Source organism: Hordeum vulgare, chromosome 6H (genome assembly GCF_904849725.1).
Source record: "Hordeum vulgare subsp. vulgare chromosome 6H, MorexV3_pseudomolecules_assembly, whole genome shotgun sequence".
NCBI classification, from domain to species: Eukaryota; Viridiplantae; Streptophyta; class Magnoliopsida; order Poales; family Poaceae; genus Hordeum; species Hordeum vulgare.
Window position 1 is genome coordinate 112,999,581 of NC_058523.1, and position 72,089 is coordinate 113,071,669.

General features: G+C 46.1%; 2 protein-coding genes across 2 annotated transcripts; one reads left to right on the plus strand and one right to left on the minus strand.

Annotated features, from left to right (window-relative positions):
• The first annotated feature begins 30,107 nt into the window (after nt 1–30,107).
• On the plus strand, nt 30,108–31,106 carry LOC123404504 (V-type proton ATPase subunit D-like). The gene has a single exon (XM_045098439.1). It carries the CDS (start codon nt 30,166–30,168, stop codon nt 30,961–30,963), a length of 798 nt encoding a protein of 265 aa, XP_044954374.1. The 5' UTR covers nt 30,108–30,165; the 3' UTR covers nt 30,964–31,106.
• A 4,377-nt stretch (nt 31,107–35,483) lies between these two features.
• On the minus strand, nt 35,484–39,567 carry LOC123402228 (ubiquitin fusion degradation protein 1 homolog). The gene is made up of 10 exons (XM_045096122.1): nt 39,427–39,567; nt 38,583–38,618; nt 38,110–38,187; nt 37,329–37,353; nt 37,214–37,246; nt 36,978–37,099; nt 36,763–36,893; nt 36,384–36,607; nt 36,045–36,286; nt 35,484–35,886 (listed from the first exon to the last, which is right to left on the minus strand). Exons 2-10 carry the CDS (start codon nt 38,589–38,591, stop codon nt 35,797–35,799), a joined length of 954 nt encoding a protein of 317 aa, XP_044952057.1. The 5' UTR covers nt 38,592–38,618; nt 39,427–39,567; the 3' UTR covers nt 35,484–35,796.
• Nucleotides 39,568–72,089: the final 32,522 nt, after the last annotated feature.

The window sequence follows — 72,089 nt, forward strand, 5'->3', positions numbered from 1 at the left end:
ACTCCATGAAGATTGAATTCATCAGTCGAGAGAAGGTGGCTGGGGCATTGGTTAAACCGAAGGACATGACGGTGTACTCGTATTGGCCATAGCGAGTAACAAAAGCCGTTTTTGGAATGTCCCTGTTCTTGATCTTGATTTGATTGTATCCCAACCTCAAATCCATTTTGGAGAAGACTGAGGATCCAGCAAGCTGATCGTACAGGTCGTTGATCCTGGGGAGCGGATACTTGTTCTTTATGGTGACCAGATTAACTGGTCGATAATCTACAACCATCTGATCCGTTCCGTCTTTCTTCTTGACGAAGAGGACGGGAGAAGCCCAAGGAGAAGAGCTAGGACAAATGAAACCTTTGTTCAAGGCCTCATCTAGTTGCTTCTTAAGTTCGGCTAGCTCCAGGGGTGCCATCTTATAAGGTCTTCTAGCTATTGGGACAGTTCCCGGAACAAGATCTATCACAAACTCTACATCTCTGTCAGGTGGAATTCCTGGCAGTTCCTTTGGAAAAACATCCGGGAAGTCACGGACTACCGGAATGTCTTCAAGTTCCGGAAGAGGGTTGGCATTTAAGGAATAGAGTTGGCATTTGGCAACTCGAGTAGAGACATTTACTATCTCACCCGAGGGATGGGTAAGCTGGACATTTCTAGAATGAGTATCAATCTTGGCATAGTGAGCTGACATCCAGTCCATGCCCAAGATGATATTAATATCCGAAGATTTCAATGCTATCAATGAGGCTAGAAAAACTAGCATGTCTACTAGAATTTCATTGTCATAGATTATCCTAGAGGTTTGCCATTTACTACCAGGAGTTTGGACAACCAATGGGATTGGCATATCACAAAAAGACATGTTATGCAACTGTGCATAACTTTCTGAAATGAAGGAATGAGAAGACCCAGTGTCAAAGAGAACGGACACTGGGTGATGATTAACAAGAAGCGTACCCAACATGACGTCGGGATCCTCTGCAGCTTCTTCTGCTGACACATAGTTCACACGGCCACGTGCAGGAGTTGGCTTCACATAGTAAGCTTTGCCCGACTTGGCCTGCCCGACGGACTTTCCGGGTTGCTTGGCACCCACATTCTGAGGACACTCACGGGAATAGTGCCCTGGTTCTCCACACTTGTAGCATATCACTTGATTGGCACGTGGTGCAGCATTGCTAGCTGGACCACCATAAGCTTTTGCTGGAGGGTTGGCCTGATTCGTCTGAGGCGCCACGTAGGATGGCCTCGGAGTGTATCTTGGCGGTAGAGAACTGTTCGGAACCCACAGCCTGCATTTTGGAAACGCGGAACCAGAAGACGAGCCAAAATCACGGGGGTGCTTCCTTGTGGCTTCGAAGTTAGTATGACCAGTCTCGGCACTGATCGCCTTGTTGACTAGGGCTTGAAAGCTTGCACACTCATGGAGGCGCAGATCACGATGGAGCTCAGGGCTCAGACCCTTACGGAATCTTGCTTGCTTCTTGGTGTCAGTAGACACCTCCTCTGTTGCATAGCGGGCGAGGTTACCGAACTCGCGGCTATAGGCATCCACAGACAACTTGCCCTGAGTGAAGGCACAGAACTCCTCTCTCTTTCTGTCCATCAGGCCCTCTGGAATATGGTGCAGACGAAAAGCTGCACTGAAGTCTGCCCATGTGGCTACTGGTTCAGCGGGACGCATAGCTTCAAAGTTCTCCCACCACAGATTGGTGGGTCCTTCCAGGAAATATGCCGCAAAGGTCACCTTGTCGGCCTCAGACACATTCGCAGAGCGAATCTTGCGTGAGGTGCTGCACAGCCAGTCATCAACGTCGAGGGGATCGACGGAATGATGAAACTTTGGAGGATTCAACTTCACAAAGTCATTAAGGGACACTGCAGCATTCCTAGGCTGACGAGCTGTATTCTGCTCAATACGCTCTAGCAGTGGGTTGGTCTCCCTTTTGTTTCTTTCTGCCTCAAGCATCACTTCCACCAGAGAAGGCGGGTGAGGCAGGTCTTCCTGCGACGCTTGACTACCCTCGCCTTGCTCATGAGCAGGGGCACGGTTCAACCTGGTGAACACCATCCTGACAAACAAACTCATAGCTTAGACCAATATCATATCATTACTAGCTATGGATTAAGAATGTACTGAACACACGGAATGCAGAAATGAATATCCGAACAGCATGGTAACAAGCAACTGCTATATATACACCATGGTTCATACACACCCTTACATAGTTCAGTACAACCTTAACCGAAGAGCAAACTACTGAAATTATGAAACTACTCATCAGAGGCTTAAAAGCTTCCTATACATTATTTATCTAGGCCTCCGGAATTCATTTCACATCACAGGCATACTTCACAAGTCACGCAGGACTGTGAACGTACGGCTACTACCATACTAACCTTCCGCTCATAGCTCAGGCATCCGCATAGAACATCTCATAGACATTACCTCCATGACCTGGAAGCTCAACCTACAGATCAGGAAACACTCTAGCCTAAGATCCCTGGGATCCATAAGGACACGGATGTGGCCTTGGTCCCCTGACTGGTGGTAAGAGGGGTCCCCGAAGAGGTGTGACTCCTCCTATGGCTGGCCAGTCAACGTGAGCCGAAAGATGGGTCCTAACAGGGTTCAACATCTCCATATCTCCGTACCCTGTCTGGACTACCGGTGCCAGTTGCGTCAAAGCCGTCCACAGACGGGCACGGGTAGCATAGAGCTCCATGCGGAGAGCACGAGCATCCCTGTCTCTGTTCTCTAGCATCTCAACAGTGGACTGCAGTAGTGGATCCTCCATAGAAGAATCAAAATAGACTCCACTGAGGTATCCCTCTTCACCAGGCTGAGAGGCCGAAGCATAGCAGAACTCTAAATTCTGCAGCAGTGCATGTCTCGCTCTCATAATGGTCAGCATTGAATAGGCAGCATCTTGTACTGCCATGTCAACAGTGACTCCCAACCCATAGGACCAATGGATTGGCTTCTCAGCTCCAGGGTAGTCTGGAAATACCCTAACAGTGCAGATGTACTGGCTCTGGTTGAAGTCTCGGTACTGTTCCTCCACTCTGTACTCGGGGTACCAGCGGTAACCGCACACCGACATCACCCTGACCAGCATGGCCGTATGACCCGGCACATCAATGCACCAGGTCAGACGTACCACCTGACGAGAAGGACGGCCAGGCATTTGTAAATAGAGAGTAATGCAAAAGCATTAGAGCTCCGAATGCAAAATTGGGCAGCATAACGGCTGTAAATGCTCAAAACAATTTTTGAGACAACCCAAAATGGAATAGCGTAACCACTCAACTATCAAGTTCAACTCTCTGATCATCAAACTTACTTCCTTTTTCCTAGGAATGAAAGAAACCCAATATCTCTTGACCCGTAGTCCTATAATCTACCGATCAGAAACACGAGCCTAGAAGAAGGTGAGTAACCTAGTCCTTAATTCCCGCAGAAAAGACGAGGATGACCAGAATAGAATAACTTGAGATGAGAACAAGAGTCTATGTTCCCTTCCACAAACAATTCCCTTATATATAACTAAAGCAATTCTAGACTCAACTTCGACCGGTTTGGCTTAGTAATCCTATAGTCAGTCAGGCTCTGATACCAACGCTGTCGGGACCCCGATCCTAAGCCATAGGAATCCAGCCTGTAACACATCGCATTCCTTTGCGGTCTCACGCACGGTTAACTCCACGGCTGCAGCCTTACCTTAGCCGGGACCGTTTGCGTCTTTTGACTCACGTATGCAATAGTGTCACTAGCATTCCAATGTCAAAGAACCCGGATCGACATGTCTAGTCATAAACCAAAGTGGCAGTACCGCACAAGGACAGGCATACATGACCCAACAAAGCAGGTGTCGGTCATCAGCGAATGTAGACCAGTCGTAGCAAGCTACAAGGACTCCATTACATCGCGTGACATTTCCCCAAAGGGGACAGACACATCAGCTAAGAAGGACACATGCCGGTCAACCAATGTGTCCGGAGCAGTAGCGAACTACCAAGGCTCATTGGATCACAAAGGGGCATTTCCTTGTAAGGAGTGCTACTAAAGTTCACGACTAAGTAATCGAACCCCATACATATCAAGTACGACACATGTACGCATGGCATACCGATATGTATAGATACATCGATGGCATCACAACATAACCATAAACATACAACCTTTATTTAAGAGGCTCGGAAGAGCCACACACATAATATTACACATTAAGGGTCTCACGACCCATAATAGCAGTCATTCATTACAAGCCAGCGGAAGAGTTTAAACTGTCTGAGTACACACAGGGCAACTAGAAGGCACATGGCCTGACTATACTACAGATCCAACATAGGGCCAGATCGTAGGTGGGACACCAGCTACTCGTCGTCGTCGATGTCTACGAAGAACCCTCCATTAGGGTCATTAGCAACCTCTGCAACATTTATTAAGCAAACATGAGTACGAAGGTACTCAGCAAGACTTTAGGATAACTAACTACTCATGCAAGGTATCAAAAAGGTATTGTGGGGTTTCATGCGGAAAGCCAGCATCTGACTCGTGGCTAGACAACTTGCATTTTTAAATAATTTTGACAACTTGATTTCTCGCACACGAGTCCACTAACACCACAGCAATACACTATCGTGGAATCATTCCGTCTCCATACGGAAATGCCGTCCACGACACTCACGCTTATCTTGATAATTTTATGAGTAGCCATTGAAGTTATCTATGAACAACATATGTCTCCAAGTAGTCCATATCCGCGGACGCGGCTATTCGAATAGATGATAACCCTGCAGGGGTGTACTTCGTCACACACGCTCTCGCCACTTATCGCCATGTGCACGTCATGCACCTCGGCAACCTTCAAGCGGAAGCCCAGCGAGGGAGTCGGCCACGACCGTTAACCACACTAGTACCTAGTCCAGGTTTATCGCCTATCTGAGAGTAACCCGTACGGATGTCCGGCCGAGGTTTCCGCCACGGCCTCAAACGATGTGCGCAGGGTTCCCAAGCCCACCATCCGGGTGCCACTTGGTACACCGTGCCACTACCTACCGCATCACAGCCCACCTCTCAGGTCAGCACCATGCACGGCCTCCAGCATTACTATAAACACCAGAAACTACTTGCAACTCCTGGACCGAGTACTAAGCGATTAATAATTCGAGAGGGTCAATTAAGTATCCCAACGTGTGGTAGTATCTAGTCTTGGATTACATACACGGAACTCAGTTCCTAAGGACGGTTCCAATGAAACAACCCGCCATGTACTCCTACACATCCTTTCACCGGTACCTTTACCAAATCAAGTTCAACACACAACCTTTGCTTACCGAACACATTCTCACAATTCTGTTCATCTCCCAGATGACATACCATACACAACTCTAAGCATAGCATGCATAGCAGGATAAGGCACATCAAGGCTCAAGCAACTACCAGGTATGCTAGGTTGTAAGGTTTGGCTATTTACTGTGACAAGGTTAGGTCATGCGAAGGAAGTGGGTTCAACTAATCGTGCCAAAAACAGGTGAAGCATTTGATCCTAATGCAACAAATAAGTGCAGGAGCAAGAACATGGGATTTATCGGGATGATCAAAAATGGTTGCTTGCCTTGTTGCTCAAAGGAGGGACAATATCCGTCAGACGGATATTCGGTGGAATCCGGGGGTGCGGAGCCTACCGAAATGAATGGCAACAATCATATGCAAACAAGATGATGCATGAACATCGCATGAGAATGCAAGGTGATAAACTATTATAATCAACATGTGTTAGGTTTGAAGTTGATTTGAATCACATTCGAATATCAATTCAAACGAGGTATTCTCGGATACCGATTTAATTGATTCGACCTGATGCTCTGATCAACTTGATGTTAGCATGCATGAGATGTCATTTTAAGGTACTGGTTTGTTATTAGATTAATGCTTGATCATGTCAAGCATAATGAAATTTGAATATTTTCCAAATTCCATTTATAAAGTATTTATAAGAATTGGCTTAATCATTAATCTACATGTTTGGGTTCTATAACTTTTTCAAACATGATTGAAAATAGCATATTCAGATTCCTTGAATTTTTCTAATACTTTTTCATATATAAATTATTTTCATTGGAGTTATAGATTAATTTTTATGAATTTTTGAAGTTTTAAACATTTCTGGAATTATTTTTATACTGGAAATTACTTTTATTGCATCAGCATGACATCAGCAGGTCCATCTGGCCGTTGAAAGTCAAACCTGACCAGTGGGACCCACTGGTCAGTCTCTCTGGTCAATTTTTGGATTAGGATTAATCTTATTTAGTTAATTAAACCCACTGGACCCACATGTCAGTGTCTTATTATTTTTACTGATTTATTTTTATTATCTTTAATCTTGCCAGAGGCTGGTCCCACCAGTCAGTGGCTCAGGCCAGCCGAGATCCACTGGCGGCGAGGTCGTCCTCGCCGACGGGGAGCCTCCGGCGACCACCAGCACGGCGGAGGGGCTCGGGAACGGCGCACAGGGGGCCAAACGCTGCGCGGAGAGCACCAGAAGAACGGCACATCTCCCGCAGCTCCATTTCTGCACTTAGCGGGGCTGATCTGGCCGGAGATGACGCCGGCGACGAGCTTGGCGGCGGCCAAGGTTCGGGCGTCATCGAGGCCATCGATACAGAGAGAACTAGGCACGGTTTTTAGCTCCTATAGCATCTACGCGACGGCTTGAAGCTGCTGGTGCCCTCGGAAGGACGAGCTGATCACCGGAGGGCTACCGGCGACGAGCTGCAGCGGCGGATCTTGTCGGGCTCCGGTGAAACTAGGCCTAGAGGAGGGGATCGGCGGGGAGATCTTAGGGGAAATGACCGCATGCTCACGGGGAGTGCAGTGGTGGCGCTAGACTGCTCGGGGACGGCCTGGAGAGGGAGAACGTCGGCGGCGATCTTCGGTGACCCGAGGAAGAAGACGATAGCTGCCCGTCGATTCACTGCATCTGGGCGTCGGGCTCGTGGCTAGGAAGTTCCAGGGGGTTGCGGCGGAGCTAATGCGCGGCTCAGAAGGAAGGGAGGTCGGCTAGAACGACGACGAGCTCGAGCTCTGCTCGGGCTCCAATGGCGGCAGAAGGAGGTAGGAGAGATCCGAGAGGAGGGGGAGAACTGGCGCTGGGAATGGATAGGGGCGGCCTCGGGGAGCTTATCCCCGACCTTGCCAGCGCGAGGCGGCGGCCAGGCAGGCGCACAGGTGCGTGGCCGCGCCGGAGAACGCGGCGGCCACCTCCTCCTCCTACTGGCGCGGGGGAGGAGACGACTGAGGGAGATGGGTTGGGCCAGGCTAGGCGACAGGTAAGAGTTTTCCATTTTTTTTTCTCTTTTGTTTCTGTTTTGCTAACTATTGTTTTGCTATTTATTTCAGCTCCAAAAATGGGTTGTAAAAACTATTTTAAACACACCTGAATATTTGTTGGAATATTCCCAACCATTTCCAAAGTTTTCAACATTTTTGAAAATTTAAAGTTTCTGATTTCAAATTTAAAACTTGAAACGAGTAGCTTTTGCATTTATTTAAAATGCTTAAAGTGTCAAGAAAATAGTTTTCTCCAATGCTCATTTACTTTCATGATTTATCAGAAAGTTTGAACATTTCTTGAGGCCATTTTGGGTTCATTGATTTTAACTAGTTTGAGATTTCCTTTATCTAAAGTAGTGGCTAGGGTTTTGAGTTTTTCCTTTGCCACTTTCTTGTTCTTGTTGAAAATTCTTAGATGCAAATGCAAAGAAGACATGAGCACAAGATTAACTTGCTTAAGGTGTCAGGGATGTGACATGCCCCCCCCCCCGGTGAACTTCCGGAATCCATTCGTCATTCCCGGTACATTCCCGGTAACTCCGAAAACCTTCCGGTAATCAAATGAGGTCATCCTATATATCAATCTTCGTTTCCGGACCATTCCGGAAACTCTTGTGACGTCCGTGATCTCATCCGGGACTCCGAACAACATTCGGTAACCAACCATATAACTCAAATACGCATAAAACAACGTTGAACCTTAAGTGTGCAGACCCTCGGGTTCGAGAACTATGTAGACATGACCCGAGAGACTCCTCGGTCAATATCCAATAGCGGGACCTGGATGCCCATATTGGATCCTACATATTCTACGAAGATCTTATCGTTTGAACCTCAGTGCCAAGGATTCATATAATCCCGTATGTCATTCCCTTTGTCCTTCGGTATGTTACTTGCCCGAGATTCGATCGTCAGTATCCGCATACCTATTTCAATCTCGTTTACCGGCAAGTCTCTTTACTCGTTCTATAATACAAGATCCCGCAACTTACACTAAGTCACATTGCTTGCAAGGCTTGTGTGTGATATTGCATTACCGAGTGGGCCCCGAGATACCTCTTCGTCACACGGAGTGACAAATCCCAGTCTTGATCCATACTAACTCAACGAACACCTTTAGAGATACCTGTAGAGCATCTTTATAGTCACCCAGTTACGTTGCGACGTTTGATACACACAAAGTATTCCTCCGGTGTTAGTGAGTTATATGATCTCATGGTCATAGGAACAAATACTTGACACGCAGAAAAACAGTAGCAACAAAATGACACGATCAACATGCTACGTCTATTAGTTTGGGTCTAGTCCATCACATGATTCTCCTAATGACGTGATCCAGTTATCAAGCAACAACACGTTGTTCATAATCAGAAGACACTGACTATCTTTGATCAACTGGCTAGCCAACTAGAGGCTTGCTAGGGACAGTGTTTTGTCTATGTATCCACACATGTAAATGAGTCTTCATTAAATACAATTATAGCATGGATAATAAACGATTATCTTGATACAGGAATTATAATAATAACTATATTTATTATTGCCTCTAGGGAATAATTCCAACAGTCTCCCACTTGCACTAGAGTCAATAATCTAGCCCTCACATCATCATGCGAATTACATTGTAATAAATCTAACACCCATACAGTTCTGGTGTTGATCATGCTTTGCCCGTGGAAGAGGTTTAGTCAGCGGGTCTGCTACATTCAGATCCGTGTGCACTTTGCATATATTTACGTCCTCCCCTTCGACGTAGTCGCGGATGAGGTTGAAGCGTCGTTTGATGTGTCTGGACTTCTTGTGAAATCGTGGTTCCTTTGCTAAGGCAATGGCACCTGTGTTGTCACAGAACAAGGTTATTGGATTCAGTGCGCTTGGCACCACTCCAAGATCCGTCATGAATTGCTTCATCCAGACACCCTCCTTAGCCGCCTCCGAGGCAGCCATGTACTCCGCTTCACATGTAGAATCTGCTACGACGCTTTGCTTGGAACTGCACCAGCTTACCGCACCCCCATTAAGAATAAATACGTATCCGGTTTGCGACTTAGAGTCGTCCGGATCTGTGTCAAAGCTTGCATCGACGTAACCTTTTACGGCGAGCTCTTCGTCACCTCCATACACGAGAAACATCTCCTTAGTCCTTTTCAGGTACTTCAGGATATTCTTGACCGCCGTCCAGTGATCCACTCCTGGATTACTCTGGAACCTACCTGCCATACTTATGGCCAGGCTAATGTCCGGTCTAGTGCACAGCATTGCATACATGATAAAACCTATGGCTGAAGCATAGGGGACGGTGCGCATATGCTCTCTATCCTCATCAGTTGCTGGGCACTGAGTCTTACTCAATCTCGTACCTTGTAAAACTGGCAAGAACCCTTTCTTGGACTGTTCCATTTTGACCCTCTTCAAAACTTTATCAAGGTATGTGCTTTGTGAAAGTCCTATCAGGCGTTTTCATCTATCCCTGTAGATCTTAATGCCTAGAATGTAAGCAGCTTCTCCTAGGTCCTTCATAGAGAAACTTTTATTCAAGTAATCCTTTATGCTCTCCAAAAACTCTACGTTGTTTCCAATCAGCAATATGTCATCCACATATAATATTAGAAACGCCACAGAGCTCCCACTCACTTTCTTGTAAATACAAGATTCTCCAACCACTTGTATAAACCCAAATGCTTTGATCACCTCATCAAAGCGTTTGTTCCAACTCCGAGATGCTTGCACCAGTCCATAAATGGATCGCTGGAGCTTGCACACCTTGTTAGCATTCTTAGGATCGACAAAACCTTCGGGTTGCATCATATACAATTCTTCCTTAAGGAAACCGTTAAGGAACGCCGTTTTGACATCCATCTGCCAGATTTCATAATCGAAAAATGCAGCTATTGCTAACATGATTCTGACGGACTTAAGTATCACTACGGGTGAGAATGTCTCATCGTAGTCAACTCCTTGAACTTGTGAAAAACCCTTTGCCACAAGTCGAGCTTTATAAACGGTCACATTGCCGTCAGCGTCCGTCTTCCTCTTAAAGATCCATTTGTTCTGAATAGCCTTGCGGCCCTCAGACAGTACTTCCAAAGTCCACACTTTGTTCTCGTACATGGATCCTATCTCGGACTTCATGGCTTCTAGCCATTTGTTGGAATCTGGGCCCACCATTGCTTCTTCATAATTTGCAGGTTCATTGTTGTCCAACAACATGATTGATAAGACGGGATTACCGTACCACTCTGGAGCAGCACGTGGTCTCGTCGACTTGTGTGGTTTGATAGAAACTTGAACTGGAGTTTCATGATCATTATCATTAACTTCCTCCTCAACCGGCATCGCAACGACAGAGGTTTCCCCTTGCCCTGCGCCACCATCCAGAGGGATGAGAGGTTCGACAACCTCGTCAAGTTCTATCTTCCTCCCACTCAATTCTCTCGAGAGAAACTCCTTCTCGAGAAAAGCTCCGTTTTTAGCAACAAACACTTTGCCCTCGGATTTGAGATAGAAGGTGTACCCAACTGTCTCTTTTGGGTAACCTATGAAGACGCACTTTTCTGCTTTGGGTTCCAGCTTTTCAGGCTGAAGCTTTTTTACATAAGCATCACATCCCCAAACATTAAGAAACGACAACTTTGGCCTTTTGCCATACTACAGTTCCTATGGTGTCGTATCAACGGATTTTGATGGTGCCCTATTTAAAGTGAATGCAGCTGTTTCTAATGCATAACCCCAAAATGATAACGGCAAATCGGTAAGAGACATCATAGATCGCACCATCTCTAATAAAGTACGATTACGACGTTCGGACACACCATTACGCTGTGGTGTTCCAGGCGGTGTCAACTGTGAAATAATTCCACATTGTCTTAAGTGAGCACCAAACTTGAAACTTAGATATTCACCCCCACGATCAGACCGTACTAACTTGATCTTCTTGTTACGATGATTTTCAACTTCACTCTGAAATTGCTTGAACTTTTCAAATGTTTCAGACTTGTGCTTCATTAAGTAGACATAACCATATCTACTCAAATCGTCAGTGAAGGTGAGAAAATAACGATATCCGCCGCGTGCCTCTACGCTCATCGGACCACACACATCGGTATGTATGATTTCCAACAAGTCACTTGCACGCTCCATTGTTCCGGAGAACGGAGTTTTAGTCATCTTGCCCATGAAGCATGGTTCGCACGTGTCAAGTGAATCAAAGTCAAGTGACTCCAAAAGTCCATCGGCATGGAGTTTCTTCATGCGCTTTACACCAATATGACCTAAGCGGCAGTGCCACAAAAATATGGCGCTATCATTGTTAATTCTAACTCTTTTGGTCTCAATGTTATGTATGTCTGTATCGCTATCAAGATTCAATATGAACAATCCTCTCACATTGGGTGCATGACCATAAAAGATGTTACTCATAGAAATAGAACAACCATTATTCTCTGACTTAAAAGAGTAACCGTCTCGCAATAAACAAGATCCAGATATAATGCTCATGCTCAACGCAAGCACTAAATAACAATGATTCAAGTTCATAACTAATCCTGATGGTAACTAAAGTGAAACTGTGCCGACGGCGATTGCATCAACCTTGGAACCATTTCCTACGCGCATCGTCACTTCATCTTTCGCCAGCCTTCGTCTATTCCGCAGTTCCTGTTTCTAGTTGCAAATATGAGCAACAGAACCGGTATCGAATACCCAGGCACTACTACGAGAGCCGGTTAAGTACACATCAATAACATGTATATCAAATATACCTTATTTTTCTTTGGCCGCCTTCTTATCTGCCAGATACTTGGGGCAATTGCGCTTCCAGTGACCCATACCCTTGCAATAGTAACACTCTATTCCAGGCTTAGGTCCAGCTTTGGGTTTCTTCGTCGGATTGGCAACAGGCTTGCCGCTCTTCTTTGAATTACCCTTCTTGCCTTTGCCGTTTCTCTTGAAACTAGTGGTCTTATTCACCATCAACACTTGATGCTCTTTATGGAGTTCAGACTCTGCGACTTTCAGCATCGCAAACAACTCGCCAGGAGACTTGTTCATCCCTTGCATGTTGTAGTTCAACACAAAGCCTTTATAGCTTGGCGGCAGTGATTCAAGGATTCTGTCAGTGATAGCCTCTTGCGGGAGTTCAATCCCCAGCTCAGCTAGACGGTTTGAGTACCCAGACATTTTGAGCACATGTTCACTGACAGACGAGTTCTCCTCCATCTTGCAAGCCTAGAATTTATCGGAGGTCTCATACCTCTCGATCCGGGCGTTCTTCTGAAAGATAAACTTCAACTCCTGGAACATCTCAAATGCTCCATGACGCTCAAAGCGACGTTGAAGTCCTGGTTCTAAGCCATACAAGACTGCACATTGAACTACTGAGTAGTCCTCCTTACGTGCTAACCAAGCGTTCTTAACATCCTGATCAGCCGTAGCGGGTGGTTCATCTCCTAGCGCAGCATTAAGGACATAATCCTTCTTCCCAGCTTGTAAGATTAGCTTAAGATTACGAGCCCAGTCTACAAAGTTGCTTCCATCATCTTCCAACTTAGCTTTCTCTAGGAACGTATTAAAATTCAGGGTGACTATCGCGTGAGCCATGATCTACAACACAAATATATTCAAAGTGGACTTAGACTATGTTCAAGATAATTAGAGTTTAACTTAATCAAATTATTCGCTAAACTCCCACTCAAAAAGTACATCTCTCTAGTCATTTGAGTGGTTCATGATCCACTTACACTAGCTCAAGTCCGATCATCATGTGACTTGAGCATAGTTTCAGTGGTAAGAATCCCTATGCTAATCATATCATCTATATGATTCATGATCGACCTTTCGGTCTCATGTGTTCCGAGGCCATGTCTGCACATGCTAGGCTCGTCAAGCTTAACCCGAGTGTTCCGGGTGCGCAACTGTTTTGCACCCGTTGTATGTGAACGTTGAGTCTATCACACCCGATCATCACGTGGTGTCTCAAAACGACGAACTGTAGCAACGGTGCACAGTCGGGGAGAACACAATTTCGTCTTGAAATTTTAGTGAGAGATCACCTCATAATGCTACTGTCGTTCTAAGCAAAATAAGGTGCATAAAAGGATTAACATCACATGCAATTCATAAGTGACATGATATGGCCATCATCACGTGCTCCTTGATCTCCATCACCAAAGCACCGGCACGATCTTCTTGTCACCGGCGCCGCACCATGATCTCCATCAACGTGTCGCCATCGGGGTTGTCGTGCTACTCATGCTATTACTACTAAAGCTACATCCTAGCAAAATAGTAAACGCATCTGCAAGCACAAACGTTAGTATAAAGACAACCCTATGGCTCCTGCCGGTTGCCGTACCATCGACGTGCAAGTCGATATTATCTATTACAACATGATCATCTCATACATCCAGTATATCACATCACATCGTTGGCCATATCACATCACAAGCATACCCTGCAAAAACAAGTTAGACGTCCTCTAATTTTGTTGTTGCATGTTTTACGTGGTGACCATGGGTATCTAGTAGGATAGCATCTTACTTACGCAAACACCACAACGGAGATATATGAGTTGCTATTTAACCTCATCCAAGGACCTCCTCGGTCAAATCCGATTCAACTAAAGTTGGAGAAACTGACACTTGCCAGTCATCTTTGAGCAACGGGGTTACTCGTAGCGATGAAACCAGTCTCTCGTAAGCGTACGAGTAATGTCGGTCCAAGCCGCTTCAATCCAACAATACTGCGGAATCAAGAGAAGACTAAGGAGGGCAGTAAAACGCACATCACCGCCCACAAAAACTTTTGTGTTCTACTCGAGAAGACATCTACGCATGAACCTAGCTCATGATGCCACTGCTGGGGAACGTCGCATGGGAAACAAAAAATTTCCTACGCGCACGAAGACCTATCATGGTGATGTCCATCTACGAGAGGGGATGTGTGATCTACATACCCTTGTAGACCGTACAGCAGAAGCGTTAGTGAACGCGGTTGATGTAGTGGAACGTCCTCACGTCCCTCGATCCGCCCCGCGAACCGTCCCGCGATCAGTCCCACGATCTAGTGCCGAACGGACGGCACCTCCGCGTTCAGCACACGTACAGCTCGACGATGATCTCGGCCTTCTTGATCCAGCAAGAGAGATGGAGAGGTAGAAGAGTTCTCCGGCAGCGTGACGGCTCTCCAGAGGTTGGTGATGATCTTGTCTCAGCAGGCCTCCGCCCGAGCTCCGCAGAAACGCGATCTAGAGGAAAAACCGTGGAGGTATGTGGTCGGGCTGCCGTGGAAAAGTCGTCTCAAATCAGCCCTAAAACCTCCGTATATATAGGGGGAAGAGAGGGAGCCTTGCCTTGGGGCTCAAGGAGCCCCAAGGGGGTCGGCCGAGCCAAGGGGGGAAGGTCTCCCCCCCCCCAAACCGAGTCCAACTTGGTTTGGTGGGTGGAGTCCTTCTTCCCTTTCCCACCTCCTCCTTTTTTTCTTTTCTCTTTGATTTTCTTCCTATGGCGCATAGGACCTTCTTGGGCTGTCCCACCAGCCCACTAAGGGCTGGTGTGCCACCCCCAAGGCCTATGGGCTTCCCCGGGGTGGGTTGCCCCCCCCCCCCCCCCCGGTGAACTCCCGGAACCCATTCGTCATTCCCGGTACATTCCCGGTAACTCCGAAAACCTTCCGGTAATCAAATGAGGTCATCCTATATATCAATCTTCGTTTCCGGACCATTCCGGAAACCCTCGTGACGTCCGTGATCTCATCCAGGACTCCGAACAACATTCGGTAACCAACCATATAACTCAAATACGCATAAAACAACGTCGAACCTTAAGTGTGCAGACCCTGCGGGTTCGAGAACTATGTAGACATGACCCGAGAGACTCCTCGATCAATATCCAATAGAGGGACCTGGATGCCCATATTGGATCCTACATATTCTACGAAGATCTTATCGTTTGAACCTCAGTGCCAAGGATTCATATAATCCCGTATGTCATTCCCTTTGTCCTTCGGTATGTTACTTGCCCGAGATTCGATCGTCAGTATCCGCATACCTATTTCAATCTCGTTTACCGGCAAGTCTCTTTACTCTTTCCGTAATACAAGATCCCGCAACTTACACTAAGTCACATTGCTTGCAAGGCTTGTGTGTGATGTTGCATTACCGAGTGGGCCCTGAGATACCTCTCCGTCACACGGAGTGACAAATCCCAGTCTTGATCCATACTAACTCAACGAACACCTTCGGAGATACCTGTAGAGCATCTTTATAGTCACCCAGTTACGTTGCGACGTTTGATACACACAAAGTATTCCTTCGGTGTTAGTGAGTTATATGATCTCATGGTCATAGGAACAAATACTTGACACGCAGAAAAACAGTAGCAACAAAATGACACGATCAACATGCTACGTCTATTAGTTTGGGTCTAGTCCATCACGTGATTCTCCTAATGACGTAATCCAGTTATCAAGCAACAACACCTTGTTCATAATCAGAAGACAATGACTATCTTTGATCAACTGGCTAGCCAACTAGAGGCTTGCTAGGGACAGTGTTTTGTCTATGTATCCACACTTGTAAATGAGTCTTCATTAAATACAATTATAGCATGGATAATAAACGATTATCTTGATACAGGAATTATAATAATAACTATATTTATTATTGCCTCTAGGGCATAATTCCAACAACGGCATCACGCAGCAACATGCATCGGCAGGCACGCTTCAGGCCAGCAAGCAACAGCATAGCGGGCAAGCAACAGCGGCAGCATAGCACGGCACAGCACAACTACAGCAACTCGGCAGCAACAACAAGGCCCGCAGCGACAGCAGGCAGAAGGATGAGATCGGGAACGGAGCTCTCCATTCCTACCGATGGGCTGCTCGTCGGCACCGGGGCCGAGGAGATCGAGCCGACGGCTCCTGCACAGAGAGAAGAACACAGGGAGATGAGAGGAAGAAATCGAGGGCAGGGGAGGAGGAGAGGGAGGCGCGAGGCCAGGGGGACCTGGATGCCGGCGGGGCGACGGCTCGCAGAGGAGCTGTGGGGGGCTCGAGCACAGGGGCGGCGCGATGGGCTCGGCGGCTGGCTGCCATGGACACAGACACGGGAGGAGCTCGGGGGAAGGAAAAGGCAGCGCGGGGGAGCTGCTGGCGGCGGGGAGGCGACCGGCGGGGGCTGTCGAGCACGGCGTCCTAGGGCGAGGGAATCGGAGCCCTGGAGGGGATCGAGGCAGAGGAGAGGAGAGGGACGAGGGAGAGGGGATCGGGGGAGGAAGGAGACGAGAGGGAGAGAAGGGGATCGGGATAGAGGCGCTAGTGTTGGAGACCCGGGGAGGCCTTGGGCCTGGCAGGCTCCTCTCCCACTTGTTTTTTTAAACAGAAAACACACTTTAAAAGAAAAGGATTAAACAAAATAGAAAAATGCTTTTTTGCTCCTATGAAAATATACCCCAACTATAAAAAATAGTTGGGCATTTTTTTAAAACGAATAAAATAAAACCTTTTGAAGTATTGAAATAAAACCCTTTTTAACAAGAGAATAAAATCAAACCCCTTTTATAAATAAAATGCAACTCTAGTTTTGAAATAAAATAAAAGAAAAACCCAAGGGTTGCCCCACATTTAATAAAAGGAGTTTTTTAAAGAAGACAAACCTTTTTAAATAGGGGTTAAAACAGAAACTTTTACGCAACCCCAAAACAAATAAAAGAGAAGAGAGGAGGGGAGTTACTATCGCACTAAGACTCGGAGAGCACTCGAAGCACACACACTCAAAACACCACACGCGATAGACGATGCAAGATGCCATGCATGATGCGACGATGCAAACTACATGATGATGCAACAAAGAAAACTAATAACCCGACGGAAACGGAAATAAAGGGGAATCTTCTGGGGCGTCGGCATCGGGCTATCACAACTCTCCTACACTACAAGAGGATCTTGCCCAGATATCCAAGAATGAAAGGGGGAGAGGATGAGAAAGAACAAGAGGTAAAAACTTAGTCGCTTCTTTGACAAACGAGTGAAACCAACGATCCTTTAAGGTTGCAAAGAGATGAGGAGTGATATGAGAAAGAAGCAAGAATTCACGGAAAATTTCGGCAGCACTTCAGTAGGAAAATGGGACAAAAAATTCGATAAGAAGAGAGAATTAGACAATATACATAACAAACAACTAAATAGAACAAGGGAACACCATGATCTTGACAGAACCAGATGATAGACCCAAAAGAGCAACATCACAATGCCTCCGGAACAAGAAAATATGAACTAGCTCAAGCAGAAGAAGAGAATGAAGAAAAGAATGACAACTATCATCATAATAGAATTGAAGAGCCTCCAGACAGAGAATTGATGTAGTAGTTGGAAAACCAACAACGAAAAGAACAAGATAGTAGTGGGCTTATGAAAATCATCTCAGCATTTATGAGGTGACAACCAACCACTAAAAGAAACAAGGATTGATTGGGAGCAACAAGGTATGAACACTTCTTACACCAAGAGGATACATTGAGAACTTGGATTAATGACAAGCACCATGATAGCATAATCCATAGGAAAAGCTTTAGGTGAAAACTAGACCAAGATAGCTCAATGAAGAAATCATGGGTTGAGAATATCTCATGATCATAGAATTGGTGGGTTTAATTATCTCATTCTTGAAAGGAAAACTCTTTGAGGCTCCTACACTAACAAGAATGCTATAGTACCACCTCAAAGGATAAGGAAGAACAAATGCACTTGGAAATGCAAGATAAGAAAACTTGAGGTTCTCCAATAAGAATATTAAAGAACACTTGAGAATAAATCACATCCCTGAAGAACCAGCATGACGAGCCTCCGTATCAAAAGGATGATGCAAGATATGAAGGTAGAAAAGAATAAGATTGAAGCCTTGCAAAGTCTTCGATGAAGCTTCACGATGAGATACTTGAGAAAACTTGGAACTCCGGAAAAGAAAAGATAAGAACACTTGAGAAAAGAATTGATATCATGAGCCACTCCAGAAGAAGAATTGAAATCATTTGATGAAACAAGAATAAGAATTATGTTATGCTTATCCTTCATCAAGTTTAATTGATGACAAGCAATGGATTTAGCATACAACTTATTCCTGTGAAAAGATTAAGGAGAGATATGAGCACAAACTAGAAAATTGTTGTAAGAAACACCGGTGAGAATTGAAATGAACGAGGCAACCATGAATGAATGGAGATACATGAGAATGAAGAGATCATGAGCCAGCTGAGAGAAAACTAGAACACGGTACCAGATAATCGAGAGACGAACGAAGAGACAACAATTGAGAAGAATTGAGGATGAAAGCTGAAAGTTGAGAACGAAGAATCTTCTAAAATGATGGCCTTCGGAGGATCGAGAATGAAAACAACTCAGAGAAGCACCGAATAGCAAGAAAGGGATACTCATGATTGGAACAAATAAGATGACGACTGTTAGAAACCACTGTTAGAAAAGATGGGAAAACCTGTGGGTTATGGGCCCACTCAAAGAAACCACTGTTAGAAAAGATTGCTTAGAAGAGAGATATTGCACCGGTATGAAGAGAACTAGATGAGGTTAGCACCTCAAAATAATGAAAGATCTGCAACAAGAAACTCTGAGATATCTTCAACACACCGGATAGAAAAGAGATGAATGAATAATAGGATAGGCTGACAAGAAACTCCAACATGGGAAAGAATTAACAAGGATGAAAAGGATATGATGAACACGGACAATTGAATTAAATTCACCGGTAAGGATGACAAGAATGAACAAATATGACACGAATCTCCTGAGAATCTTCACAATGAATCACCGGGTAAGAAAGAAAAGAACAGACAGCGAAAGCACAAAGAAGAGAAAACTCTTGAATGAAATGATGAAAAAGCGTGGGAGGGCGGGGAAAAACAAAGACAACTTGGGACAGATGAGACAACTCCGGAATAAGAATAGAAAGATTGATGTTGCAAAATTGGAGAGGGTTGAATTAACTGAAGAGAAGCACACTGGTTGCAAAAGAATAGATATGACAACTCCGGTAGACAAGAATTGATAAGACCACTGATTGGGCAAAAGAATTAGCACTCTCATAAAAATATGAGAACAACACTTAGGAAAGATCTAAAATCACCACTTGACATCGAAGCAACTCGAATTACCATAATCAACAAGACAAAGGGATGAGGCTTATGAAACAAGCCAGAACAAACTCATGAGAAAGATTTCGTCCGATATTTTCGTGGACAGGATTGCACGGGCTCGAACCTTACAGTACCCATCAAGTGCAAGGCAGTGCACCCGACATACGAAGCGTCCCCGAGTCGTAGCAAGCTACAAGGACTCTTTAAAACACAACGAGAACCGCTGTAAGTCGACCGTCAACAAACGAATCCACTAGATGTCGAACCCCAACCTAACATCATGCATTTGTTGGAAGATTGTCCTATAAGCAACTACTTGAATTCCCACCTAAGAATTCCCGAAATTTCCGGTCATGCAATCTGGTACACGGATACAAGGAGTAATAATCACACAACTCCTATACTAACCCGTCACCTATATCACATCCGTCAACACACAACCAGAATCTCGGACCTTCATCTACTACAAACCCTCGTGATCACAACGATACAAAGTATGCCAGTACTCCCGAACAATCTGCACCAGTACTGGGGACATCGGGGTTATCTCGCCACTACCAGTATTGAAGCAATTATGAACATCCTTCGTCCTCAGATACTAAGAAATCTGAATGATAACGATGTGCTCAAGAATTCCCTGGAGCTCAACTCCTCGGAAGAAAATCAAGTCAGACAGGAGGCACCAAGACAGAATTCCGTCACATCGGCATCATATAGATCCCAAGAATATCCGCGTGATCCTAAAAAAAATTGGAGTGAGAAGAGGAGTAGAATAAATTATTACGTCAAGATTCCTCACCAGAGCATAGAAGAGGAGAAAAAAGAATCCTACACTCCGATATATAACTAGACTCAAAGTAGTTTTTCACTAGATTCGACTCGGCCAAGTTCGATCAATCAAGGGGGCTCCTAGGTCGGTACTGCTCTGATACCAACTTGTCATGCCCAAGATGCGACCCTATCCTCAATTTGGCACGAGGGCCTCGTCAGGGATAGAAGCGCATCTCGTCGTGTCGCAAGAATGGATATCATTACAAGTACATGTACTGAAAAGAAGAGATATGTATAGAATTGGCTTACACTCGCCACAAGCTACATCAGAGTCACATCAGTACATTACATAACCATCAAGAGTAAGAGCAGGGTCCGACTACGGATGAAAACAAACAAGAAAAGAAGAACGACGTCCATCCTTGCTATCCCAGGCTGCCGGCCTGGAACCCATCCTAGATCGATGAAGAAGAAGAAGAAGAAGAAGAAGAAGCAACCCCAAATGTACAATCAACACGCTCGCGTCAAGTAACCTTTACCCGTACCTGCAAGTGGTGTTGTAGTAATCTGTGAGCCACAGGGGACTCAGCAATCTCATTTCCAAAGGTATCAAGACTAGCAAAGCTTAATGGGTGAGGTAAGATTAAGTGGTGAGGTTGCAGCAGCGGCTAAGCGTATATTTGGTGGCTAAACTTACGAGTACAAGAAATAAGAGGGGAAGATCTACGCATAGCGGACGTGACTACTGATGATCAAATGAATGATCCTGAACACCTACCTACGTCACACATAACCCCACCGTGTCCTCGATCGGAGAAGGAACTCACGAAAGAGACAGTCACGATTACGCACATAGTTGGCAAGTTTTAATTAAGTTAACTTCAAGTTATCTAGAACCAGTGTTAAACAAAGTTTCCATGTTGCCACATAACCGCGGGCACGGCTTTCCGAAAAGATTTAACCCTTCAGGGGTGCTCCAACTAGTCCATCACAAATTACCACAAGCCGCATAGAAATCCTTAATCACGAAGCTCGCGATCTTGTCGGATTCCCTAGTGGAAAACCTCAACTCTGAGATTACCCAAACCATCACCGGAATCCCGATGCACAAGATATTCTGTCAAAGGTAAAACTAATCCAGCAAGGCCACCCGACGTGTCGCCGATCCCGATAGGAGCCCCGTATCTCGTTCTCAGGACACGACGGATGGAAAAGCCTACAGGTACCAAACCTCCAGTTGCCCCGTGGTGGCGCCGCAGTCTGTCCATTTTAGACCGACACTCGTGAGGATCACTGGTCCGGGGGTTAATTAAATTTCCTCGGGTTAATTACTCCCTATGCAGTTCATTAGTTATTAGGCAAATGTAGTACCAAAGTTGGGCCTTGCTAGACCAACTTTAATCTAAAACGAATTATCAAGGGGGTCCCCATAACAACCCCGATCGTGTTAGGAGCGCTCAATTATGGAACATAACACCAGTAGCCGAAACTAAGGGGGCAAAGATGGAACAAAACACCAGGCTAGAAAGGCCGAGCCTTCCACCTTTTACCAACTATATAGGTGCATTAAATTAATTAGTATTTAATAGGGTGATATGACAAGGAACCCATGTTATCACATGGAAGCAACTACACCTGCAACTAGCAACGCTAACACTTGGTTAAGCAAGCAGTAACATAGCCAATCAGTGGTTTGCTAGGTCAAACATGTTGAAGGTTATCATGGAATGGTTGAGAGGCTGATATTTAACAGGTGGTAGGCAACGAGACATAAACGATAGAAGTGATAAAACTAGCATGGCTATGATAGTTATGATATCTGGGGAAATGGTCATCTTACCTGAGATCCCACATGGAAGAAGAGCAACTCCGAGAAGTCGACGAACCATCGTAGTCGAGCGGGTCCTCACATTCCGACACGCTTGCGGAACTCTATCGAGACCGAGCAACCGGAAACAAACATCAACACAGATATTCACCACACGATGCACAACATGATGCACAACCTACTATGATGCATGATCAGTTCAAAATGCAAGGGATGGCATGGCAATTCACCTCATGCAAACTCTACACATTAAGTGAAGCTCGATATGCAACGGGTTACATATCGACGAAACTCCACGATTAATTATTTAATTCACTCCCGATTATTTACATGGCAATATTAAATTGTTGTTAACATGGCAAGGGGGTGAAGCGATAATCCTACGTGTCATCCTAGTCGGTTAACACGCGGAGCATAGATCGGAGCTACGTCACAAGAAACATGCAACACAAGATAATTATGCCATGAATGTGACATGCATGCAAGTTCAAACATCACAGGCAGGAAGAGAAAGAAACATGTGTCGCCACGGCGAGCGAAGGGGAACCATGGCGGCAAAACGGAAACGATGACGGCAACGTTCCTATCCCAATAACTCGTCGAGATATCGGTGCCAACGAACTGGAAGCGTGTGCGGGAACGCTAAATAAAGATGGGGTGATCCCGGTTACCGGGTTCCCATGTGTCGGGGCACAACAAAAGAGGTACACGTGCAACGGGCAACATACGACGCAAACATACATTCATCTCATACATCACATGCACACGGTCACGACAACGTTCCATCGGTATACCTTTGAAGCGTGCGATTCGGAGGGGTTCGGTTCGGTGAAGAAGAACAAAGATCGTCGTGGCCGTCATGGAAGTCGTGGTCGTCGTCCCGTCGACGGCAGTCGTTCGCTCGGCGTCGGTTCACGGATCTTCGGCGACGGTAGTCAATCACGGTTCTTCTCGTCGGTAGTCGAACGTTAGGCGTCGGAAGACGGGTCTTCGGCGACGTTCCCGAAAGGCGGCATCAATACGCAACACCGGCGGCAGCAACTAACACAAGCTACGGCAAGGCAAGCAGCAAGCACTAAGTTATGGCACAAATAGCCTAGCAGCAAACAGCAACTACTGCTAGCAACAACAGCCTGCAACGGCTATCAAGCAGCAGCTAGCACAGCAAACGTGACAGCAACAGCAACCAGCAAACAGCAGCTATCGCAGCCAGCAACTAACACACAGCAGCACAAGCTCGGCAACACTTCTAGTGGCAGCGGCGCCGACAGCAACATGCGGCAACAGCAGCTAGAGGCAGCCACCAGCAGGCAAGCAGCAGGAGGCACAAGCAAGCTACGGCAACATCAGGCAACAGCATGCGGCAACACAGCAAGCCACAAGCAACGGCTACCAACCAGCACAGCCGGTGGCACCTATAGTAACAGCACGAGCAGCAACTCGCGGCAGGCACACAGAAACTACACGGCAGCAGGCAGCAACATGCACCGGCAGCCACGCTTCAGGCCAGCAAGCAACAGCGCAGCGGGCAAGCAACAGCGACAGCATAGCACGGCACAGCACAACTACAGCAACTCGGCAGCAACAGCAAGGCCCGCAACGGCAACACGCAGAAGGAGGAGATCGGGAACGGAGCTCTCCATTCCTACTGACGGGTTGCTCGCCAGCACCGGGGCCAAGGAGATCGAGCCGGCGGCTCCTGCACAGAGAGAAGAACACAGGGAGATGAGAGGAAGAAATTGAGGGCAGGGGAGGAGCGAGGCGAGAGGGACCTGGACGCCGGCGGGGCGACGGCTCGGAGAGGAGCTGCGGGGGGGCTTGGGCACAGGGGCGGCGCGATGGGCTCAGCGGCTGGTTGCCATGGACACAGACATGGGAGGAGCTCGGGGGAATGAAGAGGCGGCGCAGGGGAGCTGCTGGCGGCGGGGAGGCGACCGACGGGGGCTGTCGAGCACGGCGGCCTAGGGCGAGGGAATCGGAGCCCTGGAGCGGATCGAGGCAGAGGAGAGGAGAGGGACGAGGGAGAGGGGATCGGGGGAGGAAGGAAACGAGAGGGAGAGAAGGGGATCGGGACAGAGGCGCTAGGGTTGGAGGCCCGGGGAGGCCTTGGGCCTGGTAGGCTCCTCTCCCACTTGTTTTTTTAAACACAAAACACACTTTAAAAGAAAAATATTAAACAAAATAGAAAAATGCTTTTTTGCTCCTATGAAAATATACCCCAACTATAAAAAATAGTTGGGCATTTTTTCAAAAGAATAAAATAAAACCTTTTAAAGAATTAAAATAAAACCCTTTTTAACAAGAGAATAAAATCAAACCCCTTTTATAAATAAAATGCAACTCTAGTTTTAAAATAAAACAAAAGAAGAAATAAAAGAAAAACCCAAGGGTTGCCCCCACGTTTAATAAAAGGAGTTTTTTTTAAAGAAGACAAACCTTTTTAAATAGGGGTTAAAACGGAAACTTTTACGCAACCCCAAAACAAATAAAAGAGAAGAGAGGAGGGGAGTTACTATTACACTAAGACTCGAAGAGCACTCGAAGCACACACACTCAAAACACCACACGCGACAGACGATGCAAGATGACATGCATGATGCGACGATGCAAACTACATGATGATGCAACAAATAAAACTAATCACCCGACGGAAACGGAAATAAAGGGGAATCTTCTGGGGCGTCGGCATCGGGCTGTCACAGATCTCATCCAACCCATCACCGTTCAGCAAGCCTACGATGAGATTACTCACGAACGGTGAAGAGCATCATGGAATTGGCGATAAAGGAAGGTTGATGATGACGATGGCGACGATCTCCCCTCTCCGGAGCCCAGAACGGACTCCAGATCTGTCCTCCAGATGAAGAACAGGACGTGGCGGCGCCTCCGTATCGTAAAACGCGATGAACTCTTCTCCTTAAATTTTTTTCCGGGCGAGACGGACTAAATAGTAGAGCTGGATTTGGAGGCGCTGGAGCGTCGTGGGCTCCACAAGCTTGCCAGGCGCGGCCAGGGGGGCCCGCGCCTGGTGGGCTTGTGGGCTCCACGCTCCACATCCTTCGTTGATTCTTGCGCCAGTATTTTTCATAAATTTCAGAAAAATTCTCCGTAAATTTTCAGGTCATTCCGAGAACTTTTATTTCTGCGCAAAAACAACACCATGGCAATTCTGCTGAAAACAGCGTTAGTCCGGGTTAGTTCCATTCAAATCATGCAAATTAGAGTCCAAAACAAGGACAAAAGAGTTTGGAAAAGTAGATACGACGAAGACGTATCAGCGCCCACCGAGCTTGTGGGCCCCTCGAAAATCCTTTGGTGTTGATTCTTTTTCTCAAAAATCACATATATTACAAAAACAAATGTCCATAAATTTTTATCGTGTTTGGACTTTGTTTGATATGGATTTTCTGTGAAAGAAAAATATACAACAATAGGAACTAGCACTGGACACTGGATCAATATATTGGTCCAAGAAAATCATATAAATTATTTCCAAAAGTATTTCCAAAAGTATATAAAAGTACTAAAATAATGACATGAAATATTCAAAAATTATAGATACAACAGAGACGTATCAAGAGCACGTGTGGATCACATCTTAGGGCTAGTATTTTGTTGATAGAACTATGCGTAGGTTGGCCGGAGTGACAGATATTACCGAGGTTGAATGTACAAATTGATACATACAAGATTCAAGGGGCAATATACTTAATGATATGGTTGGGTTTATCTTAATAAACTTATTGGTACTAGTTGCGGATGCTTGATAAAAGGAACTCTAGGAGATCTCGTAAAAGCTTGTCGGGTTGCGGTTTTCCGACAGATTTGCTGGACGCTCCAAAACACTGTACCGACCAGGTCTAGTAAAAATGGCCTGGCCCTAAAATTTTGTTTGGGAGGCCCGCTAAACCGCCCCCGAATGATGTATATATACCAGCATCGGGTCATTTTAGGGTTCCCGTTCTCCTTTTTCCTTGTCCTCCTGTGTTGCATTTCTTCTTCTCCAGCGACAAATAGACAGTTCTCCTGCATCGTTTTGCGACGAGTAGATTCACCGGAAGCGAGCCCCTATGTCGTGCTCGAGTGGCATAAGGGGCGGCCGCAACGGGCTCGGCGGCGAGCCGCCATGCAAGCACCGCAATGACATTGAGGTCGGGAGGTCTTCCCTTCTCCCGCTGGCAGAGGAGTGGCACAGGAAGTGGGTGTGCACGTGCTCCCGCAGCGCCGGAGCAGGGACGTTGACCAACTTAGATCAGCTTGACCTCATCTTATCCCTCGAGCTCAAGCATCTTCGGGCGGCGGAGGTCATGTGGTTCGAGGCAAAGGAGGTTGCCTCCACCGGGGATGAAGCTGCAACGACGCATGTGGTGGCATTGAGGGAGGATTATCAGCTCGCCTTCGTGCTCTCCAACTCCCTCATGGAGCACCACCTCGTTGTCCGCAAGTCAAGTGATGGTGATGACGAGTAGATCTAGTTTAATTTCTGTTTTATGATAGTATGAACTATGTCTAAGTATGAACTACGATGTTGTTTAAGTGCGACCTATGTGTGTGTTGTTTAAATATGAACTCCGATGATGTTTTAAGTATGAACTATGTTCTAGTATGATGAACTCTCGTGATGTTTTAAGTGGCACAAATTGTTGTTTTGAATATGCAGTATATGTTTGAGAGGTCTGGTCTGTCTGAGCGTTCGTCGTCCTGCAAATTTCATTTCCAGGATCTCGTAAGTGAAATTTTCCGGACAATGGTTTACGGGATCTGCTAGAGATGCTCTAATAGTTTCAATCATAAATACATAAAATTTTAAATAAGGCATAGTATGTTAACAGAGGCCTTTCTCACATATAAAACTACACTGGCGATGATAGGCTCGCTACCTTAACTAATTGGCCAGGGACAATTCCGCATAACATACCATCACTATTCCCCATTTGTTATTTGTATTATATTATACCTTTACTTAAACATCACATTACTTCTACATTTACGTTCTTCCTTATCTTGCAAAGCTAACTTTTTATACTCGCGTCATAGTTTTGTTTCTTGTTTCCTAGATAAAGCAAATGTTCGGTATGCGTAGCACCGTATTATTGTCAGATATGACATGAAAGAATATTGACCGTACAATTCTTTTTGGGATTCGACACTTCATACTTACTACCTTTATTATTAGCAATGGTATAGTATGAACATTTTCATGTATGCTTGTTTGTTTTTTTAGTTAGAGCATCTCCAACAGCCGCGCTAAAACAGCGTCGCGCTGTAAAAATCGCCTTTTTAGTGCGCGCAATAAAAAAAATTGCTCCAGCGATCGTGCGATAAACGCGCGCGGCATAAAGAGTACAGCGCGCGGTCGGAATCGGCATCGCGCGTTGTTTATTTGGTGTGTCCACTTCGCCGTGCTGCACACTCGAGCGCTCGCGCCACTCTCTCTCCACCGCGCCACCTTCTCCCCGCCGCGCGCCGCCGCCGGTGAACTGCCCGATGGACGCCCCCGCCGGCACCTCCTTCACCCCTTCCTACACCCGCGACTCCTCCGATGCGGTCGTCGCCGCCGCCGCAAACCCTAGCGTTGGGAGCTTTGGCTTCGCCGTCGCCGCCGCTCCTTCAAGCACCGGCGTCGTGCGCGGCCTTTTCATGCCGCCACGGATGACCTCGGCGGCGGGTGGCCTCGCGTCGGCGCCCGCCGTGAACCTCCGGGCGGCATGGGTGGCGGTGGCATGGGCGGCATGGAAGGCATGGATGGCTTCATAGCACCTCCGGGCGACATTGGCGGCATGGGAGGCGGTGGCATTGGTGGCATAGGAGGCATGGATGGCTTCGGGGCACCTCCGAACGGCATTGGCGGCATGGGAGGTACGAGTTTTGCGTCTCTCATGGAAGGCATGGGAGCACCTCCGGTCGCCATGGGCGGCATGTCTTTCGATGTGCCAACACCTTCGCATGATCTTGCCAACACCCGTTTAGAGGAGGAGAAAGAATCCGCTTCGGATGATGAATCGGAGGAAGATGAAGATGAAGATGAAGACGAAGACGAGGACGAGGCTTGATGTGGGCATGAATTTGAACTAGTGGGCATGAACTTGGTTGGATGATTTCGTGGGCATGAACTTTTTATGTCATCACGAACTTGTTTCTGTGATTTAAATTATGCCATGTCTTTGTTTTGATATTTGAAATTCATTTTGTGTTCAAAATGGGTCAAAATGCAACACATTGCAAGCGTCGGCTGCTCGCTCACGCATTTTAGCACGCTTGCTGGAACTATGCGTGGACGTTGCATTTTAACGCGTCTGTTGGAGCCAACGCTGACCGTCGCGTCAAAATAAACAAACCACACGCTGTAAATTGTATTTTAGCGCGTGAGATGAGTGGTTTCCATACCACAGCTCGCTGCTCGTTTGGGAGGAGACGTCAAAAATCTAACGTCCGGCGGTAATATTTTCCTAAAATTATATTGGGACTGTTAGGTATTCATCGGTGGATTTGTAGTAAACATCCACCACCATTTTAGTTGTCCGATACATATGCGCGCACCGTCTGATCACCAGCTCCGACGCCTCCGTCCACCACACAAAATCCTGAAACAACGCTCCAGTTGCGGAAACAAACACGCTGCTACGTCAGTCGGACGACGGGTTAAAAAATGACTGACGGGTCTTTTGCAACACAGATTATGTTGCAATTTTTTTTGCAACAAAAGAGCGTGTTGCGAAAACTTTCGTATTTTTTTTGCAATAGAATTTATTATAGAATATTTTCTGCAACAAGGATCGTGTTGCAGAAATTTTCAACAAGCGCTAAGTTGCACAAGTGCAAGCTAGGTGAGCGTACATAAGACAAGCGTTGCACAAGCGAGAGGCGTCTGCCCTCAAGGGATTTAGATTCAGATCCTACAACATAGGACGTGTTGCGGTACGCAATCTGCAACAAGCGTTAAGTTGCAGAATAGCAAACTACATGAATCCAAATAGGATACGCGTCACACGGACGAGACGGCGGACGCCCGCGTGCAATCCACCGGCTGGAGCACAATGTTGACTGCTAGGCATCCACCGATGGATTTGTAGTAATCATCCACCATCATTTTAGCCGTCCGATGCATACGCGTGCACCGTTCGATCACCAGCTTGGTCGCCTCCATCCACCACACAAAATTCTGAAACAACACTCTAGTTACGGAAACAAGCACGCTGCTACGTCAGTCGGACGACGGGTTAAAAAAGACTGACGGGTCTTTTACAACATAGATTATGTTGCAAATTTTTTTACAACAAAAGAGCATGTTTTGAAAAGGTTCGTATATATTTTTTGCAATAGAATTTGTTATAGAATATTTTCTGCAACAAAGATCGCGTTATATAAATTTTTAACAAGCGCTAACTTGCATAAGTGCAAGCTAGGTGAGCGTACATAAGAAAAGTGTTGCACGAGCGAGAGGCGTCTGTCTTCAAGGGATTTAAATTCAGATCCTGCAACATAGGGCGTGTTGCGGTATGCAATCTGCAACAAGTGTTAAGTTGCAGAATAGCGAACTACATAAATTCAAATAGAACACGCATCGCACGGACGAGATGACGGATGCCTGCATGCGATCCGCCGGCTGGAGCACAACGTTTCCCAAATTATATGTGTACCACCTCAGCTGTTGATGAACAATTGAACAGATAGCTACACAAGTCTTAAGATAGTCCAATAGCATGAGCATCGATGTACAGATGTTGCACTCTCGTGTGTGTCATCTTTTCCTGAACCATCCCGAAACACGCAGACGTGTCCCTTTGACGCATGCGTATGCATCTACTCCTTCCCTCCGTTTCTAAATATAAATCTTTTTAAATATTTCATTAATAGATTACATATGATTGTATATAGACATAATTTAGAATATAGATTCACTCATTTTGAATATAGATTCACTCATTTTATTCTATATGTAGATCCGTAGTAAAATCTTTTAACAGACTTATATTTAGGATCGGGATCGGAGGGAGTAGTATATAATTGCTGCGAGCTAGCCAGATCAGGAAGTATACAGAGTCCCCGCAAAAAAGAAAGAAAACGTACACACACAGGGCGGCATGGCGGGGCAGGGGCAGCGGCTGAACGTGGTGCCAACGGTGACGGTGATGGGCATGATCAAGGCGCGGCTGGCGGCGGCCACCCGCGGCCACGCGCTGCTCAAGAAGAAGTCGGACGCGCTCACCGTGCAGTTCCGGGCCATCCTCAAGCGCATCGTGGCCGCCAAGCAGGCCGTGGGCGACTCCATGCGCGGCGCCTCCCTCTCCCTTGCGGAGGCGCTCTACGCCGCCGGCGGTCCCCTCCGGCATGCCATCCAGCAGTCCGTCACCGGTCCCGCCCGCCTCCGCGTGCGCGCCCACCACGACAACATCGCCGGCGTCCTCCTCCCCCGCTTCCAGCACTCCACGGACGGCGCCGGCGCAACGGCGCCGTTGCTCGCCGGGCTCGCAGGCGGCGGGCAGCAGGTGTCAGCCTGCCGTGCGGCGCACGCCCGCGCTATCGAGTTGCTGGTGGAGCTGGCGTCCCTGCAGACGTCGTTCCTGACGCTGGACGAGGCGATCAAGACGACCAACAGGCGCGTGAACGCGCTGGAGCACGTAGTGAAGCCGCAGCTGGAGAACACCGTCACCTATATCAGGGGCGAGCTTGACGAGCAGGAGAGAGAGGAGTTCTTCCGCCTTAAGAAGATCCAGGCCGTCAAGCAGCGAGAGCTGGAGCGCCAGATGGAGTCCGCGAAGCTTTACGCAGGGGAGAAGGTCGCTGGCGAGGTCGCACTCAAGCGCGGCGTCTCTCTCGGCACCGCCGCCACCATGCTGGACAATGGCGACGACCAGAGGGACGACGACATCATTTTTTGATACACCTGATCTTGAAGCTGGCTACTGACCTGCTTTGACGTATACGAGTACTATGAGTATTTTTTTAGGAAAAAATAGCACGCTTTATATAATAACATCGTTTCTGAAAATATGTTATTGATGTGCTATATCACATGTTATTAACGAGACATTATAAATATCTTTACATGCAAAGTCCTCTAAAAGTATATTTAATTCCTTTCATTTGAAATTTGCATAATGTAAAAGTAAGCTTACAATCACTTACATTATGATCATAAAAGCATCTAAATTTGGACCTTTGTGGGTGTGCCTCAAATTTTCCATTTGCAATCAGATACGTGCAAACCCATCATGTTGATCATCACGTCCGTGTTGAGCCGGCGGAACATCGAAATACTCAAAGATTTTAATATCTGTATTGGTCCGATGGGTTTTGGATAGTCCCACCTCGCCGTCTTAGGACCTAATCGACCGGTTTAAATAGCCGAATCCTCCAATTCCAATAAGCTTCAATCATCATTGTATCATTTGTGCAGCATATGGATGTTGACTACAAATCTTCTATGCTTATGACGTAGAAGATTCATAGACACGGCCTATCTCCTTCACAAATGAAACAATAATGTTTGCACGACCGTTTTCATTCATAAAATATGTTTTTACTGCTCCTTTGTTTTCATAAAATACTCTCTTATTGTAGTACGACATCAACCTATATGAATGAGATGAACTTGACACAACGAGATATGATCCACCTATGCAATTAATAGATAAGTTTGTGCCTATCCGACGGCATGGGCAAGAATATCTTCTCTTCGGATAGCTGCAGGTGGGACCGATATGAAATGGAGTGTACTACCCGATCGCGTCCAGTCGCGTTCGGAAGCCCTCGTATCGTCCCTACATTTGGTCCCGATTTGAAGGGTGCCGGTCAGTCCGGGTGTACGAGCACCAAATGATGGGTCCGGTTGGGTCACCTGTTTTTGACCGGGCACTTCCTAGACAGACGTTCCGAACGTTTAGGAAGAAAGTAGGGGGGTCGGATGTAGATTCTTTAATCGAAGCAAAAAAGTTTCAAAATTATGACTGGGAGTACAACAACCACACTGGTATTGCGTGACTAAACGAAAGAGAGAACATCAATCTGATCTTTCATACCATTTGCATGGCTATAACACGAGATTGTCATGGCCACATATTGAAACTACATGCCATGGACATATAAATACAATGCTTTGTGACTACAACGGTGATAAAGATCTTAGTGAATAGTAAGCTTTCCTAAACTATATCTTCTATAACAATTTGGTACGACATTGATGTACTCTCCTGGAAAAAAAAATACTAGTGAGATCCATGAATAAGTTGTCAGTAGCCTTTTTGTGTCTTAATTGGTTTCTCCTGCCAACGGTTGAAAGTGCGGAGGATTGATTCGGTTATTGAGAAGTTGCTGGGATGCTAGAGGAAACTGACACGAGTATAGGAGATATCTGACGACACACTTCTTTCTCTTTTTTCTTTTCTTTTCCTTTTTTTTTTTGAAACAAGGCAAAAGACTTGTCAATTTCATTGAATAAGGAGAAGGTTTAGACATATGCCGCCGCGCGGCAAAGAAAAAAGAAACTACTCTCACGACATAAGACTACTGAGATGCTTTGCTCCCGCTAACTTCCAAAGCTGGGCCTCCTCTTTGATTCTCGCGACGACGACGGTGGCTGGGGTGGCGGTGTTGCTAAAGACTCTGGCGTTTCGCTCCTTTCATATTTCCCAGGAGACCAGCATCATCACCGAGGCAGTGGCCTTTTTTATTTGACCTCCAGCCTCCACTGAACGGAGCCATCAGTCGTGGACGGAGTTTTCATGCTGCCAAGTCATCGGCGAGTGGTTGTGCATGCCAAGCCATGCTGCCAAGTCATCGGCGAGTGGCTGTGCATGCCAAGCCAAATGACAATCTCGTTTCAAACTCAGGCGGTGAATCGACATTGGAAGAGGAGGTGAGCGGCAGTCTTCGGGGCCTGCTTGCATAACTGGCATAGCCCACAATTTGGCCACCCTTTCCGTTGCAACCGATCTGCTGTCCACACACGATTTTGTAGGATTAACCACGCAAAAAATGTGCACTTCGGCGGCGCCCACGTCTTCCAGTTAACAGCAGAGGTTGCACTTAGAATCAACCCCGAAAATTGAGCCATGTATGCCGTGGAGGCTGAATAATTCCCACTGGTTGTGAACTTCCACGAAATCATGTTCTTCCTATCAAGGTGGAGAGTGACACCATCCATCATCTCCCAGAGAGTGGCAAATTCCTGGATATGTGTTTCTTTTGTTGCAAACAAGCAAGGAATTGATCCATGAGTGATAAAGGAATGTTATTATTTCTCCCGTGGAATCAAAACCAGTGCGGGTGGAGGTTGTTACCCTGCTCATCAGAGCAGAAGAACTGATCCATGGGCTTTGAAACTGTGACGTAGTATTCGAGTACTACGCGGTTCATGTAGCAACATTTGTAAAGTCCTACATGCATATTGGAAAAGTTGTGGCTACACCTAGGAACACTTCACCCAGTCACCAACAACATTTGGTCATAAACAAAGCCCCAAAGTTCCAACATGTGGTTGGCCTGCTGGGTGTAGAACAACCACACTGAGATTGTGTGACTAAATGGAAGGACAGAATCATTAATCTGAACTTTCACACCATTTGCATGGCTATAACACCAGATCTCCATGGCCACAAAGTGAAACTACATGCCATGGACATATAAATACAACGCTTTGTGACTACAACGGCGATAAAGATGTTCGTGAATGTTAGCTTTTCTAAACTATCTCTATCTTCTGTATAATTTGGTACGTCATTCATGTACTCTCGAGACAAAAGAAAACTAGTGAGATCCACGGATAACTTTTCAGTCACATTTTTGTATTTTAATTTGTTTCTCTGGCCAACAGTTGAAAGTGGGTTGATTGGGCTACTGAAAAGTGGCTGGGATGGTAGAGGAAACTGATACGAACATAGCAGAGATTTGGCGACACACTTCTTTCTCCTGTTACAAACTAGCAAGGAACTGATCCATGAGTGATCATGGAATGTTATTATTCCTCTATCCGTGGAATCAAAACCAGTGCGGGTCTGGAGGCTGTTCCCCTGCTCATCGGAGCAAAAGAATGCAACTCACTGGCTCGGTTACCAGGAGAAACATTTGTACAGGTTTTGACCTCTGGTCTTACAGAGGCATCTGATAAAGTAGCTGCCACTTCTTCGTTAGACTACCTATCCTGACGCTTTGTAAGCTCATTTGGTTGCCTCGAATAAAATGATTCATGACCTCAGAGTAAAACTGCTCGTGTTATGGGCGTATAAATACAACACTTTTGTGACTGGTCGTGAGATGTATGAATAAGTTTCATGTAGTGGCCTGCGTGTGAGATTTATGGTTTCTATGTTTTTTGTATCTTTGGCCTTTAGCTTGCTTTTTTTGAAGTAATCCGCCATCTGCAAACCGAAGCATTGGCTGTGATGTTAGCGGAACTGAGGTAAACACACCAGTGGTGCAGCAGGAGCCCTTCTTTTGCGGTCACGAGGAAGAATCAAAGTGATTAAGGTTTAGTTTGCCATCGGTTAGAAACGAAAACAGAGCACGGCTATGATTAGGGTGCAGCTGCTCGATGTTTTCACAGTGTTGCTTCATGTCACAAATAATTCGAGCAACTCGCACACACTCCCTTGCCTAAAAAAACCAAAACACCAACCACTGGAGTGATTTACTCCCTCCAAAAGAAAACTATAGATGGATCACAGGGAGTATTAGATTTGTTACTAAAATATCGGCATCGAAGCATAGTGTTTCGGAGTTGGCCTTTTTGGCTTCGTTGGATACCGTCTCTATTCTATATATCTACCTAATTTTTAATTGTCATGCGTAGATGAGATCTTCAATCTACCGTGTGCCTTTTAGAGGTGATCAACAATATCAATAAAGGAGGTGCACCTATCTATGGACCAGTTCTGCATTAGATTAAGGATAGTATGAATGATATGGATGCTGATAGTTTCCGTTTCAAGCATTGGGACTCGACTTTGAAGCTCATGCTCTTGTTAGAGCTGCTTCTTCTCTAGCAGTTGGGCGCCACTTAACGTTAGGGCGTTAGGGGTAGTACCTGATATCATATGTATTCCACATGTTTTAAGTCTTGAATAAAATGCCTTTTGCCCATCGTTTCAAAATAAGTGATTCAAAAACGACTTAACTTTGTACTATTTTAGTATAAAATTGAGTCATTTTTGAGTCACTTATTTTAAGACGGAAGGAGTACTATCGTGTGACTTTGGCTCCAGTAGAAGCAACATTGGTTTTTTTTTCTGGATTATGTACTTCTCCCACTTTAGAGTTAATTAACAAGCAAAAGCATTGTAACTGCCACTCGAATACATGTCGACTAGAGCTCTTCACCTTTAAAAGAAAGTAAAGAGCTCTTTCCTTCAAACAATAGAAGCATGATCAACTAGGAACGTGACGGTGCGTCGACAGAGAGCTATTATACGTGCTGGTCAAAGCCATTAAAACTGCCCTTGAAGTCCAAACCAATAGCGCAGACAAACGCAAAATGTGTAGGAACTCACTAAAAATCCATGACCAGACATTAAAATACTTTTTACAAATCAGTCAAACTGACCCACGGTGGCTGACATAAGGATCAGTTGACAGGAAAGAAGCATTGATACTCCACCAAAAGATGCCCCAGCTCCCAAAAGGGATCAGGAAACTAAACAATAGCTGACTGAACTCTTCTCCCTGATGATGTTTGTGATAGGAAGTGCTGATAAGTGATAAATACATACTCTGGACATTCAGCCCTTCAAGGAGTACTTCTTTCCCGTGAATGCTGAAAATTTCGGCTCCTCTTTCTTCGGGTCCTCCTTTGCATCCTTTTCGGGTACCTAGCATTGATGCACAAAATGTTAAGATGACGCTAGCGTTCAAAGCTGGAGGCCTGGAAAAGGCAGTTTTCCATGCATCTCAAATGCCAGAGAATGCCACGGTTACTCATTGAGTTTTCAAGATGGCCATCACAAGATACATGTTACAAAATACCAACCTTTTCTGTTCCTTTTGATGACTGGCTTCCGCCAGAGCCAAAGACAAGTTTTCCCGTGGTTTTACGAGGCGCGGTGCTCTGTGAGGTGGAGGCTGCTGATGGCTGAACACTGTTGGTTGCATTAGCTTGTCGCTTTGCAGGCGAAGAGGATGACGCATCCAGATCTTTAGCAGGCTTGCCATCCAGGCGCCTACCAGGACCAGTGAAGGGGCTGAACTTAGGTTCCTCCTCAACTTGAGCCTCTGCAACAGGAACATACTGGTCCTTAGTGATGAACGTTAAAAGGATTTGATGCATTCCACCAAAAGTTACTAATTAAGAACAAAGCAAGAAAGCTACCTGCAGCAGGATCAGCGCTCGGAGGAGCAGTAGGTTTTGGCCGCTCAGGTTCTTTATAGTCAAGTGGTGGGGCGAAGTCAACCTCACAATCAGTCTCAATTATACTTATAGCACTGGAAGGCTTTGTTTCAACTATATCAATGTAGTACTTCTTGTTATTATATGCCACCATAATGCTGTCACCAGTGGTTAGACAAGAGTAGTTCCGCAAAGTTTTTTCCAAGCTGCAACAATGACATGAACAGGAAATTAGTATTCTTCAGATCTCACTACTCATACCAGGAAACTCCAATGAAGGTGCAACAGACAACAGGCATAGCAAAATAAGGCAAAGAAGTTCCCAAGGGAAAAAAAGTAGTTTTATCAGAACAATACTAACATCGCTTTGGGATTTGAAATGTCCAAGAAGTCAGTTGTATGAGGCTGCAGCTTCACATATGTGCCCTTTGGGAGGTTGGCATTTTTTATAAACACCATATCTCCTTCTTGCAAAAGAAGATTTTGCATCATCTGATGAGTACATGGGAGTTAGTTTGATTGACATGATGGTATCACATAGAAATAAGCATGAAAATATCTTAAACCTGGGCCTACCCAGTATGGCATGTAGATCATGCCTTCTTCTGCAATGAACTCTAGGACACCACAGTGTGAAGTACGTTCTGCTCCTGTGTTGCGGACTTCAAATAGCATAGGATACTCAATATGCAGAGACGCTGCAGAGGAATTAACACATTTGAGAATTTAGTTCGAAATGGTGCACAGAATAGTCGCAGAGAGAAAGTACACTATCAACATATGCATGTCTCTTACTAACACTGCCAACTTACCAAGACGATCAAGTGCCGAAGGTGGCATGATAACTGAAAGGAAGAAAGGTAATTATCATTTCAACTGCCAAAAGTAACTTAAAGACGCAAGGAAATTAGTGAAGAGAGAGCATACTTTTGTCACCAGATTCAAGCTGTGGCTGCAAGAAAGGGTGCAAAAGATCTTTCAGATAAATTCATGGAAATAATACTTTACTTTGAGGAGTAATAATTCTGCTAGATTCTTCTATACATTAATAATTCCGCTAGATTCTTCTATATATTAATGATGCAAGACCGCAAGAGTGAATGGAAACATGCTGCCAGGCAGCACATATTTAGTTACTGAGAAATCACTTTCTTAATTATCTCAACCTATAAATCATGTCAACAAAGAAACTATAAATCATGTTAACTAGGAACAGAAAGGGTCATAACCAGACGATCAAGATTAAAAGCTGAAAATCAAACACAGTTGAGAGGGAGAACAAAGAACATGTAGAAATACAATTTCTATCCTTAACCAGACAGAAGCAATACCACTAGAACATAGACAAGAGATCAGATTAATACTTCAGAGAAAATACCGATCTGACATGATTCATGGAACTATGGAAGTGGGTAATGCATGAAGACTCATGCATCAACACTGAGCAAAGTTTGCTTGTGTTGGTACTGACTTGAACTAGAAAATAAAGATCAATATCAAAAGGATTGCAACTCCAAATTTACAATGCATCCATTATCGTTTTTACTTGTTAGATTGCTTGCAACATTTTATAACATTGATTACACATACGTATGAAAAGTATTCGAATTTTTCACATTAAATTACACTTCTATATCACCATATTTTATATTTCAAAAATAATTATCAAATGGGTACATGGCACCTAATGAAAAGAAGATTCACATACCTTGTCAATAAAAGATGCAGGGTAGCAGCGATAGGTCTGCTCAAAAGTACTTCCACGGTAACCGTAGCCTTCAAAATACTAATCAAAACAAATAATTGTATTAGAATCATGCAACATGATTCAGCAATTGATGAAGCTATAGGGAATTACTGGGAAACTATTCATGGCAAAAAGGTGCTGCTATGTCCAAAAATGTAACTGATTATCAAATGCATAGCAAAGATGCAAACTGATAACGAAGGGATATACTAGCTCACAAATCCAGAAGATATCCAAGGTTTGAGAATAACAGCACATGTGGTACACAGATGATTTGGATCTTAATCAAGTGCTACCAGACTAATTGAAGCTATGGCTAGTCGCTGACAAGTTCAATTAAGGAGTTTATAGGTCTGAATTTCGATGATGTGCTCCTGAAGGTAACATAGTTCCAAACAGCTAATAGTAAGATCAAATTTGTCCAAAGGACTTACCATATTCATGGACAGGAAGGTTAACCCCTTTTGAACCTGCATATGAGGAACAGGAACATATAATTAAAACGATGGTGAACATAAGCAGATAATACAACAACACAGTCACGCATAATAACAACTGGAAAAATGAAGATTCCACTCACACAGTGTTTATTTGTGATAATATGAAGACACAAGACCTATTCAACCTATTCAAAATTGCTGATACACATTTGCAGACATTCATTGTTGATAAGCTGTAGTAGCTTCTCGGGGCCAGCAAAGAGGACTATAATATGGTGCAGTCAAGTTAATCAATCTAAGCCAACCAAACAAATCTTCAGGGGACAAAGCCACAATCAGGCTCCAAAGTCTAAACAATCAATTTCTACATGCTATTAGATTTATAGATCCTACTATGAGTGAATAGGTTCTCTAGTTCCACAAATCCCAAGGGTTATTGACTTGCTGGAGGATAACCGGGGTAGCGCTACCAACAAAATTCTTCCAGGACATAAAAAGTCCACAGAGTCAAGTAAATTACTACTCCGTAGCACAATATATACTTCAAATAAATTAGCAAAATACTAGCGCGAGAGGTTGCTCGTCGTCAAAACGCATGAGAGAAAGAAAAGGCTTCGTTTTTTCCAAACTTGAGGGACGAACTGGCAGCAGGCAAGGGTATGCGCCAAGTACGGATGTATCCGCTTAGTATATCGGATTGGATTGACGATCTGGGCATCGCATCGAAGCACGGACGGGCTCGGGACCGAAATCGGGTGGAGGTACCGGAGAGATTGATCGGTGCCGGCGAAGGGTAAAAAGAGGCGGAGAAGCTGAGTCGAGGGTTACTGGTAAATACCTAAGCACCGGTTCTCCGGTCGGCCGAAGAGGAGGCGGCGGCGGCGGCGGTGCGGAGAAGAGTCGTCCTCGGTTTCGGCGGTTGCGCTCGAGCTCAAGCGGACGGAGGTAGGTTGGCTTCGATCGGAAGGAAGAAATGAGGAGAAGAATATAGGGGATGAGGAGGAAGAGGAACCGAGCTCCTAGTTGGGCTAGGCTTCCGACGTGTGGCCCAAGTGAAATACTGCCTCAGGCTCGGCTCAAGGCCTGATCACAGCCGAAGCCCAATAAGGTCACACATTTTATTTTCTAAGAAAAAAACAAATTCGGAAGTATGTTTTGAAATATTGCTAACATAATTTAAATATTTAAAATGTTCTATATTGCAAAAAAAAGGGAAAACATGTTCAAGTATCTCAATGTAAACATGCCTATGTACGGACTAGAAATAACCATCTCATATTTTCTTAAATGTATTTATTTATAAAGATGTATTAGTGTAGTTTTAGAAAGATGCTCACATATGTACATGTAAGTGTTTGAACACATTCACATATTCGAAAAAAAAAATTCATAGATGTAAGAGCATCTCCAGCCATTCCCCCCCCCCACCACAGGTTTGAAATAGCACCGCCTCAGGGCGCGCCAGCGGAAAAATCACCCGGGGGGGCTGAGGTTCCCACCCGCACCCCCCAAGGTCGCCCCCAATCGGGTTTTTTTTTAATCAAACTTGGCCTAAATTCGACCTAAAATGACACAAATTTGAAGGAAATGCACCGTTTTCATTGATATTTTTACAAACTGAACTAAAAACATAATTTAAAATGAAATTGAAAAACTACTAAGCCGTCACTGTCGCCTTCTACATGCCGAGAAGCTTGTAGAAGTCGTCGTTGTCCTGCACCCCTGCCCTGGGTCGTCGTGGCGAACGGGGTTGGACGGCCATGGTGCCTCCTCGTCGCTGCCATCGAGGACGATGACGCCACCCTACTCGCGACCGCGACATCGAGCGGTAATCTCGAGGGCGCGGGGCTGGAGCTCCATGTCCTCCTGGACGTAATCGTCTTGCGCCCATTTAAGCGCGATCTCGGCAGCGGCAGCCATGGAGAGGTGTTCCTGCTTAACGGGACGGAACACCAGCCCGGTCTTCGCTTTACGAGACGGGGGGAGGAGGTTGGAGGAGAAGAGACGCCACCCTCGTTGATGACGAGGGGGCCGCTGCATGTGTGCCGCCCTAGCAGCGTCTCCAGCAGCTCCAGCTTGATGGGGAGGAGCGTCGGCGACCCAGAGGAGCGGGAGTGGGAGCCGAACGAGGAGGAGGAAGCCATCTCCGTGCGCCTCGACGTCCAAGAACTGTCGCGGAGGCGGGAGAAGGAGGGGGGCGCCGGGTATTCCATACGCGGCGAGTTGCTGCCCTTGTGCTCGAAGACGGCCTTCAACGTGCGGTCGGGGACGCCCCACCATTGGTGTCGCCCCTCGTAGTTGAAGCGGTCGTGGGGGGTCGGCACCGTTGGTGGCGGCAAGCTGGGCGGCATGACAGTGTACGAAGTACGCCGTCCATGATGTGTTGTTGTCGGGTGCGTACTGATGACCCACAAGTGTAGGCGATCTATCGTAGTCCTTTCGATAAGTAAGAGTGTCGAACCCAACGAGGAGCAGAAGGATCTGACAAGTGGTTTTCAGCAAGGTATTCTCTGCAAGCACTAAAATTATCGGTAACAGATAGTTGTGTGATAAGATGATTCGTAGCAAGTAGCAAGTAACAACGATAACAAAGGTGCAACAAGATGGCCCAATCCCTTTTGTAGCAAGGGACAAGACTGGACAAACTCTTATAGGAGGTAAAGCGCTCCCGAGGACACATGAGAATTTCTGTCAAGCTAGTTTTCATCATGTTCATATGATTCGCGTTCGCTACTTTGATAGTTTGATATGTGGGTGGACCGGTTCTTGGGTGTTGCCCTTACTTGGACAAACATCCCACTTATGATTAACCCCTCTCGCAAGAGTCCGCAACTAAGAAAGAAGAATTAAGACAAAGTCTAACAAAAGCATTAAACTAGTGGATTCAAATCAGCCCCTTACGAAGCAACGCATAAACTAGGGTATAAGCTTCTGTCACTCTAGCAACCCATCATCTACTTATTACTTTCCAATGCCTTCCTCTAGGCCCAAATAATGGTGAAGTGTTATGTAGTCGACGTTCACATAACACCACTAGAGGAAAAACAACATACAACGCATCAAAATATCAAACGAATACCAAATTCACATGACTACTTATAGCATGATGATACGTCTCCAACATATCTATAATTTTTGATTGTTTCATGCTATTATCTTGTCAAACTTTGGATGTTTTGTATGCCTTTTATATTTTTTTGGGACTAACTTATTAACTCAATGCGAAGTGCCAGTTCCTGTTTTTTCCGTGTTTTTGACCTTTTTCAGAGGAAGATTTGAAACAGAGTCCAAACGGAATAAAATCCCCGAAAAGATTTTTTCCGAAACAGAAGAAGATAGGGAGACTTGAGAACCAAGGCAAGGGGTCCCCAGGGACCCCACAAGCCCTCTAGCCCCGGCCAGGGGGGAGGTCGGGCCTCCCAGGCTTGTGGGCCCCCTAAACCTCCTGTGTCCTAGGTTTTGCGCCTATATGTTCCCTAAAATACCAGAAAAAACAAGAGATCATCGAAAGTATTTTTCCGCCGCCGCAAGCTTCTGTCTCCGCAAGATCCCATCTCGGGCACGTTCTGGTGCCCTGCCGGAGGGGGGATTCGGATACGGAGGGCTTCTTCATCAACACCATGACCTCTCCGATGATGCGTGAGTAGTTCACCATAGACCTACGGGTCCATAGCTAGTAGCTAGATGGCTTCTTCTCTCTCTTAGATCTTCAATACAAAGTTCTCCATGATCTTCATGGAGATCTATCCGATGTAATCTCCTTTTGTGGTGTGTTTGTTGAGATCCGATGAATTGTGGATTTATGATCAGATTATCTATGAATCTTATTTGAGTTTCTTTTGATCTCTCTTATGCATGATTTCATATCCTTGTAATTCTCTTCGAGTTGTGAGTTTTGTTTGGCCAACTAGATCTATGATTCTTGCAATGGGAGAAGTGCTTGGTTTTTGGTTCATACCGTGCAGTGATCTCACCCAGTGACATAAGGGGTAGCGAGGCACGCATCGTGTTGTTGCCATCAAGGGTAAAAAGTTGGGGTTTTCATCATTGGTTTGAGATTATCCCTCTACATCATGTCATCTTGCTTAAGGCGTTACTATGTTCGTCATGAACTCAATACACTAGATGCATGTTGGATAGCGATCGATGTGTGGAGTAATAGTAGTAGATGCAAAAAGTAACGGTCTACTTGTCTCAGACATGATGCCTATATGTATGATCATTGCCTTAGATATCATCATGACTTTGCGCGGTTCTATCAATTGCTCGACAGTAATTTATTTACCCACCGTGATATTTGCTGTCGTGGGTATAAGTCTGACAGTAGAAGTGTAGGGTACGAAAGGATGGGCAGAGCCTTAGCTACGGCGAGGATGTATGAGTTCAGGCCCCTCTACGGTGGAGGTAAAAGCCCTACGTCTCAGTGGTCTTGGGAGCTTAGTGTCGAGTGGAATATAGGATTACAGTAAATGCCAACCCCTGCACCAGTGGGGAAGGGCGGCTTATATAGAGTGCGCTGCCCTTCATAATGGCCCGATGGATAGGGGTGGAATAGTGGCGAGTAAATGCCTACGTTACAGGTAACGTAAGCCTTAAATGTTAATAATGGTGTGTTGAAACGTATGACCGTTGCCCTCCTGGGAGGTTACGATGTTCAGAGTGGATTCCAGTCGGTACGTTAAATATGCTCCGAGTGCTCGTCGCCGACTGGATGATGGGGGAGTCCTTAGTTCAGTCGGAACTGTCTAAGGCCCTTGTCCTCTGTGAAGGATAGTCCTTGTCTAGGACCTATAGGGCAGGCCTATGACCCTACCCTGAGACTATAACCCCATCATTAGTCCCCGAATGGATCGGGGTTGGAGCGATGAAGTGATGTCTGGAGTATGGATCCGACTGGTATGGAGGTGACTTTGGCGTTGTTTGCCTCGATCCATTTTATCCTTTCAACCAGTGATCCGAGTGAATATATCAGTGAAACGAACCGTCAGAGACCGAGTGCTTCCGCGGAATCTTTCGACGTGACTGGTGAAACTGACTGCGCCGGATTTTCCGGGATCCTCAAATTTCGGTGGCCGCGCGCTCAGCGGGGATGACGACATTGCCATCAAGTAGGTTTTGCTGCCTCGATTACCGCGCCTTTATCTTCTCCACTAACATCGCAGCAGCCGGTTGGGGAGATAAGATTTTGGGTCCACCTGTTAGCGACCCAGTCGGAAGCTTATTTAAGCCTCTCCGGCGGGATTTCTTATTGCGCTGCTCATCTTCCTCGCATTAATCCCGCTCCTCCCGCAGCTCTCTGCATGCCTCAAGCCTCCTCCTTCTCCTCCTCCTCTGCGGATCCGTCGCCTTCGCCGTGATGAAGGGGCAGACCAGCAAACTTGAGTCGCAGAAGAAGAAGAAGAAGGGGGCGGCCCCTACTCAGCAGCGGCAGCGGGCGCTGCCGGCGGGTTGGATCCAGGGGGATTTCCTCCCCTCCTCGGTGACGGAGGACGACTTGCTGGAGCTGGTGGAGCACGGCATGATCGTCAACAAGTCATGGAGGCTGCCGGAAGGCGAGACGGAGCCGGCGCCGAAGGAGGGGGAGCGCGTTCTGCTGCTCAACCACGTGTTCAGGGGCTTCTCCTTGCCTCCCCACCCCTTCTTCCGAGGTATCATGTCCTACTTCGGGGCGCAGCTCCATCATTTTCCTCCAAACGCAATAGCCCACCTTGCTGCATTCGTCACCCTTTGCGAGTGCTTTATTGGATGCCCCCCCCACTGGGGGCTCTTTAAGTACGTCTTCTCCGCTAGATCCCAAATCGTCAAAAAGCTTAGCCAATCGGACGATAAGACCCATCTCTTCCAGCTCTGTGGGGGTTTAGGTTTCCAGAAGAAAACAAAGAGTAGCTACCCCCCCCCCCTCCAGTTGTCTGAGTCAGTTAGGAACTGGCAATCGACATGGTTCTATTGCCAGGACATTGCTTGTCCGAATGCCTCGAGCGGGTTGCCACCTTTTAGCCTAGACCGTCCGGGCCCTCCCAGGAAGCTTGCGCTCTCTAAGGGGGAAAGGATCCAGATCCAGCCTTTGGTCGACGCGCTAATAGCCGTCGTCCGCAAGGGAGTCACCGGCACGGACCTGTTGGAGACTTTTCTGTATCGGCGCATCCAGCCGCTGCAGGCCCGACACCACGCCATGTGGCACTACGCGGGGCCTTCGGACTCCACTCGGTCTCATCCAGAGTGCGTGACCGGGGAGACTGCGAGGGCGTGGGTTCGCGGCATCATAGGCGTGTGTGATAACCCCGAAGGAGCCCGGCGGGTGAAGCCCTTCCGCGCCGACAATCCTCCTCCGGATGAGGTAAGCGCATCTTGTCGAGTGTTTTTAATCTTCTTAGACTTATTGCTTTTCTTGTCCTGCTGGCTGACGTTGCCGACTGCGTTTTGTGCAGGAGTGGACCAACTGGTATTCTGCTGTCTCGAACGGGAATCCGGCCGAGGAAGAGGAGGGCAGCCAGGAGGGCAACGTGGATAGCGCCGAGTACGTCTCCGACGGTGGGGAGACAGAGGAGGAGACGGAAGAGCAGGAGGAGGAGGATGGGGAGCAGAGCTCGCCACCTTCACCACAGATCACCGAACTAAGAGCTGTCACGATCCCGCTGCTCCGCCGGCTCCTTCAGCGGCCCCGAGTGCTCCGCCAGCCCCTCCCGTGGCTCCGAGTGCTTGGAGTGTGAAGAGGACCAGGGACACTGCTGCCGAGCCCACAGACCAGCCGTCCAAGGTGGCCAAACCTAGCGGGCCTAAGCCTCGAAAAGCTTTGCCTCGGATGAGGATCGCTGTTCCAGTCGCCTCAGCGTAAGTGTCTTGTTCTTCCATCTTCCTTCAGTATCTGACTGAACTCATGCTTATCCGTCGAGTGGATTTCACTCAACAGAGTTGCTACCTCCGCCACCTCTCTGCCGCGCCAGGACGATGATCCCATGGACGCGGATAACGCCGCCACGTCCCAGCAAGGTACGTTGTCACGACTCCGAGAGTTTGTACTATTGTTTCGCGAGTGCTGTCTTTGATCTTGCCCTTTTTCTGTAATTTCATGTTGTTTAGTCGGGCTTCCTTCGAAGGTGATCCATCTGGAGGACGACGACCAAAGGGGGTCGGAGCCAGCTTTGGTGCCTGTCCTTGAGGTTGTCCCATCTATTGCTGCTCCCACCATGAACGTGCCGCCGACTGAGACGGTGTCTCTCATGGCGGAACCGACTGGAGCGGAGCTCGGGATGCCCAAGGGGTCTTCTGTCGCGCCGGGTCCGTCAACTGTTCAATATGACGCTCGACGCCTCCCGGAAGACCAGGTGGGGGCCGCCAAGGACGCCATGGTGCGGGTGGAGCTGATGGTGGGTGACGCCAAGGGAGCGTATGACTCCATCACATCTTTGTACAAGAAAAGCTTGGAACTCCGGGACGATATCCGAGTAAGTGCGCTAGTAAGTGTTTACTTTCCTCTTGTTACCCACTGGGGGTTTCAGCGACATACTCGGATACAGTAGGATGATTTTGTAGTGGGTTCACTCCGAGTGAACCCAGTGGGTGTAGTCCCCGAGACTTATGCCGAGTGCTTGCACAGGCAGTTGTCTTTATATTTATTTTCCATAATGTGAACAGATCAGAGCTGATCTGCCCGAATGGTACCAGTGGGGGCACTCCGAGTGCACCCACTGGGTGTAGTCCCCGAGAGTAGTGTTACTCAGGTCGGGTAATAGTAGTCTCATGGTGTTGTTTGTTCGCTATGGAGCTCGATAGGGCCGGCCTGTTTGAGCTGCATATCAGTGGGGTCACTCTTAGTGAACCCACTGGGTGTAGTCCCCGAGACCGTTGTCGATTGCTTGCATCGGCAGGGGTCTGAAGAATTTTGGACTTTGATTGTTTTGTCATATGTGTCGATACTTTTTCCTTGTTGAATGTGTCTGATCCTCCCTTTGTGCCTATTTGGTAGAAGACTTGCGAAATGGGATCTGCATACAATGCTCTGAAGGCTGAGAAGATTCAGCTTGCTGCGGACTTGGAGGCGGCTGTGAATGACCTGGCTGGTGTGAAGGAGGCTCTTGCTGACCGAGAGAAGTCCTTGGAGGAGTCTCGGGAGACCAACAAGGCATTGGTAGCCGAAGTTGAAAAATTAAAGAGTCAGAGATCCGAATGGATGAGCCAGCTGAAGGTGATGAATACTCGGTGCATGGCGTGGGAGAAGTACGTCAGCGAATGGGCAAGGAAGATGGTTGCACTGCTTGGTGGTAAGTTGTTGCCGAGTGCTTCTTGACTTTGGAGTTTACTCTGCGCTTACTTTCTGCTTGTCTTTTCTTTGCAGACTTCTGTCGGGATGTTGAGGCTGAAGCAGCCGACATTGAACGGTCGGTTGTTCCGAACGTTCCACTCGGCGACGAAGCCAACCGGGACTTGCTCCGAGCGCATATTTGCCTTAGCAGGGTGGGACCTTTCATTGGTCGCCTGAGAGAAGTCATCGGCCGGATCGACAAGGAGCTGTGGCCTCAAGACGATTCCCGGCAAGAAATAGATGGGTTGATGACTCGGCTGGAGGACATCCCGAGCAGAGTGCAGGCATGGAAGAAGTCTGCCGCTCGTTGTGGTGCGTACGTGGCGCTATCTCTGGTCCGAGTGCACTGCAAGGAAGCTCGCGAAGAAAAACTAAAGACGTTGCAGGTCGCCAACACCAAGAAGCTTCGATTCGAAGATTTCATGGAGACCTTCCTCGATACAGCCACTCGCATTGCAGACGGAATCGACCTTGACACCTTTGTGGAGCCTGCCAGTCCCGGTGACGCTTGAAAAACTTTATGGTGAACGCACATTTACCTCGGTATGCCGAGTGGTATCTGTATTAAACTTCGGCCACTGCCGTTGGCCGTCACATTCGTGGTTCGGTTTGGATAAGCTTGATTCACACCGGGCCGACTCATCGTCGATCCAACTTTGAATTCGAATCGGATATTTTTCTCTTCTTTCGCTAAGTTTTTTTTTTGACACGATTTTGGCTCGTGGTTTTTGTTTGGCGTTTCTTGGTGAAGCCAATGGCAAACATGCGCAGCATGTAGTTTTCAGTTGTCTTCACATCCACATGAGCCTCAATGAGGGTCTGCCAAGTCTCCGAGTGCGCGCTCAGAGCGAGCTTTTACTTAGGCGACTCTGGGTCACGGCTAAGTCTCCGAGTGCGACTGTTAGTGCGCACTCGGAGCGAGTTGTTACTTAGGCGACTCTAGGTCGCGGCTAAGTCCCCGAGTCTGACTGTAAGCGCGCACTCGGAGCGAGTTGTTACTCATGTAGTTGTCAGTTGTCTTCACATCCACATGAGCCTCAATGAGGGTCTGCTAAACCTTGGAGTGTATCTCGAGTACACACTCTGAGGAAGCTTTTTACTTAGGCGACTCTGAGTCGCAGCTAAGTCCCCGAGTGTGACTTTTCGGGTACACTCGGAGTGAGTTGTTACTCATGTAGTTGTCAGTTGTCTTCACATCCACATGAGCCTCAATGAGGGTCTGCTAAGCCTTCGAGTGTATCTCGAGTACACACTCGGAGGAAGCTTTTTTACTTAGGTGACTCTGAGTCGCAGCTAAGTCCCCGAGCGTGTCATTTAGCGCACACTCGGAGCGAGTTTGTACTTAGGCGACTCTGGGTCGCAGCTAAGTCCCCAAGTGTGACTTTTAGTGCGCACTCGGAGCGAGTTCGTACTTAGGCGACTCTGGGTCGCAGCTAAGTCCCCGAGTGTGACTTTTAGTGCGCACTCGGAGCGAGTTATTTACTTAGGCGACTTTGGGTCGCAGCTAAGTCACCGAGTGCAACTTTTAGTGCGCACTCGGAGAGTGTTTGTACTTAGGCGACTCTGGGTCGCAGCTAAGTCCCCGAGTGCGACTTTTAGTGCGCACTCGGAGCGAGTTTTTACTTAGGCGACTCTGGGTCGCAGCTAACTCCCCGAGTGCGACTTTTAGTGCGCACTCGGAGCGAGTTTTTTACTTAGGCGACTCTTGGTCGCAGCTAAGTCCTTGAATGCGACTTTTAGTGTGCACTCGGAGCGAGTTTGTACCTAGGCGACTCTGGGTCGCAGCTAAGTCCCCGAGTGCGAATTTTAGTGCGCACTCGGAGCGAGTTTGTACTTAGGCGACTCTGGGTCGCAGCTAAGTCCCCGAGTGCGACTTTTAGTGCACACTCGGAGAGAGTTTGTACTTAGGCGACCCTGGGTCGCAGCTAAGTCCCCGAGTGCGGCTTTTAGTGCACACTCGGAGCGAGTTTGTACTTAGGCGACTCTGGGTCGCAGCTAAGTCCCCGAGTGCGACTTTGAGTGCACACTCGGAGAGAGTTTGTACTTAGGCGACTCTGGGTCGCAGCTAAGTCCCCGAGTGCGACTTTGAGTGCACACTCGGAGAGAGTTTGTACTTAGGCGACTCTGGGTCGTAGCTAAGTCCCCGAGTGCGACTTTCAGTGCACACTCGGAGCGAGTTTTTTAGACCGAAGTCTGCAAAAGCGGAAGAAATTGGAATCGGCAAGAAATCAATCTGCTTTGTATTACTTCAATGATACTTGTTCTTTACATTGTCCCCGTCGGCGGTTATGTGTACAAGCGCTTCAGGAGATCTCCATTCCATGCTCGCGGCTCGTTCGTTTCCCTGTCGAGGTTGTAGACTCGATATGCTCCGTTGTTCAGCACCTTAGAGATGATGAAGGGTCCTTCCCAGGCGCGATCCAACTTGTGTGGTCTCTGCTGATCCACTCGGAGCACCAGGTCGCCTGCTTGGAATGTGCGACTCCTGACGTGACGTGCGTGAAATCGCCGCAGATCTTGTTGATAAATTGTTGAGTGAGTCAGTGCCATCTCGCGCTCTTCTTCTAGAAGATCTACTCCGTCTTGCCTGGCTTGCTCTGCTTCGGCTTCGGAGAAGAGTTCGACTCGCGGGGAGTTGTGAAGCAAGTCACTCGGAAGGACTGCCTCTGCTCCATAAACGAGGAAGAACGGGGATCACCCTGTAGATCTATTCGGAGTTGTGCGGAGGCCCCACAGCACCGAAGGCAACTCGGTGACCCATGCACCGGCGACATGTCCAACTTCTCGCAGGAGTCGAGGCTTCAACCCTTGAAGAATAAGTCCATTCGCCCGCTCTGCTTGCCCGTTTGTTTGGGGGTGTGCCACGGATGCAAAATCCACTCGGATACCTTGGCTTGTGCAAAAACCTTTGAATCTGTCTGAGTCAAAGTTTGTGCCATTGTCGGTGATTATGCTGTGCGGAACCTGGAATCTGGCGATGATGTCTCTGATAAATTTGATGGCCGTAAGGGCGTCGAGCTTCTTGATGGGCTTGGCTTCAATCCACTTGGTAAACTTGTCGACTGCTACCAGCAGATGAGTGAATCCTCCTTGGCCTGTTCTGAATGGTCTGACCGTATCTAATCCCCACACGGCGAATGGCCAAACAAGAGGAATTGTCTTCAGCGCAGACGTTGGCTTGTGGGACTTGTTGGAATAGAACTGGCAGCCTTCGCAATGGTCGACCATATCTTTCGCCATTTCATTCGCCTGCAACCATAATAAACCAGCTCTGAATGCTTTGGCGACGATTGCCCTTGAGGAGGCATGATGATCGCAGGTTCCCGAGTGAATTTCTTCCAAGATTAACTGTCCCTCCTCAGGGGAGATACACCGCTGAAGGACGCCCGAAACACTTTCCTTGTACAACTGACCATCAATGACGGTGAAGGACTTCGACCTGCGGACGATCTGCCTAGCTTGGACTTCGTCTTCTGGTAACTCTTGCCTCAGGATGTACGCAATGAACGACACAGTCCATTCAGGGACGACAGCAAGAATCTCCATGATCAAATCAACCACAATGGGGACCTCGACTTCAGTCGGATCTGTTGAACTCTTTGGTTGTACTGGTTCCTCTGTGAAAGGATCTTCTTTCACCGAGGGAAGATGTAGGTGCTCGAGGCAGACATCACTCGGGACTGGTCTCCGAGTGGATCCAAATTTTGCCAATTCATCAGCTGCTTGGTTTTTCAGTCGGGGAACATGGTGAAGTTCCAGACCTTCAAACTTCTTCTCGAGCTTCCTTACTGCGTTGCAGTATGTAGTCATGGTGGGGTTCCTTACGTCCCATTCCTTCATCACTTGATTAACCACCAGATTTGAGTCGCCATAGACCATCAGGCGACGGACGCCGAGTGTGATGGCCATGCGCAATCCATGAAGGAGAGCTTCGTACTCTGCCTCATTGTTGGAAGAATCAAAATGTATCTACAACACATACTTGAGTTTATCACCTTTTGGCGATATGATCACTACACCGGCGCCGGAGCCATTCAACATCTTGGACCCATCGAAGAACATGGTCCAATGAGCCGAGTAGATGTGAGTCGGTTGCTGTTGTTCTACCCATTCTGCTATGAAGTCGGCCAGAGCTTGAGACTTTATAGCTTTCTTGGCTTCGAACTTGATGTCGCAGTATAGCATCTCCATTGCCCACTTTGCCACTCGGCCCGATGCATCCCGATTGTGGAGAATTTCCGACAACAGAGCATCAGATATGACAGACACCGAGTGGTCTTGGAAGTAATGAGCCACCTTCTTTGCAGTCATGTAGATCCCATAAATAAGCTTCTGATAATGGGGATACCTCTGCTTTGAAGGAGTGAGGACTTCGGAGACATAATATACTGGCCGCTTAACCTTGTACGCTTTGCCTTCTTCTTCGCGTTCGACTGTCAGAACGGTGCTGACGACTTGATTTGTAGCCGCGATGTACAGAAGAAGGGGTTCTTTACTGAGCGGGGCAGTAAGAACCGGCTGGGTGGAAAGCAGGGCATTGAGGTCGTCGAATGCAATTTGGGCTTCGTCTGTCCACTCGAAAGTATCTGATTTCTTCATGAGTCGGTACAGAGGTAACGCCTTCTCGCCGAGTCGAGCGATAAACCTGCTCAAAGCCGCTAGGCAACATGTGAGCCTTTGAACATCATGTATTCTTACCGGCCGCTCCACTCGGACGATGGTCCCGATCTTTTCGGGGTTGACATTGATCCCTCGTTCGAAAACGAAGAAACCGAGTAACTTCCCGCTGGGAACACCGAATGAACACTTGGCTGGGTTGAGCTTGATATCGTACCTACGTAGGTTGGCGAATGTTTCTGCCAAGTCAGTCAGCAGGTCGGAACCTTTGCGTGACTTGACTACGATATCGTCCATATATGCCTCCACATTTCGACCGATCTGGTCTAGGAGGCATTTTTGGATCATGCGCATAAAAGTTGCTCCTGCATTCTTCAAACCGAATGGCATAGTGATGTAACAGAAACACGCGAATGGGGTGATGAAGGTTGTTTTTAATTCATCCAGACCATACAGACAGATCTGATGATAGCCCGAATAGGCATCAAGGAAGGATAAACGCTCGCAACCAGCAGTCGAATCAACAATTTGATCAATGCGGGGGAGCGGGAAGTGATCTTTCAGACATACCTTATTGAGATGCTTGAAATCGATGCACATACGGAGAGACTTGTCCTTCTTGGGCACCCTGACAACATTAGCGAGCCACTCGGAGTGGTGAACCTCGCGAATGAAGTTGGCTGCCAAAAGTTTAGCCACCTCCTCTTCGATTGCCTTCCTCTTGTGCGCGGCGGACCGACGCAGGCATTCTCGGACGGGCCAAGCAGCAGGATCCACATGCAGTCGGTGCTCAGCCAACTCCCTGGGTACACCTGGCATGTCAGCGGGCTTCCATGCAAAAATGTCCTAGTTCTCACGGAGGAATTGGATGAGCTCGGCTTCCTATTTTGGATCAAGGGTGCTGGAGATGTTTGTCGGGGCAGCGGCGTCGTCTGTCGGGTGGATGCTGACTTTCTTCGTGTTTCCTGCCGACTGGAATGCGGACTCGGAAGCTGGCTTCTTCAAACGCATCAGGTCAGCGGGGTCGGCGGTCTTCTTGTACTCATCCAGCTCGAGAATAGCCATCTGCTGATCGGCAATCCTGGACCCCTGCTGCAAACACTCCTCGGCTCGTTGCCGGTTGCCTGTGACCGTGATCACACCTTTGGGACCTGGCATCTTCAGCTTCAAATACACGTAACATGGACGGGCCATGAAACTCGCATACGCCGGACGGCCCAGAATCGCGTGGTATGCACTCTGGAAGTCCACCACCTCGAATGTCAGCTTCTCCTTGCGGAAGTTCTTGTCAGAGCCAAAGACGACATCCAACGCGATCTGGCCAAGTGACTTGGCCTTTCGTCCTGGGACGACTCCGTGGAACTGCATAGTGCTCTCGCTAAGTTTGGACATCGGAATGCCCATTCCCTTGAGATTGTCGGCGTACATGATGTTCAAACCGCTGCCGCCGTCCATGAGGACTTTGCGCAGTCGGACTCCTTCCACCACCTGGTCGACGACCAGAGCTTGCCTCCCTGGGGTGCGTACGTGTGCTGGATGGTCCGACTGATCAAAGGTGATCGCAGTCTGTGACCACTTGAGGAACGTGGGGGTGGTTGGGGTTGCCATGTTTACCTCCTTGTTCACCAGCTTCAGTCGACTTTTGCTTTCCACATCAGCAAAAATCATCAGCGTTGCATGGACTTGGGGGAACGGATCCCCCTTGGCCTCATCATCCTTCTCGGTGTCCTTTTCACTCGGCTGACCTTCACCGAATCCTTGGATCAGGAGGCGACACTGCCGAGTGGTATGCTTCGGGAATATGGCGTTGCCTTCTTCGTCCATCTTCGTGTGGATTGGACATGGCTGATCCAGGATGGAATTCCCGAACTGTTTCTTCTTGGGGGTGTACTGAGCTTTCCCCTTGCCTTTGAACTTGGCGTTTGTAACAGCAGCTGCCTCTGCCTGCGGAGTGGATTGAGCCTTCTGCTTCTGCTTCCGAGTATTGTTTCCATCTCCATCGGTGACTGTCTTATGCTTGCCGCTACGTATGCGGTCCTCCTCTTCGCCATTTGCATAGCGTGCGGCTATCTCCATCATCTTTCTCATGGAGATGTCGCCTGTCCGACCGAACTTCAAGTACAGATCTCTGTACCGTACGCCTGCCTTGAAGGCGCAGACTGCTTGATGCTCCGTGTCGTTCTCTACCGTGTGGTAGAGGGTCGTCCAGCGCTGGATGAAATCGCGCAAGGGCTCGTTCTGCTTCTGGACACAGTGCTGGAGCTCCACGAGACCAGTAGGGCGTTTGCACGTGCCCTCGAAGGTCCTGATGAAGACTCAGGACAGATCCGCCCAGCTGTAGATGCTTGAAGGAGCCAACTGGTTCAGCCAAGCTCACGTCGAGCCGTCGAGCATCAGGGGGATATGTTTCATGGCGACCTGGTCATCTCCGCCACCGGTTTGGACCGCCATTTTTTAGTCGTCCAACCACGTTTCTGGCTTGGACTCTCGTGTGAACTTGCTGATTCTCGTCGCCAATCGGAAGTTGGGAGGGATGTCAGCTGAACGGATGGCCCGACTGAAGCACTCGGGGCTAGAGACGACGGTCCTGCTTCCACTCGGACGGTCTCTATCGTGACCATCACGGTGGGCTCGACTCCTATTGACCTTCTTCTGGGCGATGTACCCTCTTGCGTGGGGCCTTGGATCATGCGCGTCGCCGACTGAACGTCGATCATCATGATGCCGAGGTCCGCAAGGCCCACCCTGCGGAGGGGTGCGTGAACGGCGACGATCTTCGGGATTCCTGGAACGGCTGCCTCCTCTGCGTCGCTGATGAGAGTCGAGGCTGAAAACCGACCGATGCGTGTTCGCGTGAACAAAACTGATGTGGATCCTGTTGTGCAATTGGGAGACCGCCGAATTTTTCTCCTGCGCCGTATGCAACAGGGCACGGATCTGCTCGATCCCTCTGCCAGTCTCCGAATTAGTCGGCTGGAGAGAATCGACTATTCAGGCAGCCGCAGCCAGGTTGAGGATGGGTGTGCAGAACACCTCGACGTCGCTCTGGCGAGTGCGTCGACTGGCAGAACGACGGTGTTGACGACGAGCACCGGATGATTCTCCGACCTCATGCTCGTTTCGACCAGTCTGGAGGGGACTTTCATGGGATTCGGCCATGAGAACTTCGGCTGCAGGCCCGCGACCCAGGTACTCGGAAGGTAGCTTAGTCGGAACTGAGTCCAAGCACTGGGATGGCGGCGCGACCACAACCGATTCGAGCACCACCACTTGAGAGGACGCGCTCTGTCGTGCCTGGGCGTGTCGCACCCAACGCTGGAGCCGGGGGCGACGGGATCGCTTGTTGCGGCGCGTGACAGGGGCGAGGATCGACACCGGGGCCGATGGCTGGAGAAGAAGGACGCCACGGGAACCAGCACGGAAGTGCGTAGCCCCACGACTGGGGAGCGCCTCGACGTCGAAGGGCGCATCCCGAAGCCATGCCGAATCGTCGACGACGAAGGAGAGTGCGCCGAAGAGGATCTCATGACCCATGCACAGATCTCCGTCGGACGACATGATGAAAAGATGAAATCGTGAACTCGCCGGAAGTTGCTTAGACGCCTGCCCCAAGGTGGGCGCCAACTGTCGTGGGTATAAGTCTGACAGTAGAAGTGTAGGTTACAAAAGGATGGGCAGAGCCTTAGCTACGGCGAGGATGTATGAGTTCAGGCCCCTCTATGGTGGAGGTAAAAGCCCTACGTCTCAGTGCTCTTGGGAGCTTAGTGTCGAGTGGAATATAGGATTACAGTAAATGTCAACGCCTGCACCAGTGGGGAAGGGCGGCTTATATAGAGTGCGCTGCCCTTCATAATGGCCCGGTGGACAGGGGTGGAATAGTGGCGAGTAAATGACTACGTTACAGGTAACGTAAGCCTTAAATGTTAATAATGGTGTATGGAAACGTATGACCGTTGCCCTCCTGGGAGGTTACGATGTACAGAGTGGATTCCAGTCGATACATTAAATATGCTCTGAGTGCTCGTCGCCGACTGGATGATGGGGGAGTCCTTAGTTCAGTTGGAACTGTCTAAGGCCCTTGTCCTCTGTGAAGGGTAGTCCTTGGGTAGGACCTATAGGGCAGGCCTATGACCCTACCCTGGGACTATAACCCCATCATTTGCTATTTTGAGAGAAGCCTCTAGTGAACACTATGGCCCCTGGGTCTACTCCACACCATATTTTCAGCCTTACACTTTTTCTTCGTTTCACTTTCCGCCTTCAGATCTCAGTTTGCAATCAATCTTGAAGGGATTGACAACCCCTTTATAGCGTTGGGTGCAAGCTCTTTTGTGTTTGTGCAGGTACTCTAGACTTGACGAGATTCTCCTACCGGATTGATACCTTGGTTCTCAAGTGAGGGAAATACTTACTGCTCCTGTGCTGCATCACCCTTTCCTCTTCAAGGGAAAAACCAACACAAGCAAGTCTCCGTCAACGTGTCAATTTTTGGCGCTGTTGTTTGGGAAGTAGCAAGAAGGATTTCTGGCGCCGTTGTCGGGGATAGCAGAAAAATTTCTGGCGTCGTTGCCGGGGAGGATCAAGTCAAGAACTCATCCAAGTAAGTGTCGCAAACTCATCTCTTGCATTTACTTTTTTGCCTCTCGTTTTCCTCTCCCCCACTTCTGAAATACAAAAATTTACAAAAAATATTTGCCTTTTTCGTTTGCCTTTTTCGTTCGCCCTTTTCTCTCGTTTGCCTTTCCTTAGCTTGTGTGCTATGTGCCTTCAATATGCTTGCATCTTCGCTTGCTGAAAATCTAGTGATATGGATCCTCACCCACTTGCTAATCTCTTTAAGAGATCCAATTGCTAGTGAGTTGAGTGCACTTGACTTTCTCTATGGAGTTTTGCTTGAGATGCGTGAATCTGAAAATCATGATGAAGAAATTTATGAAGTGATTCACGAGGGCTCCTTGAATGAAAAGCATGATTGCAATGATTTCATTATAAATTCTATTAATGACAATCATGCTAAAAATATGCAAAACCCTAAGCTTGGGGATGCTAGTTTTACTTTGTCCACTACTTGTTGCAATGATCGTGATTGGGGTGATAATTTTTCTTATGATCTTGAAAATTTGTTTAAGCCTCATGATGATTATGATATTTGCAATAATATTGAAAGTGGGTTGGGAGAAGTCATGACTTTAGTTGATGATAATCCCACTATTTTTGAAGAGCGTCAACTTTGCATGCATGTGGATCATCAAAAGAATATCCTTTGTGATAGCTATTATGTTGAATTTGATTATGATCCCACATGTAATTGCTATGAGAGAGGAAAATATTGTGGTAGAAACTTTCATGTTACCAAATTACCTCTCGTTATGTGGAGATTGCTATTGTCTCTTTCTTCTTCCTTGCATATGGCAACTATTGGTTGTCTTGACAATCTGTTTTCCTATAAAATGCCTATGCATAGGAAGTATGCTAGACTTAGATGTGATTTTCACATGCTTTATGATGCTCTCGTTGTGCTTCAATTCTTGTCTTTTGTGTGAGCGTATTTGATTTATCAATGCCTACCTAAGGGCGTTAAACAATAGCGCTTGTTGGGAGGCAACCCAATGAATTTATCTTTTTTCTTTCTGTTTTGTTGCGTCCACACCATCATAGTTCTGTTGTGATTGTGTTTTTGTGTTTCTTTTTGTGTTTGATCCAAGCAAAACCTTTATGACTAGTCTTTGTGAGGGTTGTTTGATCTTGCTGGAAAAAGACAAAAACTTTTCGCTCACGAGATGATTTTTTATTTTTATTCAGGAAGAGCTTTTGAGTTGATTCTTTTTACTGCTGGTTGATATGCCTTTTGCCCAGGTAGTCGTAATTTTTCAGAATTTTTGAGGTACCAGAAGTATACGAAGTATACGGATTGCTACAGACTAGTATGTTTTTGACAGATTCTGTTTTTGTTGAGTTGGTTGCTTGTTTTGATGAGACTATGGATAGTATCGAGGGGTGCTAGCCATGGAAAAGTGAGAATATAGTAGCCCAACACCAATATAAATAGAATTCAAGTTTTCTACAGTACCTAAAGAGGTGGTAGTTTTTTTTCTTGTGCTAATGTTATCACGAGTTTCTGTTTAAGTTTTGTGTTGTGAAGTTTTCAAGTTTTGGGTGATGTTCTCATGGACAAAGAGATAAGGAGTGGAAAGAGCTCAAGCTTGGGGATGCCCAAGGCATCCCGCTTGGGGATGCCCCGGGAAGGCATCCCCTCTTTCGTCTTCAATCCATCGGTAACATTACTTGGAGCTATATTTTTATTCACCACATGATATGTGTTTTGTTTGGAGCGTCTTGTATCGTAGGAGTCTTTTCTTTTTGTTGTGTGACAATCATCCTTTCTGCACACCTTTTGAGAGAAACATGCACTCATCGTGATTTTGCTAGAATGCTCATTATGCTTCACTTATATCTTTTGAGCTAGATATTTTGCTCTATGTGCTTCACTTAGATCTTTTAGAGCACGGCGGTGCGTGACTTGGTAGTTGGCTTATGTTATGAAAGTAGTCCCAAAGGTGACAGGTACCCAAAGAGGATACAAAAACCTCCATATTCATGTGCATTGAGTAGAAAGAGAAGTTTTGATTCCTCTCAATTAGTTTTGAGACGTGGATTTGGTAATATTAAGAGCTATGTTTGTAGGGTGTTGTGAATCTAGAAATGCTTGTGTTGAAGTTAGTGATTCCCGTAGCATGCACGTATGGTGAACCGCTATGTTAGGAAGTTGGAGCATAATTGATCTATTGATTGTCATCCTTTGTGTTGAGGTCGGGATCGCGCGATGCTTAGCACCTACCAACCCTTCCCCTAGGAGTATGCGTTTAGCACTTTATTTTGATTACTAATAAAAACTTTCGCAACAAGTATGTGAGTTCTTCATGACTAATGTGATTCCATGGTATAGATGCACTTTCACCTTCCACCATTGCTATCCTCTCTAGTACCGTGCAATTCTCGCCGGTGCACAAACCCACCATATGCCTTCCTCAAAACAGCCACCATACCTACCTACTATGGCATTTTTATAGCCATTCCGAGATATATTGCCATGCAACTCCCACCGTTCCATCTCATGACTTGTGCCGTCACTCTCATATTGCCATTGCATGATCCTAAGATAGCTAGCGAGATGTTTCAACGTCATATGCCAAGCTAGATCGTTGCACATCCCGGTACACTGTCGGAGGCATTTCCTATAGAATCATCATCATTTTGAGCTTTGAGCTGTGAGTAAATAAAAGTGTGATGATCATTATTATTAGAGCATTGTCCCATGTGAGGAAAAAAAGAGGCCAAAGAGCCCAAATAAAAAAAAGGAAAAAAGAGAGGCCCAAGAGCCCAAATAAAAATAATAATAATAAAAGAGAAAAAGAGAGAAGGGACAATGCTACTATCTACTTCCACACTTGTGCTTCATAATAGCACCATGTTCTTCATGATTGAGTGCTTCTTGCTTTGTCACTACCATATGCTAGTGGGAATCTTCATTGTATAACTTGGCTTGTATATTCCAATGATGGGCTTCCTCAAATTGCCCGAGGTCTTCGTGAGAGAGCAAGTTGGATGCACACCCACTAGTTCTCCTTTTGAGCTTTCACACACTTATAACTCTAGTGCATCCCTTCTATGGCAATCCCTACTCATTCACATTGATATCTATTAATGGGCATCTCCATAGCCCTTTGATACGCCGAGTCAATATGACCATCTGCTCCTTTTTGTCTCACAACCACCACCACACTCTATTCCACCTATAATGCTATATCCATGGCTCACGCTCATGTATTGCATGATAGTTATAAAAAGTTTGAGAAAGTAAGAGTGCGAAAACAATTACTTAGCCAATACCGAGGTTGTGCATGATTTACATTAGTTGTGTGAGGATGATGGAGCATAGCCAGACTATATGATTTTGTATGGATAACTTTTTTTGGCCTTGTTATTTTGAAAGTTCATGATTACCTTGCTAGTTTGCTTGAAGTATTATTGTTTTCATGTCAATAGCAAACTATTGTTTTGAATCTTATGGATATGAACATTCACATCACATGAAAGAAGTTGCAAAGGACAACTATGCTAGGTAGCATTCCACATCAAAAATTCAGTCTTTATCACTTCCCTACTCGAGGACGAGCAGGAGTTAAGCTTGGGGATGCTTGATACGTCTCCAACGTATCTATAATTTTTGATTGTTTCATGCTATTATCTTGTCAAACTTTGGATGTTTTGTATGCCTTTTATATTTTTTTGGGACTAACTTATTAACTCAGTGCCAAGTGCCAGTTCCTGGTTTTTCCGTGTTTTTGACCTTTTTCAGAGGAAGATTTGAAACGGAGTCCAAACGGAATAAAATCCTCGAAAAGATTTTTTTTCGAAACAGAAGAAGATCGGGAGACTTGAGAACCAAGGCAGGGGGTCCCCAGGGACCCCACAAGCCCTCTAGCCCCGGCCAGGGGGGGAGGCCGGGCCTCCCAGGCTTGTGGGCCCCCTGGACCTCCTCTACCCTAGGTTTTGCGCCTATATATTCCCTAAAATCCAAGAAAAAATCAGGAGATCATCGAAAGTACTTTTCCGCCGCCGCAAGCTTCTGTCTCCGCAAGATCCCATCTGGGGCACGTTCTGGTGCCTTGCCGAAGGGGGGATTCGGATACGGATGGCTTCTTCATCAACACCATGACCTTTCCGATGATGCGTGAGTTGTTCACCATAGACCTACGGGTCCATAGCTAGTAGCTAGATGACTTCTTCTCTCTCTTGGATCTTCAATACAAAGTTCTCCATGATCTTCATGGAGATCTATCCGATGTAATCTTCTTTTGTGGTGTGTTTGTCGAGATCCGATGAATTGTGGATTTATGATCAGATTATCTATGAATCTTATTTGAGTTTCTTCTTATCTATCTTATTGTGGATTTATGATCAGATTATCCGCCTTCAGATCTCACTTTGCAATCAATCTTGAAGGGATTGACAACCCCTTTATAGCGTTGGGTGCAAGCTCTTTTGTGTTTGCGCAGGTACTCTGGACTTGACGAGATTCTCCTACTGGATTGATACCTTGGTTCTCAACTGAGGTAAATACTTACTGCTCCTGTGCTGCATCACCCTTTCCTCTTCAAGGGAAAAACCAACGCAAGCAAGTCTCCGTCAACGTGTCAATTTCTAGCGCTGTTGTTTGAGAAGTAGCAAGAAGGATTTCTGGCGCCATTGTCGGGGATAGCACATGACTTATCACATGTCCTCAGGATAAAGTAACTACTTGCAAAGCATAATAATATTCATGACCAGAGAGGTATTGAATAGCATCAAGGATCTGAACATATAATCTTCCACCGAGTAATCCAACTAGCATCAACTACAAAGAGTAATTAACACTACTAGCAACCTTACAAGTACCAATCGGAGTCAGGAGACGGAGATTGGTTACAAGAGATGAACTAGGGTTTGGATATGAGATGGCGCTGATGAAGATGTTGATGGTGATGAGTCCCCTCCGATGAGAGGAGTGTTGGTGATGACGATGGCGATGATTTCCCCCTCCGGGAGGGAAGTTTCCCTGGCACGACGACCCTGTCGGAGCTCTAGATTGGTTCTGCTCAAGTTCCGCCTCGTGGCGGCGGCGATTCCTCCCGAAATCCTCCTCTTGATTTTTTCTGGAACGAAACCCTCCTTATAGCAAAAGATGGGGGCTAGAGGGCCAACTGGGAGCCCACAAGCCCCCTAGGCGCGGCCAAGGGGTAGGTCGCGCCTAGCAGGCTTGTGGCCTCCTGCTAGCTCCCCTCTGGTACTTCTTTGGCCCAGTATTTTTTATAAATTCCAAAATAAATCCTCGTTGATTTTCACGGCTTTTGGAGTTGCGTTGAATAGGTATCTCAAACTTGCTCCTTTTTCAGGCCAGAATTCCAGCTGCTGGCATTCTCCCTCTTCATGTAAACCTTGCAAAGTAAGAGAGAAAAGGCATAAGTATTGTACCGTGAAGTGTAATAACAGCCCATAAAGCGATAAATATCAACATGAAAGCATGATGCAAAATGGACGTATCAACTCCCCCAAGCTTAGACCTTGCTTGTCCTCAAGCGAAAGCCAAGATCAATAAATATGCCCACATGTTTACAGAAAGAGGTGTCGACAAAACAAGATACGGATATGCACGCATCATGATCATAGTTAGAACAGCAAAATCATCATATAATCTCTTATGCCAAAGTGATAATTCCTTCACAAAGTAAAGTAAGGATCAAGAAGCTTAAAGAGAATTAACAACCGATAGCCTTTAGTCATTGAAGCAATTGCAATTTGTCATAACATCGGAAAGAGTCAAATAAGAGCTTCTAAAGCAAATCCACATACCCAATCATCCTTTTTTCTTCTACAATTGCTACAACTCACGTGGTACTCATGAGATCAAAGTTTCAGTCGGACACAGAGAAAGATAGGGGCTTATAGTTTCGCCTCCCAACTATTTACCTCAAGGGTAATGTCAACAATAATAATTCATGAATACTTACTTCCAAGTTGACATATGAATATAGATCTTTCCCTAGCATATGACATTAGCCAAGATAAAGGCGAAATAAGGAATTGGTGTAGATCACCATGACCCTTTCAAGGACAGAAAGTAAAGGTACAAGATAGGCCCTTCGCAGAGGGAAGCAGAGGTTTTCATGCGCTTTTGAGGTTTGGATGTGCGACCTCTTAGTGTGAAGGAACGTCACTTTATATTGCCTCTTGTGATAAAGAACTTTATTATGCAGTCCGTCGCTTTTATGTCTTCCTCATCACAGGTTCGTTCAAAGCTTATTTTCCACACACTAATAGATCATACATAATTAGGGAGCAATTTTTATTGCTTGCACCGATGACAATTTACTTGAGGGATCTTATTGAATCCATAGGTAGGTATGGTGGACTCTCATGGCAAAACTGGGTTGAAGGTTTATGGATGCACAAGTAGTATCTCTACTTAGTGCGGAAGTTTTGGCTAATAAGAGGTGGAAGCAAGCGTCACATGCCAAGGGATCTCTAATCATATAACATTGTTCGGAACTAAGCAAACATAATTCATTATGTTGTCTTCCTTGTCCAACATCTACTTCTAAGCATGTAATAGTTTAGTGAGTGATTACAATCATAGATGGTGTCAAAGATGATATATTTATATGTGAACCTCTCCCTCTTTATCACTTCCTACTAATTGCAACAATGACCAAGGTCTACGTTTGTCCACCCTCAACAAGTTTCAATCAACATTCTTTTTATATGTGAAGCCATTACTTCCCATAAGATCATTACATGATCTTTCATGCTTTTGTTCTTTTATCATTCTCTTGATCATGGCATGAGGCAAGGCCCTTAACTAAAACTCTCTTTATTATATGACTCACGAACTCGAATACATCGGGGTGACTCAAAGCAAAACTCAAGCCTAAAACACTAAGAACTTTATTCTACTAGAGAAATATAAAACCAAAAAGGATCAAACTAAGAAAAGGTAAAGGCAAAAGATGTGATGGTGATACGATACCGGGGCAACTCCCCCAAGCTTGGCACAAGACAAGGGGATTTCCCATACCCGTGCTTAGTTGTCTTCCTTTGGAGGTGATGGTGGTGGAGTTGTCTTGTCTTTTGATTCCAAGAGGGCCATCAATCTTTGATTTATACCTTGGAGCTCTGTGATATGTTTCTCCAGCAAAACAACTTCACGGGTGAGATAAGTATTACGAACACGAGTTATTTCACATAACCTCAAGAGCTCGATCAAGGATGGAGGTAAAAGGTGGAGGTAGGGTTGAAGAAAATCCTCTTCCTCAGCTTCTTCCTTGTTGAACACAGATTGCCCTTCGTCCAACGTCGGATTCTTCTCCTTACTTTTGCCCTTAGTTTCTTTAGGTAGCCTTTCCTTTGCATCCATGACCTCCATTCTTTTCAGATCAGCATTTACTTCTTCATAGACTTGAGGGAGATCGTTCTCCCCTACAGATTCCTGAAACGACATCTTGCTCTAAATCTGCGGCAGAAACAGGCTCGAAACGAAAAGAGAGGGAAATTGCATGATACGAGGGTCAGACCTTTCGGGAGAATATATAATGATTTTTTTCCAACCAGAAGGAGTACTCCGCAAGAAAACGGAGTCCGGGAGACACACGAGGTGGTCACAAGCCCCCCAGGCGCGGCCAGGGGGTGGCCCGTGCCTGGCAGGCTTGTCGCCTCCTCGTGCGCTTTCCAGACTACTTTAATTTTTTTCTATTTTTCTAAAAATTCCAAAACAGAGAAAAATTCCTACTGGAAAAGTTTTGGAGTCGGTTTACTTACCGAATCACATACCTCTTCGTTTTCGGGGTCTGAAACAGGTTGATAAATATCCCTTATGTACTCCTCCGGAGTTATGGTATTGATAATATTGATTTCAACATTTATGGGAGTACCTGAGATATAATGCTTGATTATTTGCCCATTACCACTCTCGGAAAGTTACCTTCCGTGTTGTTGATCTTGATGGCACTGGAACGATATACTTCCTCAACAATGTAAGGACCTTCCCATTTAGAGAGAAGCTTGCCTACAAAAAATCTTAAACGAGAATTATATAGCAAGACATAATCACCTACATTGAACTCACATTTTTGTATCCTTTAATCATGCCACCTCTTAACCTTTTATTTGAACAACTTGGCATTTTCATATGCCTTAGCTCTCCATTCATCAAGCGAGCTAATATCAAATAACCTCTTCTCACCAGCAAGTTTGAAATCAAAATTGAGCTCTTTGATTGCCCAATAAGCCTTATGCTCTAGCTCAAGAGGTAAATGACATGCTTTGCCATAAACCATTTTGTACGGAGACATGCCCATGGGATTCTTATAGACAGTTCTATAAGCCCAAAGTGCATCATCGAGCTTCTTAGACCAATTCTTTCTAGACCTATTGACAGTCTTTTGCAGAATTAGTTTAATCTCTCTATTACTTAGCTATACTTGACCATTGGACTGAGGATAATAGGGAGATTCAATTCTATGGTTGACATCATACTTAGCAAGCGTTTTACGGAAAGCACCATGAATAAAATGTGAACCACCATCAGTCATTAGATATCTAGGGACACCAAATCTAGGGAAAATAACTTCTTTAAGCATCCCGATAGAGGTGTTGTGATCAACACTACTAGTTGGGATAGCTTCTACCCACTTAGTAACGTAATCAACATCAACTAGGATATGAGTATACCCGTTGGATTTTGGAAAAGGTCCCATATAATCAAAGCCCCAAACATCAAATGGTTCAATGACAAGTGAATAATTTGTAGGCATTTCCTGACGTTTACTGATATTACCTATTCTTTGACATTCGTCACAAGACAAGACAAACTTACGGGCATCCTTGAAGAGAGTGGGCCAATAGAAACTTGATTGCAATACCTTGTGTGCAGTTCTATCTCCCGCATGGTGTCCTCCGTAAGCCTCAGAGTGACACTTCTGTAGGATCTGTCCCTATTCATGTTCAGGTACACAATGTCTAATGACACCATCTACTCCTTCCTTATAAAGGTGAGGATCATCCCAAAAGTAATGTCTCAAATCAAAGAAGAATTTCTTCTTTTGCTGGTATGTGAAACTAGGTGGTATATATTTGGCAACGATATAATTTGCATAATCAGCATACCACAGTCTACTACGTGAAGTATTGATGACATTCAATTGCTCATCAGGAAAACTATCATCAATAGGTTGGGGGTCATCAAGAACATTCTCCAACCTATACAAGTTACCTGCTACTGGGTTCTCAGCAGCCTTCCTATCGACAACATGCAAATCAAATTCTTGTAGCAAGAGAACCCATCTGATAAGTCTAGGTTTAGCGTCTTTCTTCTTTATGAGGTACTTAATAGCAGCGTGATCAGTGTGAATAGTGACTTTGGAATCAACAATGTAAGACCTGAACTTTTCACATGCAAACACGACTGCTAAAAATTCCTTTTCAGTAGTAGCATAGTTTCTTTGGGCATTGTCTAGAGTTTTACTAGCATAATGAATAACATTCAACTTCTTATCAACTCTTTGTCCTAGAACATCACCAACAGCATAATCACTAGCATCACACATGATTTCAAAAGGTACGTTCCAATCAGGTGGTTGAACAATAGGTGCAGTTATCAATGCCTTCTTAAGTATTTCGAAGGCTTCCTCACAATCATCGTCAAAAAAAAGGAATATCCTTTTGCAAGAGATTGGTAAGAGACCTAGAAATCTTAGAGAAGTCTTTAATGAACCTTCTATAGAAACCAGCATGACCAAGGAAACTTCTTATACCTTTTATATCTGTGGGGCATGGCATTTTCTCGATCGCATCAACTTTAGCCTTATCGACTTCAATACCTATTTCAGAAATTTTATGTCCTAAGGCGATGCCTTCATTAACAATAAAGTGGCACTTTTCCCAATCCAAGACAAGATTGGTATCTTTACATCTCTGCAAAAATCAATCAAGGTTGCTGAGGCAATCATCAAAAGAAAACCCGTAAACGGAGAAGTCATCCATGAAAACCTCAACAATCTTTTCACAAAAGTCAGAGAATATAGCCATCATACATCTTTGAAAGGTGGAGGTGCATTACATAAGCCAAAAGGCATATGTCTGTAAGCAAAGGTACTGAAAGGGCAGGTGAAAGTGATTTTCTCCTAATCAGATTGTGCAACAGGTATTTGGGAGAAACCAGAATAACCGTCTAGAAAGCAGAGGTGTGTGTGTTTAGACAGTCTTTCTAGAATTTGGTCGATAAAAGGCAAAGGGTAATGATCTTTCCTAGTGGCTTTATTCAATTTCCTAAAATCAGTCACCATCCTATAGCCAATAATAAACCTCTGTGGGATCAATTCATCCTTATCATTAGGGACAACGACAATACCTCCCTTCTTAGGGACGCAATGCACCGGATTCACCCAATCACTATGAGCAACAGGATAGATAATACTTGCTTCCAGGAGCTTTAGTATTTCTTTTCTTACTACCTGTTTCATCTTAGGATTTAATCTCCGTTGATGATCAGCAATTGGTTCGGAATCAGGATCAGTTTTAATCTTGTGCTAGCATAGAGTGGGACTAATGCCCTTAAGATCATCAAGAGTATATCCAATAGCAGCACGGTGCTTCCTCAGAATTTTTAGTAACTTATTTTCTTCATGCTCTGAGAGGCTAGCACTAATAATAACATGATATATCTCTTTTTCATCGAGATAAGCATACTTAAGAGTATCAGGCAGCTGTTTAAGCTCGAACACAGGATCACCCTTTGGTGGGGGTGGATCTCCAAGCAGTTCAACAGGCAAATTATTCTCAAGGATAGGATATTGTTCAAAGATAACTCTATCTATCTCATCCCTTTCATCCATATGCATACCATTTTCATGCTCAAGCAAGTATTGCTCTAAGGGATCAGTTGGAGGCACAACAATAGAAGCTAGGGCAATAATTTCATCCTTACTAGACAACTCTTTTTCATGAGGTTGTCTACCAAACTTGGAGAAATTGAACTCATATGACACACCTTCAAAGCCAACAGTGACAGTTTGCTTCTCACAGTCAATATGAGCATTGACAATATTGAGGAAAGGTCTGCCAAATATGATGGGACAAAAGCTATCTTGTGTGGTAGAAAGAACGAGGAAATCAGCAGGATACTTCGTTTTACCACACAAGACTTCAACATCTCTAACAATTCCCAAAGGGCAGATAGTATATCTATTAGCAAGCTAAATAGTGACATCAATAGGTTCCATCTCAGCAGGTGCAATCTCGTCTTTAATTTCATCATATAAGGATTGAGGTATTGCACTAACACTAGCACCCACGTCACATAAACCATGATAACAATGATCTCCTATCTTAACAGAAACAACAGGCGTGCCAACAACATGCCTATGTTTGTCTCTAGCATGTGGTTTAGCAATTCTAGCAGCATCTTCACAGAAGTGAATATCATGGCCATCAACATTGTCGGACAGGAGATCTTTGATAATAGCAATGCTAGTTTCAACTCTAATTTGCTCAGGGGGTGTAGGTGTTCTAATGTAGCCCCTATGTATCACAGTTGAAACTTTAGAATGATCCTTTATCTTAACAGGGGAAGGTGGTTTCTCAATGTAAGCACTGGGAACAATAGGATCATTATAAGCGATGACTTTCTCTTCAACTGGATTGGGTTTAAATACATTGACTTCTATGGGAGGATGATATTTAAACAACTTCTCTTTGGGGAGATCAATATGAGCAGCAAATGATTCACACAATGAAGCTACTATCTCAGAGTCAAGTCCATACTTAGCGCTAAAATCACACAAAGTATTTGTTTCAACAAAGGATTTAACGCAATCAAACTAGAGATTCATACCTGACTCCTTACCTTTTTCAAACTCCCAATCTTCAGAGTTGCGTTTAATTCTTTCCAATAAATTCCATTTGAAGTGAATATCTCTCATCATAAAAGAACCGGTACAAGAAGTGTCAAGCATGGTGCGATTATCATGAGAAAGCCGAGCATAGAAGTTCTGGATGATAATTTCTCTCGAGAGCTCATGGTTGGGGCATGAATATAACATTGATTTAAGCCTCCCCCAAGCTTGAGCGATTCTTTCTCTGTCACGAGGCCAAAAATTATAAATATAATTCCGATCACGATGTACTAGATGCATAGGATAAAACTTTTGATGAAATTCCAATTTCAACCGGTTGTAGTTCCATGATCCAGTATCATCACATAGCCTATACCATGTCAATGCTTTATTCCTCAAAGATAAGGGAAATACCTTCTTCTTGACCTCATCCTCGGGCAAACCTGCAAGCTTAAATAAACCACAAACTTCATCTACATAGATTAGATGCAAGTCTGGATGTGATGTTCCATCTCCTGTAAAAGGATTAGCCAGCAGTTTCTCAAGCATACCAGAAGGAAATTCATAGAAAATATTTTCAGTAGGTGCAGCAGGTTGAGGAGCAACTCCTTGTGCTTCCGTTCGAGGTGAAGATATCCCGAACAAGCTCCTCAAAGGATTAGTTTCCATAGTAACAAGTGACAATAAATTTCAGCACACTATATAAATGTTTCCTTACCAAATTCCACTTACCAAAGGCGCTTCACTCCCCGGAAACGGCGCCAGAAAAGAGTCTTGATGACCCACAAGTGTAGGGTATCTATCGTATTCCTTTCGATAAGTAAGAGTGTCGAACCCAACGAGGAGCAGAAGGATCTGACAAGTGGTTTTCAGCAAGGTATTCTGTGCAAGCACTGAAATTATCGGTAACAGATAGTTGTGTGATAAGATGATTCGTAGCAAGTAGCAAGTAACAACGGTAACAAAGGTGCAGCAAGATGGCCCAATCCCTTTTGTAGCAAGGGACAAGCCTGGACAAACTCTTATAGGAGGTAAAGCGCTCCTGAGGACACATGGGAATTTCTGTCAAGCTAGTTTTCATCATGTTCATATGATTCACGTTCGCTACTTTGATAGTTTGATATGTGGGTGGACCGGTGCTTGGGTGCTGCCCTTACTTGGACAAACATCCCACTTATGATTAACCCCTCTCACAAGCATCCGCAACTATGAAAGAAGAATTAAGTCAAAGTCTAACCAAAGCATTAAACTAGTGAATCCAAATCAGCCCCTTACGAAGCAACGCATAAACTAGGGTTTAAGCTTCTGTCACTCTAGCAACCCATCATCTACTTATTACTTCCCAATGCCTTCCTCTAGGCCCAAATAATGGTGAAGTGTTATGTAGTCGACGTTCACATAACACCACTAGAGGAAAAACAACATACAACGCATCAAAATATCGAACGAATACCAAATTCACATGACTATTTATAGCATGACTTATCCCATGTCCTCAGGAACAAAAGTAACTACTCACAAAGCATAATAATATTCATGACCAGAGAGGTATTGAATAGCATCAAGGATCTGAACATATAATCTTCCACTGAGTAATCCAACTAGCATCAACTACAAAGAGTAATTAACACTACTAGCAACCATACAAGTACCAATCGGAGTCGGGAGACGGAGATTGGTTACAAGAGATGAACTAGGGTTTGGAGATGAGATGGTGCTGATGACGATGTTGATGGTGATGAGTCCCCTCCGATGATAGGAGTGTTGGTGATGACGATGGCGATGATTTCCCCTTCCGAGAGGGAAGTTTCCCCGGCAGGACGACCCTACCGGAGCTCTTGATTGGTTTTGCTCAAGTTCCGCCTCGTGGCGGCGGAGATTCCTCCCGAAAGCCTCCTCTTGATTTTTTCTGGAACTAAACTCTCCTTATAGCAAAAGAGGGGGGCCAGAGGGCCAACTGGGAGCCCACAAGCCCCCTAGGCGCGGCCAGGGGGGTAGGCCGCGCCTAGCAGGCTTGTGGCCTCCTGCTGGCTCCCCTCTGGTACTTCTTCGTCCCAGTATTTTTTATAAATTCCAAAATAAATCCTCGTTGATTTTTACGGCTTTTGGAGTTGCGCATAATAGGTATCTCAAACTTGCTCCTTTTTCAGGCCAGAATTACAGCTGCCGGCATTCTCCCTCTTCATGTAAACCTTGCAAAATAAGAGAGAAAAGGCATAAGTATTGTACCGTGAAGTGTAATAACAGCCCATAAAGCGATAAATATCAACATGAAAGCATGATGCAAAATGGACGTATCACGTACCTCGGCGGGTTCCGCGAACTCTCCGGCAGCAATGACCGGATGCGCGCGATCTTCGCGCGCCGGTTAGCTCTAGAGGGCGACGATGGCACGAGGACCCCTCCGTCGCATTATTGGAAATGTGCCCTAGAGGCAATAATAAATTGGTTATTATTATATTTCTTTATTCACGATAATTGTTTATTGTCCATGCTGGAATTGTATTGATTGGAAACTCAAATACATGTGTGGATACATAGACAACACACTGTCCCTAGTGAGCCTCTAGTTGACTAGCTAATTGATCAAAGATGGTCAAGGTTTCCTGACCATAGACAAGTGTTGTCACTTGATAACGGGATTACATCATTGGGAGAATGATGTGATGGACAAGACCCAAAACTGTGAACGTAGCATATTATCGTGTCAGTTTATTGCTACTGTTTCCTGCATGTCAATGTATCTGTTCCTATGACCATGAGATCATGCAACTCCCGGATACCGCAGGAATACCTTGTGGGTTATCAAACATCGCAATGTAACTAAGTGACTATAAAGGTGCTCTACAGGTATCTCCAAAGGTGTCTGTTGGTTTAGCATGGATCAAGACTTGGATTTTTCACTTCGTGTGATGGAGAGGTATCTCGGGGCCCACACGGTAATACAACATCACGACAAGTCTTGCAAGCAATGTGACTGAGGAGTTAGTTACGGGATCTTGTATTACGGAACGAGTAAATAGACTTGCCGGTAACGAGATTGAACTAGGTAAGGAGATAGCGACGATCGAATTTCGGGCAAGTAAAATACCGAAGGATAAAGGGAACAAAATACGGGATTAACTGAATCCTTGACATGGAGATTCAACCGATAGAGATCTTCGTAGAATATGTGGGAGCCAATGTGGACATCCAGGTCCCGCTATTGGTTATTTATCGGAGAGTGTCTCAGGTCATATCTGCATAGTTCTCGAACCCGCAGGGTCTGCACACTTAAGGTTCGGTGACGTTTCGGTATAGTTGAGTTATAGGTGTTGGTGACTGAAGGTTGTTTGGAGTCCTGGATGAGATCTCGGACATCACGAGGAGCTCCGGAATGGTCCGGAGGTAAAGATTGATATATAGAAAGTCCTGTTTTGGTCACCGGAAAAGTGTCGGGCTCGTCGGTAGTGTACCGGGAGTGCCGGGAGGGGTGTCGGGGACCATCAGGAGGGGTGTCACGCCCCAAGGGCCTCATGGGCTGTGGGAAGAGATAAACGAGCCCCTGGTGGGCTAGAATAAGTTCCCACTAAGGCCCATAAGGTTTGAGAAGGAAAAAACACAAGGTGGAAAGAGTTTCCAAGTGGGAAGGAGGAATCCTACTCCAAATAGGATTGGAGGAAGACTCCTCCTCTCCTCCTTGCGCAAGGGAAGAAAGGGCTGCCCTAGGGCGCATCCCTCTCCCTCCTCTCCTCCTATATATACTAAGGGTTTTGAGGGGTTTAGACACAACAGAAAACAACCACGTGTTGCCCTCTCTCTCCAGATCTGTTTCTCCTCTAGTTTCAGTGGTGCTTAGGTGAAGCCCTGCTAGAATAGAACCACCACCACCACCACCACCACCACCACCACCACCACCACACCGTCGTTATGGAGAACTCATCTACCTCTCTTCCCCCTCCTGTTGGATCAAGAAGGCAGAGATCGTCATCGAGCTGTACGTGTGCTGAACACAGAGGTGCCGTCCGTTCGGCACTAGATCAGGAAGGATCGTGATTGGATCGTGGGATGGGTTGCGATTTGGATCGCAAAGATGTTCCACTGCATCAACCGCGTTATATACGCTTCTGCTTAGCGATCTACAAGGGTATGTAGATTCACTCTCCCCTCTCGTAG

What these genes read in the sequence shown, in the direction of transcription:
- LOC123404504 (XM_045098439.1), top strand. Translation starts at nt 30,166, where the DNA reads ATGGCGGGGCAGGGGCAGCGGCTGAACGTGGTGCCAACGGTGACGGTG.
- LOC123402228 (XM_045096122.1), bottom strand. An exon ending in TTCGGCACTTGATCGTCTTG is followed by an intron (nt 37,100 to 37,213) that starts GTAAGTTGGCAG and finishes ATTCCTCTGCAG; the next exon opens with CGTCTCTGCATATTGAGTAT. An exon ending in GAGCGCTGATCCTGCTGCAG is followed by an intron (nt 36,287 to 36,383) that starts GTAGCTTTCTTG and finishes TTCCTGTTGCAG; the next exon opens with AGGCTCAAGTTGAGGAGGAA.